Source organism: Magallana gigas, chromosome 9 (genome assembly GCF_963853765.1).
Source record: "Magallana gigas chromosome 9, xbMagGiga1.1, whole genome shotgun sequence".
Lineage (NCBI taxonomy): Eukaryota > Metazoa > Mollusca > Bivalvia > Ostreida > Ostreidae > Magallana > Magallana gigas.
Window position 1 is genome coordinate 1,747,616 of NC_088861.1, and position 72,089 is coordinate 1,819,704.

General features: G+C 32.2%; 3 protein-coding genes and 1 long non-coding RNA gene across 5 annotated transcripts; 2 read left to right on the forward strand and 2 right to left on the reverse strand.

The window, feature by feature from the left end:
* Positions 1-1,088: 1,088 nt before the first annotated feature.
* On the forward strand, positions 1,089-24,333 carry LOC105347858 (NADH dehydrogenase [ubiquinone] 1 beta subcomplex subunit 8, mitochondrial). Of its 2 annotated transcripts, XM_034461348.2 has the most exons (5): positions 1,089-1,245; positions 11,823-12,049; positions 17,483-17,550; positions 21,612-21,705; positions 24,078-24,333. In XM_034461348.2, the coding sequence occupies exons 1-5, from the start codon at positions 1,149-1,151 to the stop codon at positions 24,195-24,197; spliced, it is 606 nt and encodes a 201-aa protein (XP_034317239.1). In that variant the 5' UTR covers positions 1,089-1,148; the 3' UTR covers positions 24,198-24,333. The 2 variants fall into 2 exon arrangements, with proteins under 2 accessions (XP_034317239.1, XP_065927450.1); XM_066071378.1 differs by lacking the exon at positions 21,612-21,705.
* A 1,747-nt stretch (positions 24,334-26,080) lies between these two features.
* Positions 26,081-35,194, reverse strand: LOC105347605 (serine protease inhibitor dipetalogastin). The gene is made up of 9 exons (XM_011456758.4): positions 35,096-35,194; positions 34,939-35,003; positions 32,153-32,265; positions 31,211-31,316; positions 29,449-29,536; positions 28,819-28,932; positions 27,957-28,070; positions 26,455-26,574; positions 26,081-26,209 (listed from the first exon to the last, which is right to left on the reverse strand). Exons 1-9 carry the CDS (start codon positions 35,098-35,100, stop codon positions 26,119-26,121), a joined length of 816 nt encoding a protein of 271 aa, XP_011455060.3. The 5' UTR covers positions 35,101-35,194; the 3' UTR covers positions 26,081-26,118.
* Positions 35,195-47,513: 12,319 nt separating this feature from the next.
* On the forward strand, positions 47,514-58,155 carry LOC109621091 (neurotrophin-4). Its single transcript, XM_066072033.1, has 4 exons — positions 47,514-47,666; positions 50,954-51,153; positions 51,862-52,091; positions 57,599-58,155. Exons 1-4 carry the CDS (start codon positions 47,558-47,560, stop codon positions 57,735-57,737), a joined length of 678 nt encoding a protein of 225 aa, XP_065928105.1. The 5' UTR covers positions 47,514-47,557; the 3' UTR covers positions 57,738-58,155.
* Positions 58,156-58,455: 300 nt separating this feature from the next.
* On the reverse strand, positions 58,456-61,041 carry LOC136271651 (uncharacterized). The gene is made up of 3 exons (XR_010709585.1): positions 60,952-61,041; positions 60,384-60,473; positions 58,456-59,397 (listed from the first exon to the last, which is right to left on the reverse strand). It is a non-coding gene; the product is annotated as an uncharacterized lncRNA (long non-coding RNA).
* Positions 61,042-72,089: the final 11,048 nt, after the last annotated feature.

The window sequence follows — 72,089 nt, forward strand, 5'->3', positions numbered from 1 at the left end:
CAGCCCTGGGCGCCGCCATATTGGCAGCCATTTTGTTTTTAAAAAGTTAGTTCGGTCATTGATTGACTGGTACTTATCGATCTTTATTGCCCCTTAACTCGATTAAATAAGTTCCAATGTTACATTTGAAGGTAATTTGAATTAAAAGAAATTAAAAAGGAAACCAGATAAGTTTCAGTAGTGCTTCAAGATAGAAACACGACTTGTTCTATGTATGTCTTATCAAATTATCAAATGGAAAATAAAAACATAAACGTCAAGGAACTGATCTTTTAGATACTTAATAAAATATTTAATGTCATTACAGCGGCATTCATATGAATTTAATTGATGAACAATGAAAGAAAAAATAAAAAAAAAGTTCGGAATCACGTTACTCTCTTCGGCTATTTCCGAAGACAAAACGAACGTTTTACGTCTGAAATATGACGTCATAATGTAGACTGAGCACGCGACGTTTAGTTTAACTTTGACGAATGGTATGAGTAGCATAGGCGTCGGAAGCAAATTGAAAGTGGGGGGGCTAGACTAATCCTCAGAAATATTGAGAAAAAAGTATTTCCCAAAATCATGGAAATCCTAATCCGTGGGGGGGGGGGGGGGGGGTGTACCTATACTTCCGAAAAAAAAATTACTTACCAAATTTTTTTCCAAAATCATGAAATACCTAATCCGTGGGGGGGGGGGGGGGCTAGTATGCTTCTGAATCTAACTTTTCAATCTTTCAAGGTAAATTTAGGAACAATAATCTCTCCTGCGAGAAAAAGTGGGGGGGCTGAACCCTCTATCATGCTATGTTTCTAATGGTTAAGTATAACTTTGCAAAAAAAGTGGGGGGGCTAAGCCCCCCCTAGCCCCCCCGGTTCCGACGCCTATGAGTAGGTGGCGGATCCTACTGTATGCGTTTTTTAAAATAGATTTTATCATACAAAAATCGAACTGCACTGTGTTAAATCTGCGCTCGGTCCAACGGTCACACCGTTTACATATTATATATATAATCAAGTTTTTCTTTGTTAAAAAATAATACATTTTCAACATTTTTTTCCGCCTCACATCTAGTCTCGAACAGCTGAGCGTCTGGTTGAACAAGATTTTCGAATCGATGATTCCCCGTATTGGAACTCTTTTGTTTGTAAGAGGTCAAAATGGCCGCTCTCGGTCGAGTGTTACCTCTGTTAGTTCGACAGCCTGTTTCTGTAGTAAAACGGAGCATTTCAACATCACCTAGAAGTCTGGGAGGAGGTAAACGATAATTTAAATGTTTTAACAGTTGATATCATTTTGTCCTAATTTCCCACGTTCGAAAAAAAAAAATCGAGGAAATTCGAACTCCACTGAGAGTGAATTTAGGATTGTATATACTAATACATATAAATAACATAACATAAATAACAATCTTATTCTCTAGGTATCATTTACTAATGAAATGGGTAATAATTTTTAAATCTTCAAAATTTATTATCTATATCAATCAAAGCTTGCTTTTTAACACAAGCTTGTCCACAGAGCTTATAAAAAGATGAAAACTTCGTGACGAGCCCTGTGAGCTGATTAATCTTTTCATATTTCGTATCTTCCATATACAAAGTATAAATTCATGAACAAAAAATGGATGCAATTTCAGCCAAGATGAATATATTGGAATAAATAATTTTAAAACAAGTTGAGATCAAATTAGTAAAAAAAAAAAGGTTGTACATGTACCGGTGCAAAGGTGGCTCAAACCCCTTTTCCTCTAGGATGTAGGTCTCCGTTGCATCCTTAAAGCTGAACACCGCTTGTAAATAGGCACCGTCACACTGATGCCTGGTATATAAACCCTTTGATTTCGTTACACCCGATTACACACCTGAAACTCGTGGCCGATGTGTAGTATTCCTTTTGTGGTCTTTGGATTAATGCATTTAATTCTTATTTTATGTGCATATTCTGTTTGTAAATTATATTTTGACCAGTTTATTTGATGTTAGTATTCTCCTGGCTTGAAAAAAGTGCATAAAATTTGATAATTTCATCGCGACCGCATAACACAGCGAGGCAAGATGAACGTCCACACAAGTGAGACCTCTACAGCGAAATACTTTAAACTGCTGAAAGGTCTGTAGCTTATATAGGGGTTGTAGGGATATTGGTGGTGAGAGAGAAATATGACAGACAATGCCTTTTAAAGTAACTAATAAAGTAGCTGTTTGTTGAAATAGCATAGTGTAATATTAACACCTCGAGACTTATTAAAATTGTCTATTTAAAAGGCAGATTCATGGTACAGATAAAAAATTTATGATAATTTAGAGTTATAGAATGTTATTGAGGATGGGAGATGGTTAAGTAACTTATTTTAAACCAACAAATGGTAAATCCTTATATGGATTTACAGCGAGATAATTATCCTATATGATAGTTAACACCATCACATGCATTGCGGCAATATGGTTTGTGTGCTCTGCACATTTCGAAATGTCACATCAAACACAGGTAATACTTTCCATTGTTGTGAATGCGAATTAGAGGAAAATGGCAGCGTTTAGCGAAAAATTAAAAATACTGTACAGTTTTCATTTTCCATAAAGTTTTGGTGTCCCACTATGATTCCTTGAATGGGGTTGAAGAAATAATACATTTTGCAAATTGCTTGGTACATATCCAGGGGTTCAAAATTCCTCAAGCCCAACGTCCCGGACTAAAAAATTCCATATCAGGACTCTGCATTTAGAATCGCTGAAGTCCAGGGACTTGGCATTGTGTCTTGCTTATCTTTTTTTAAATTAAAAAAAAAGTTTGTAATTATAAAATTAAAAATAAATCAAATTCCATCATGGATTTAATAAAAATGTGTTATTTTTTTGCATTAATGAACAAATAAGCATTACAAACATTTCGAAAATACAATCCTCTTTTTATTTTCCGTTGCGGTATGACCTGCTTTTACACATTTACTCATGTTTCTCCCCTATGACAAACGGCAGTAAGTTTGTTGAATTTTGGATTTACAAGCAGTTATATACGCAAAGGAACGACAAATGTAAGACCCTGTGAGGAACATGAAGGCGGGGGTGACTTGAGGTGTGATAAAAATAATAATTCCTCAGACAAAACTTATGAAAAAAACAGAATTCACGAATTCCAAAAGCAACTGGCGTGACGATAGGCCTTGGCTTAAATACAATGATATAAAATGTATAAAATAAAACATAATTTTAAACGTATAGTTTTTATTCATTGCAACAAATTAAAATAAATTATGACATTAGTTTTAGCGATGTTTAGGTTGATATAATTTTATCTATCAATCATGACAATGTGGACTTGGGAATTTCTTCCTCGGACTCGCCTAAAATTTACTCTTTAAGTCCTAGACTTGACCGTCATAAAATAAATTTTGAACCCCTGATTTCACATGTATGGCAACCCTTCATAAATCTGAGCTGAAGTGAAGATATGAGATTTTTTTCTCCATTTATTAATATCACGAATTTAAGACACATGTGAAAAAAGTCATATCTTCTGATTAAAATATGTAACTTAGTCTTAATCCAGCCATATAACCCTTCAGTTTCAGTTTATTTATGCCTTAATTTTGTCCTTATCCATGTTTATTTATATTAAATTTTCTTTATGATATCAATCTTTATTTATTTGTGTTATTTGTACCCTGCAAGGAAAGCTGAAACTTGTGTGGAAGCTTCCTCATGTAGTGTAGATTTAAAGTTGTGAAAATCATGACCCCCAGGGGTAGGGTGGGGCCACAATTGGGGGGTCGTACTTTTACATAAAAATATATATTGTAAATCTTTTAAAAAAAAATTCTCAAAAACCATTTGGCCAGGAAAGCTGAAACTTGTGTGGATCGAAGCATCCTCAGAGGGTGTAGATTTAAATTTGTACAAATCATTGTCCCCGGGAATAAGGTGGGGCCACATTGGGGGTCAAAGTTTTACAATGGAATATATAGAGGGGGGGTCGCAAAAATTTACATAGGAATATAGATAGAAAAAAATTAAAATATCTTTTTCTAAATTTAACCATTTGCCCAGAAAAGCTGTAAATTTACTGGGAGCAACCTCAGATAATGTACATTTAAACTCTTTCAAATCAAAATCTTGAGGAGAAGGGTGGAGCCACATTGGGATTTCAATTTTACAAAGGAAAATATTTTAATTATTCACAAAAAATGAAATGTTATGATATATGGTTTTACTTAATATACTGTAGAAGCAGAAATATTCATTGAGGATTTAATTTCGCTATTTTCGTTGGTAGTATAAATCAACGATATTTAATCCATGACGAATTTTTAACCCAAGTATTAATGTTTATGAGAGATTACGATGTGACGAAATTAAATGACAACGAAATCTTATTTCGCTTAAAAACAACGAAATTTTGACCCAACGAAAATATGTGCTTCTACAGTATGCAAGCATTTTGACATATCGCTGATTCTTTCAAATTGTTCAGACTTTTGTCCCTGGACGATTCTTAAGCCTTACAAGGGTTTCAGAGTTTGATGTAGGTTTATATCCTTTATATAAACAATTGTTTAGGATCTTTTTGAGAACTGCAATGCTGGTGATTTGACTATAAAATAATCCTTTTAGAAAAGGGACTTGATTATAAACAAAAGATTATCCAGGTTAAAAAAAAAATGGACTATTAATTAATACAGGATTTACATGTATTATACTACATTGCCAAGATAGTTTGAATTATGACTCTGTTAACCTGATTTTATCATATTACCTATTTTCGCTCAGATGAGTGATGTAGCCCATGGGCCTCTTGTTGTTTATTTATTATATTATTTCCATTTGGTCTACTGCTGTAAAATTTGGTATTCTCATTGTAATGGTGGTGTTTTTGTTGGTATAAATGACAGCAACTCCAACGTAGGGTTCCCGATAATATATATATTACTTGATGAACTCTGAAATATTTAACAATACTTAAAAAATAAACAGCAAGTTAAAAAGTTCATCGGGATATGAAGTTGGTTGATCAAATCCTGTAAAGTCCAAAGGGCTTCTCAGTAGATATGATTATGTAGCAACCAACTTCATATCCCTGTGAACTTTTAACATTGCTGTTAATTACTTTTTTTATATTTGATAAAGACAAATCATTCAGAACTGTTAATTAAAATTACAGAAATTTTATGTTTACATTAATTAATACAAGCGACAAAAGATAATCGCATGCTATGATCGTTGTGACGTCATGAAAAAGTTCATGAATACAGAATTGAATGTTTTTGCTTTTCTATAGGTTCAGATAAGGAAATATATTTGCAAATGTAAATTATAATTTAGTAAATATATATCACAATAAAATAGATCACACATAATATACCATTGCATCGTTGACATTCAAAATATCCATTTCATGACTTTGCCAAGTTGTTGACAATCAAAAGTTATTCCCCTTATTGCAGTGCTAACTGAAATCTAAAGAATTCAATAATATTTAGGGCTTTTCAACTTTCGGTCAAAAAGACTTATTGTTTTTGTCTTTTTTATTATTATTATTCTCGACAAAGTTTCATCAAGGATTTTTTGAATATGGTTAAATGTATTTAAATTGTGATTGCATAGGCTTATAGCAATGGTTAATGACACGCGTAAGTAAGGTTTTGAACATCCGGTTCCGGTACGTCTGGTTTGGACAAGAAAAATACTAAGAATTAAATGAAACGCAATATGCTGCTTATTTTTCGAGTTAGAACATATAAATTTTAGAATAAGATGTATCTTGTCAAGATGTTTAAAAATGTACCAGGTAAGTATAGGCATATTTCTATCTCTTACCGATTTGACATATAAGGCCCAAAACTTGAGAAAAGGGGGGATGAAAAAATTTAAAATCTTAGGAATTTTTTAGGACTAAGAGTCATTGTTTAGATAGTAGTAATTAACATATATTCTAAGTTTCTTTGAAAAGTTTTGGGTACTTCCGGTTTTATGAGCCGATGAAAATTGTCTATGCCATGGGAGTTTCAATGCTTATTGGATTCACATATGTAATGTTTTCTCCAAGAGTTTTCAAGCAAATATTTTTTATATATATTTTATATTTACAATTGGGCATGTAATGCGCAAACTGGAAAAGGCTCTGGAAAAAAAAAATCCCAAAAATAAGGGATCTGGAGGGGTCATTTTCAAAAACAGCCCTTTGGCTGTAACTTTTTTAATAGCTCACCTGAGCTGAAAGCTCAAGTGAGCTATTCTAATCACATTTTGTCTGTCGTCCGTCTGTCCGTCCGTCTGTAAACTTTTCACATTTAAACTTCTCTAAAACCACTTGGCCAATTTCAACCAAATTTGGCACAAAGCATCCCTATGGAAAGGAGATTATAAATTGCAGAAATGAAAGACAGATCTGTATTTAAAACGGAGAAAACCACGAAACTGTAGAAAAAGGGGGGTGGATTTTAAAAAATCTTCTTCTCAAGAACTATTGAGTCAAATTCAACGTAATTAATCATAAATAATCCTTATGGAAAGGAAAAATAAATTGCAAAAATTATGGGCTAATTCTGTTTCAAATTTGAGTAATTAATGAAAATAAAAATAAAGAGATAATTGCTGTCAATCAGTATATACATGTAACTTCGGGTTCGGTATTCCATATCGAAAACGAAAGTTCTTTGTTTGAAGCAGCCATGTTTGAATGTTGACGCATGACAAACGGGTCGAACTGACAAAGATGAATTTGCTTGTTGTGCAACAGTTTACGTGCATAGGGATACTTGAAACATGCAAAATATGTTTGTGCTGATTTCGTGAAGTAAATTGAGGTTAAATCTTTCAATGGTTGACATTTTAACTTGTGACAGTGGTTTTATATTGTTTTGATTTTCGTTTCATTTTCATTAATCATGCTTTGTAACTTGAGGAGAACTATCGCCTGTATTTTGGAATTTTTACGTATCAAATCAAACATAGACTTCGGTAAATAAGACAGCTGATTGTGCGCAAAATGACCAAAATATGATGCACTGACAACATATTATATTATAGATAATATCATATTATAAATACTATACATTCTATTGGTAATTCGGTACAATCTCTACGTAATGGTTGATGAATACAACATGTTTTGTTAAGATGCTCGGCATTTTCAGTCTAAACAGAGATTGTTTTCGCTGCTAGACATATATATTATGAAAAATAAATTGGGCTCTTTCTTTGCTTTAGTGCATGTTCTTCTGTTTTATTTGTTTACAATTTTCTCTTTACTAAACATATTTGAGTGTCAAGTTTCGAATTATAAGCAAGATACAGAGCTTTGCTCACAGAACTGAGGCCATGCTTTTGTTCATTTACATTTTAAATGCTGAATAGGAAACACCTATTTAAAAATCTTAAGTTGACTGTAATAAACTTTTGTGAACAAAAAACTGACTCAAAAAACCTAGCAGAATTGTGAGCTCTGTATCTTGCTTATAATTCTACGATTGACGCTGAAATTTTGATTGAACACTAGAAATGTTTCGCTAAATGTTACATACCTGTACAGAAATATTAAACGGATGATATGCTGTAACTACTTTCTGGGGCCCCCTCACACGATGAATTATATGAAATCTACACCAACTTTGATGGTTTTTCAGACACAATTAAATAAAAACGACTAACTATTCTTAAGACAATATTACAGCGGAAAATCATCTTAATTTGTAGCCCGGGAGGGGGGGGGGGTGTGTTAGATCTTATCAGAAATCTTGACAAGCAAAAAAAAAAAAAAGGAAAGGATTTTGAGTACAGCTATGTCTAACTTTGCAAAAAAAGGGGGGGGGCACCCCCCGGTTCCGACGCCTATGCATTGATTATAATAGCTCTTTAACATATAACATGACAACATTTTTCATTCAAGGGTATTCATCGATAAAGTAAGTAAGGTTATAAAACGTCACACGAGTTCACGCCTGGTAAACAACAATGGTTTATAATGTGGAAGACCAATTAAATTTTTTAATGTTTTTGATTTGAGCGCATTGAGGTACAATTTTCTTTTTTCACATATTGGAATTTTTTAAATAAAATACAATAACATATAGCTAGTAGTTGAAGACGAAAATGTACCTAATAATATATTTATGCTCTCATATATAATTTGATCACTTTATAAAGTTAGGGGGCAGAACTAAAATAAAGAGAATTGGAAGTTAACAGTGTACCCCTACCAAAAATTTAGTATTATATCTTGTATAGGATCTTGTTTTTGAAAAAAAAATGGTATTTCATAAAGGTACAATGTCAAAGATTAAGTGTAGGAAATAAGTGTAAATTGGTATTCTTTTTTTTGTTTTTCTACCGATAGGCCATATGGCACAATATTCTTTGGACACCCATATAATAAAGCCATTGTTGCTCAGGTGAGCAATGTGGCCTCATGGGCCTCTTGTTGTTCATCCGATTTCCAAAATCTTTTCAGATAATAGTTAAGAATAAAAAGTACAATTTAAAAATTATGGTCCGAGGGGCCACTTTTTGACTCCTTATAGAGGTTATAAAAGCCTGAAAATGATAACTTTATCCCAATTCCAAAAAACTAATTTTCAAGAGTTATCTTGCTTAGCTCAATGATTGATTAGCATAAGAGCTATTGGCATACCAAAAGTCTTGAATCATTTAAAGGGACTTGGACACGATTTGAGATCAAAAATTTTATTTTTATTTTTTATGTATAAAATGGTTTACTGGTGCGTTTTATATGATTGACCAAAATATTGAATGTTATTTTCCCCTTTCCTAGCATATGGTTTTTCTATACATTAATAAAATGTATTTTACAGGTGGAGCATTTGTGAATAGTGACAACTGTTACAGAATTAAAGCTTTATTAAATCTAAGATTAATTTGGAATGTCAGTATATGAAGATTTTATTTTCATGTAAATAGAACACTTTTATAGTCAAGTTACAAGCGAGATACAGAGGTAAGAATTTGTCATTATGTAAACAAAGCTCGAGTCTTATAGTTGTTTGCAAAAAATGTAATGTAGAGAATTGCCATTTTTTAGGCAAAATGACATGTAAAATACAATTTAAACTAACTCAATATCTTCATAAATACTATTATCAACAAAAGAAAGATGCATTTGATTGAAACTTACACCAATACAACACATATGTTAAAATGACAATACTCGAGCTTTGTTTACAAAACAAAGAATTATGAACTCTGTATCTTGCTTATAACTTGATATTTGACTTTCAAATTTTGACATAGCATTAAAAACTTCTATATTTATCAGTATAAATATTGAAAATGGAAAAATAAAAATTGAAAATTTTAAGTCAAATCGTGTCCAAGTCCCTTTAAACGAGTTCTTTCTTACATATGAATTTTAAGAACTTTTTTTCAAGAAATAAAAGATGTATTTGGATATAAAATTCTTGAGCTGTCTTTCTTTGGGCATTCAATTTCTAATAATTTAATGTGTGGGTAATATGTTTATGACATTTGTTTTCATTTTATCATATTGTATCATATTCAGATTTTAAGAAAAAAAATTCATAATTAAAATAAGTGGTTTAAAGGGCTGTCAAAAAGCCCTTCGTTTTTGTTGTAAACAAAAACAAGTATAGTTATCATTGTAATTCTAAATTAGTTAGTTATTAGATAGCTATCAATGTTTTAATAAAACATATTGAACTTGATTTAGGCAATAAGTATCAAATCTGTTGCTAAATATACATTTATATATATGCAAACCTTTGTATGAAAAAAAGCTTTAATGTGCATCTGCGTGATCAATATATTCAGTTCATCAGGGGTTTTTTTATCTAATATATACATGCAACAATACGCTTAAAACTAGTACTTTTAGGTGATCTGGCGTAAAGCTGGTAAAATAACTGTATTGAGTATTGCTCGAAAACTAAGTTTTTACTCCGGATAATTTACATTTAAACAGATTTACATTTCACTACAAATGTATTATGATTTACTTAAGGTATTTAATGTATAATGAAGGGATATTGAACAATTTTGAATCATTTTAAACTAGTTAAATATGTATTGCTAGATAACAATGAAAAAGAAAAAATGAACCAAATTCACATGACTGATAATATGTAAGAAGCCAGTCAATTTGCACCTTAACATTTTTTAATGAATTATTTCCCCTTGATGAAAAAAAGAACATTTTAATTTTGTCAAAATATCTGCGGTAAATGATTCATTTTATTTTATATTTTAATTGAGAGAAAGTTTATGCAAGTATTAACCAAGAGAGTTTTAGGAATTTTAAGTTACTTTTTACAATACCTTAATAACTACTTATAAAGATCCAATATAATTTTCGACTCCTAATTTTCGTTTGTTTTTTTAAATTCCCTATCTTTCCTTTGTCCTTTTCTATCTTCCTACTGACCAGATGTATTTAATGTAAGACCCAGAAAAAATCTATAGACTGTAATTGTTTTATATTTTATGCTAATAGTATTTATATTACTGCTGATTTAAGGTATTTGGTGTATAACGACCACATTTTGTTCCTAGTAAACGAATGGTCCGATATTCTTAATCATGATATCATTTTGAAGGTGTTATCAAATAAAAATACTCCACCAAAGGAATTTTCAAAATTTTGATTATGGTCCAACTAATTACACCTTGAAGTCTATTGGCAACGTGTAAAGGATAGTTTTGGTTTTATTATAAAGCTGCTTGGTCAGATTTTTTATCAGATTTTGTGACCACTTTAAAGCAAAGGTTATGCTAAGGATGTGTATAATAAAAGTCACTGCAGTAGTTTTTCTAGTCAAGTAAGCAATATATTAATTATTTCAATGAATAAATGATGAACAAAATTTGTTTAAAAACCAAATGACACAAAAGGGCACCGCATTATTTCACCTCATAATAAAATTGCCCCTGATGTCGAGGCGGTCATGATTGTATTAATTCTTTAAAGGGACATGGTCACGATTTTGGTCAAAAATTATTTTTCCGATTTTAATGTTTACAATGCTTTAGTAAGGCATTTTTAATAGGCAACCAAAATTTTAGTGTCATTCTTTGAGTTATAAGCGAGTTACAGAGCTTACAATTCTTTGCTATGTAAACATTGCTATTGTTTACATTTAATTTTGACTGTTGAAGTGAAAATTACAGCTTAAGACCTTAAATGAATGTGTTAAACATAAGAAACTGTTTCTTTGTGCTTAAAAAGAATAAAAATATAGACAAATCAGCTTGAAAAAGAATTTTTACTGGTATATTGAACCTATGTAAACAAAAACAGGACACAAGCTTTGTTTACATGACAAAGAATTGTGAGCCCTGTATCTTGCTTTTAACTGTACTACTGACTCTAAAATTTCATTCGATAATTACAAATGCATTCCTAAAGCATTGTAAATAATATAAATAGCAAGATAGAATTTGACCAAAATCGTGACCATGCCCCTTTAAAATCGCCATAGATAAAGGTCATAATGTTCTAGCAAATCAAAAATAAACCTGCAAGTGTTTGCTCTGTTTACAAGTGATGCATAACATGCAGGACCTAATCATAAACCTAATCATTCCTTGAAGGAAACCAAACAGTTCCCTTTTCTAAATATTCCCATGATGCAGTTTGGTTTGTTATGTTCTTCATATATAGGCGAATGTCTTTAAAGATATTTGGTTTGTATGGAAAATTATTTGATGCTGTAATTGCAAAAAAATAGGACCATCCAGCTTTAAAAGACTTGTAGAAAAAGTGTTCCATGTACAGTATTTGCAAATGATGTTTTGAGGAAAATGAAATACAGAGTGAAATTTTTCCCAGAATCTGATAAACATTTAAGATACAACTTTTCATTTCAGTTTATTTTGAAAAGGACTTCTTCCCAGGGCCCTACCCGAAAACAGAAGAAGAGAGGCTAAAAGCAGCCAAGAAATATGGAATGCAGCCCGAGGATTATAAGCCATGGGAAAACCATGATAAGTGGGGCTCGGGGGATTACCCAGAAATTCAGCCAATTGGAGAGGATCTAAAATCAGAATATGAAGTTTGGGACGACAAATCAACTAAAACAAATTTTAATGAACCGGTGAGCTTTAAGCTATCATATTTATATTACTCACTTTTTATGAAATCTTCTTTTTATTGAAAGTTGAATGTCCTTGGTATTGATACACCGATCTCCTCTCCTCAAATCCCACTTTAAAATAGTATTTCATGAAACTCAGTACAATATTTGTACAATATTTGTCTGATGTGTACCATTAGAAACTTTATTATATACTTGGTACCTGTATAAAATACATGGATTTTGCACCCATGATATGAACCTTAAGGCATGTATCTTCATCAAATCCCTTGTATTATCACCCTTTATTTTTACCCTTTTGTCACATTCTTTATTACACCTCTAAAACACCTTTGCACCTTTGAAACAGAGTACCTTGGGTCTTTTTCTCTTATTCGGTGCTAATTTGTAGGTTGATCTGTGAAGTCATACTGTAAATTCCTTATATTACGCGAGTACTTAATTCCACGATTCCGCTGTTTTGTATCAAATCACGAGAAAATAAAATCGCGAGCACCAAGTTTTTGTAATGATTTCCTATAGTTCAAAACTGTCTGGAAAATAAAAGCGAGATTTTAAAATCCGCTAGGGTTGCTTCTCGCAATTTTACGCGGATATTAATTCCGTTTTATTAGGAAACCACAGTAATATGAAAGTTTTATCATACATGACGTCACAATACTTTTGAGCACCAAAATAATGACAGTTTTGAGATTGGAAATCTATGATGAAGCTTGGAAAAGGTTTTTCACATTAAATTTTTAAAAAATAGAGAGTAATTTATCATTTTTATTCAAATATTGATTGAAACAAAAATATGTGTCAAAATCTGTACTCTTGACGGATATGAGCCTTCTGGCCCTGGGATCATGAAGCAGTCTTGGACTTACTGTAGATTAGCAAATAATCACGATGGTTTTAATTTCACTATGTTTGAACCCCTCATGAATACTATTATTAGTTGTCATCAACGTTTCAATGCTTATATTCTGGTCAATTGATTTTTAAGCAGCGTTTAATTAAAACCGTAGCGATTGGTACTTTAATAGAAATTGTGAAATTTTAAATTCGTAGAGTTAAAACGACTTACAGTAAGTCAAAATTTGTTTGCTGTCTTATTGTTTAAGTGATTAGGCCAAAAAAAAAAATATGTGTGTTTCCTATTTCATCAGATTTTAAAATAGGGTAGGTAGGTCAGCTTTTTTTTTTTTTTTCATTAAATGAGCTTTTCAGTTTTCCCCTTTCCTAGCATATGGTTTTTCTATACATTAATAAAATGTATTTTACAGGTGGAGCATTTGTGAATAGTGACAACTGTTACAGAATTAAAGCTTTATTAAATCTAAGATTAATTTGGAATGTCAGTATATGAAGATTTTATTTTCATGTAAATAGAACACATAAATATGACAGCCACTATAGATTAACTGAGTATAGTGCTCATTACCACAAATATATTATATAGTAGTTATTAGTTCTATTTTCCTGGTCAACTGACATAACAGTAGACATTAAATTCGTAACTGTAGGTGTTGAATTCATAAACAGAGGAAATTCTGGTTGATCAGACGAGAGCCTTAGAATTAAATCTTTTCAATAATTTAAAAAAAAAATGAATACATCATTAATAGTTTAAGACTAATTTTTAGAATTTTGCAACTGAAATGCAGCATTTTAAAATCATATCTATCATGTGAATGATTGTTACTGAGGCCTATTCAAAGACTTACGATGTCTGCAGTCTCCACACCCAGAAATATAAAAAAAAACTTTGCCTCTGCTTTTTTCATGTACATCTTTATATTAATTTTGAACACATCATTGCCCTAAAACTATTTATTGCATTGATAATTTAGCTAAAATAACCAAGGATAACTTTCATCCATGCTGTCAATCTGCACTTAGAAATCTTTAAAACGCTTTGATAAGTGGTGTTTTCTATTGAATTGTTACAAGCGTTTTTTAAACTCTGATTTGTAAAGACTCTATTGTTTAAACCAATTACGGTTTATAATCTGGATTTGGAATAAAAAGTGTTAGGGTCGGCGCATAAAAAATAGGGTCGGTCGGGAAACCGGAAACACATATTTTATTTTTTTTGGCCTTAAAAACAGAATAATGTAATGCTCATAAGATGTGTAAGAGAGAGAGAGGAGAAATATAGAGAAAGAGATGGAGAAAGAGGAGTACTTGGAGAAAAAGAGGGTAGAGAGAGAAAGATAGGAGTAGATGGATAGAATGTTAGCTGCAGGTCTGCAGCTTCCGGTCTGAAAATTCATATTATTGAAGGATTCAACACTTTTTTACTCACTTCAAAGTTACACACCATGTTAATATTCGGATCTCTTGGGATTTTTCATAGTAAATGCACTGTGTTAGAGTAATCTCTCGTATTTTCTTTGATGAACAGAATGTACATGTAGCAAATTTCCTATGAAAATATACACATTTTTGTATTATTGTTTCTGGGTTTATCGATGCGAATGTGATGTTGTGGAAACATTTAGTAAAGAGCCTCACGTGTTTAGCGTGACTGTAATGTGCATGCGCAAGATTGTAAAATCCAAAATATCCAGATGGTTTCCGGAATTTTTTGAGGAACTTTCGTTGATAAGTAACTAGCGAAGCCTGATTGAGAAAAAATAAAAACAAATTGGTAATTTTCAAGTACCCGTGATGTTTAAAATATATAAAACAAAAGACAGAACTCTTCTGATTTATCGGTATTAAAGACCAAAAATTCGAGTCTATTATTTTGATATAGTAGTATAGATAAGAAAATGTTTAAAAATGTTTAAAAATCTTCTTCTCAAGAAAGAACTATATATGATACATGTAGGAGTTAAATTTGGCCCCCATAATTCGCCAATTTTTAAGTGTTTCGGGAACAATAAAAAGTTAACTTATTTTTAGAAGAGTTGATATAAAATATATTTTTCATATATTTATTTGCTTTGTTTGCACTCACTGGCAGTAAATGACGTCAGAAGTGACGCTATTTTTAGAATTCAATCAAAATCAGTCAAAAATTGACATTTTTCTTATATTTTTACGAATGGGAAACATAGAGCGCATGCTTGAACAAGATAAATATTTTCGCACTTATTAGTCTTGGCTAGATACATCTCTGATTAAAATATTTTGTTTGTTCAAGCATGCGCTCTATGTTTTCTAAAAGAAAAACTGCTCGAAAACAATCTGTTTTATGCAAAAAATGCATAAATGGCGGGAAAAGGTTGTCTTTACGAAGTCATATTTCTAAATTGTGGGCACTTGAATCAAAATGAATATTATGTTAACACATCACATATATATCTGTACTAAAAAATCTAAGAATTACAGTAACATGATGATGTTCATTTTAGGGGGCCATTTTAGGCCCATATAGTCCTTTAATGCAACAGTTTGGGATATTACTATGCATACATCCTTCAAAAATGTAGATTCTAATTTGTAAAAATCGTGACTCTCTGACAAATATTGGGACACCAAGAGGGGTTCAAAATTTAAAATTCTAAAAATATATAGGAAACGTTTAAAAATGTTCTTCTCGAGAACTACAATGTCATAGTTTGTGGATTACTATGCATACATCCCTGGCTTATGTGGATTCTTAATAGAATTGTTAAAATCGTAACCCCCAGACTAATACTGGGGCCCCAAGAGGGGTCAAAGTTTATTATAGATATTATAGATAGAACTACAATGCTACACTATGTGAGATCACTATGCATACAACTTTGGATAATGTAGATTCAATAGTTCTAAAATAGTGACCCCTGGAGTAATAATGGGGACCCAAGATGGGTTAAAAGTTTAATGTAGAAGTTTATATGGAAAATGTTTAAAAATCTTTTTCTCTAGAACTACAATGCTTCAATTAGTTAGATAACTACATAAGCATCCTCAAAGAATGTAGTTTCAAAATTTTAAAAGCCGTGACCCTCGATCTGATATTGGGGCCTCTAGAGGTGCTCAAAGTTTAACATAGAAATATAGAGGGAAAATCTTTTTCTTGACAACTACAATGCTTCAACTTGTGATTTTACTATACAAGCGTCCTAAAATAAATGAAGATTCCAAATTAATAAAGCTTTGGCACTGGACTTAGATACTGGGGCCCCAAGAGGGGTTCAAAGTTTAATATAGAAAGATATATTGAAAATGTTTTTTAAAAACATAGCGACAGTTTGTGAGATTACTATGCAAGGATCCTCAAATAGCGTTATTTCTAATGTAGTGGAACCAAGAGTTATCTTTCTTGATGTTGTTCTGTACAGTCTGAGAGTTATTCCTCTTTATGTGTAACTCTTCTCTGTCACTTTTTCACGATGTGTACGTGCGGTCCCGCTTCAGTGCTACATACTTTCATTCTTATGTTACTATTTATGTTGTTAAAGCCAACCATAAACCTTGGACCAATACTGGGGCCCCAGAAAGGGGTTCAAAGTTTAAAATAGAGATAGCATATGCTACGAAATAGAATGTTACAAGGAACTGCTGTTCAGGTGAGCAATGTGGGCCATGGGCCTCTTGTTTAAAGACCTTATTACTTTTTGTCATGCAAGTAGGTTGGAAAAAATAAAACAAATACAAAAGAAAATTTTCACACAAAACTTAAAATGTATAATACTAATGCGACTATCGACCCCTACCCTATACCCAGAAGGATTTAAATCACCAATGATGACATATCCTAAGAAAATTTCCTGTTTTTATGCTTGTTAAGGTGGTATGGGACTCCTCTCGATATTAATGTGTATAAAAATATGTTATAATTAAAATACTGTCCCTAGTTTTTAAAGTTTATATTTTGCAATATTAGACCAAAAAATGTTTTGAAATTTTTTGGAAAGGTAGAAATCATACAAGCCCCAACGGGATTCAAACTCATGACTAACAGGTTCATAGTTAACCTGTTACCCACTGCACTAAGTTGTTTGGTAAAAATTTTAGGGAAAGAAAAAGTTTATAAAATTATGCTTGATTTTATTGCTTATTTCGATCTACAGTACAAGCTGTCCCGTGCCACTTTGAATCTCATTTTTAGATGCTGATTATTTTAAATGAGTAAAATGATGGTTTGTTTATTTCATTCACCTGTTTCCCCAAACAAAATTCTTGAAATTGGGTCAGTCAGTCTTGGAAAAACACTACCGATAGTTAAGAAAAAATGACCTAAGCACTGAAAATACTTTTAAAGCTGAACACCACTCAGAAATAGGTACTGTCACACAGGTATATGGGAAGCAACGATGAAAGAGAAATATGGCAGACATTGCCTTTTACGAGTTGTGTTCAGCTTAAAGGGCAAGATGTAGTAAATGAAAGAAGCCTACAGATTCACAAATTTTGAAATACAAATTCTTTTAATGATGCTTCATAACAGTAGATTGGTTTTGTAAAACAAACTTTTCTGACTTTACTTCTAACACTTTTCTCATTATTTTGTAGCTGCCAATGAGAGAGTATCACTATACTGATCGTTTTGACTATGGTCAGGATCTCTACCCCTCCTCAGAGTAAGTCAAAAGAAAGAACAAGGTTCACTTGGCAGGTACAGTGATGTGCCATAGTCCCTGAAACGTTCTACTTTCCCATTTTTCCATACGCTCATGGTGCACTCACCATTAGCTCACAATGCATTTACCTTGCGTTCACATGCGCTCTGCTCTGGGCTTACAGTGCCTTCACAGAGCGTTCATCTAGCTTGCATTCATCATTCATTCAGCATTCACTTATCGTTCAGTCAGATAATATTATATTAAGGGTGATAACAGTACATACTATATTTAGTTTATTTAGTTATTTTTTCCAGACTACCAACAAAACACGATTTAAGGATACCTCCCGAGGCACTCTGAATAAATTGTTTATCTTGAATTCACATAGCATTCACATATCATTCACTTTGCGCCTGTGTTTTGCTCCGTTTATGCTCTGTGTTCGCTCACCGTTCATTACTGCTCACCAAATTCCATTCATTGTGCACTCTCCATTTGCTCAGAGTGCACTCACCATTCAATTAAAAAAGTAGAATGTTTCCGGGACTGTAATTGATGCTACTTTTTTCAGTAGTTTTTAGATCACCTGAGTTACTGAGGTGACCTAATGCAATTGGTCTTTGTCTGTCGTTGTGCATCGTTCGTCATGCATCGTGCGTTAACAATACTACATTTTTAACTTTTTCTGAAAAACTACAAGGTCAATTGTTACCATTTTTGGTGTGAAGCATCTCTATGGTAAGAAAAATCTAAATAGTGAAATTCATGGCTCTAACACCTCCAGAGCACCATGGGCAGGGCCAAATATGCAAAAAACAGCCAAGTTTTCAAAAATCTTCTTCTCTACTCCCACACATGTGAGGAAAAAAACTGAATGCATGTTTATGATGTCCATGAAGCCCTCTACCAAAATTGTAAAATTCATGGCCCCCTGAAGAATGAAGCTGTGTATTAAAGTTAAGATATTGTGAAAGTTAATTGAGTTATCTTCCATTGGTTCTTCATAATAAAGTTTATCTTCCCTTGCTTCTTCATAATGGAGTTATTAATCATTAAATGTAATTAAGAAGTTGTATGATCAAAAAACTATGCAAATATTTTTATTTACTGAAACAAAAACAGTTTTTGAAGTCTTATATGAATAAATACACTCTGTAATAGTAAAATATTAATTGGCCAACCAAAATCACTGATCAACAGTGCATGTAAAATGATATTGGTATAAATACGAGATGGTGTAAGATTATATTGTTAATTATATGAAAATTCAGAAGTTGGAACTGATGTGAAGTGAAGTTTTAATTGTTAATTTAATTTTTTTTTCTCTTTTGTGTTTTTTGTTTAAATGCCCACTGGGGGAGTTTCTGTCTGCCGCTTGGGATGGGGAATGGAAGGTTCTTTTAATAAAACATGTCTACTAGCCACCTTGTTTTAGTTTATCTATAAAAACATATACACATAAAACATATCTTGAAAGTAAACAAATATGGGAAAATTATTTTCATCTATTTTCTTATACTTTTCAATATCAGGTCATGCACTCTAATATGATTTTTATAAGTTTTTCGCTAAAATTACAGGTTTCATAGTCCTTTTTAGCTCACCTGAGCTGAAAGCTCAAGTGAGCTTATCTGATCAAATTTTGTCCGTTGTCTGTCGTCGTTGGTGTTGGCGGCATTGTCGTTGTTGTAAACTTTTCACATTTTCATCTTTTTCTCCATAACCACAAGGCAGATTTCAACCAAACTTGGCACAAAACATCACTTGGTGAAGGGGATTCAAGTTTGTTCAAACGAAGGGCCACACCCTCTTTAACAGGAAGATAATTAAGAATTATTGAAAATTTGTTGGTATTTTTCAAAAATCTTCTCTAAAAAACTATTAGGCCAGAAAAGTTGTATGGTTTTTTTAGATATAATGACAAAAAGAATGAATACAAATTAATTGAGAAAATGAGGCAGTCTACCACTTGAGTCACTCACTTGACCTATTGCAACTGGTCTTTGTCCTTCATCATGTGTGTACAATTTTACATTTTTAACTTCTTGAAAACTACAAGGCCAGTTATTACTATTTTGAGTTGGAAGCATCTATAGGACAAATTTATAACCTTACTGTAACCTGACCTCATGGACAGGGCCAGATATGCAAAAATAGACCAGTTTTCAAAAATCTTCATTTTTATTCTCTAATCATGTTTGAGAAAAACTAAATGCATGATTACAATGTCCATGAATCCCTCTACTACTATAAAATAATTAAGAAATTCATATCTCCTGGGTCAGAAGTTAAGGCCCTAGGACAGGACCATTATGAACATATAGTGAAAATATATCCATCCTTAGAAATTCATCTTGACTCTACCCACGTATAGATTATAAGCAAGATACAGAGTTTGGAATTCTTTGTTTTGTAAACAAAGCTTGAGCCTTCTTATTTTTTAAATATGTGTTTTATTGGTATAAGTTTCAATCAAATGTTGCTTCTTCTATTGATAATATATTTTATAAACACATTGAATAGGTTTGCCTTGTTTCCCACAAGTAATTATGTCAAAGAAATGGTAATTCCATACTTTACATTATTTGTAAACAAATGTAAGACTCGAGCTTTGTTTACATAACAATGAGTTCTTACCTCTGTAACTCCCTTATACCCTGAATTTTAACATTCTGGTCAATCATTCAAAATGTGCAAGTAAACCATTTTACATATAAAAAATAAAAATTGAAATTTTGTTCTAAAATTATGTCCAAGTCCCTTTAATTTCCTGTGCTTTGTATGCTTTTAGAAATAAGCTGTACTGGCACTGTACCAGTTATCGGCTAAAATTTAATGTTTTCTTTTCGTATTTTCTTATTTCTTGATATTTTTGGATAAAATTTGCCATACTTTAAATAATGAACTCCTTATTTATCAATCTGTTAGTTTATATCATTTTTTAGAACCACAAACATCTTGTTTTGTGATTTTTATCAGGCCGCGAATTTGCCGAGTTTTTACGACCTACTGTACCAGTTATCGGCCTCGTGATAATAACATAGTAAAATCCCTGTACATGTTGATTTTATACTCTGCTAAATGAAATTTGCATTATGTCCCTTGTGGGGTCAGACTAAAATAGTCGGGGTTGTGACACATAAACAAACCTCATAAAATTATTCGTTTATTATCATACGGTAATTCACCAAATCGTACACCTATTCAATACATAATTGTGCAATCAGGCGTTCAACTGCGCTTCGAATCTCTCGGAAATTAATGAATTCCTTTTGTTTCTACATGTTATATGTATTGATATTATATGTCAAATCAAAGAAGGGATAAAATAACCTATCACAAAGAGGTAATATTCTATTTTTAACTTATTACATCATTTTTCCCACTGCTGAAAGTGCAAAGATGTCATATCAGCGGTAAACAATGATCGTTTAATCTCATGTTAAAAACATATTCAAGAAAGTTTTCAAGCAAACCTACTTTTCTTTATTCGAAAAAGACGACTGAATTAAAAAATCTTGGATTGCCCGTGCTATAAACCCGAACTCTCAGTTTTGCCGATAACTGTCCTAGCCGATAACTGGTACAGTACCAGTATGCATGTTGTTTTCATATATTTTAAATGATCAACAATAAAAGGCTTGAAGGTCTCTTTTTACCAAACATAACTTTTGGCACCTGGAGCTAGGATATAATTTAAATTAAATCATACTCAAACACTTGAAAAGTAAGATACCTTAATTGATGTTTTGTATTTAGTACCACAAAGCTGATTTGATCAGATTTATGGCTATTGATGCTCAGGTGAGCAATGTGGCTACTTTGCCTCTTGTTTTTATATAAGAAATTGTTTTGTTATTTAATTCTTATTTCATACATCAAAATGTAAGTCACTTGAGAAGATTCTAAGAAGTCATAGTATACTCAATGGATAAAACTATTGTTTCAATTTTTATTGCTGTATATAGGTGTGTGTGTGTGTGTGTGTGTGTGTGTGTGTGTGTGTGTGTGTGTGGTTGTGAAAAGACCAATTTGAAAAGATGATTAACTTAATTTTGACTTTTATTTGTTTTGTGTAGCAAGGAAATGCGGGTTGTTTTCTTTGGAATGATTGGAACCTTTGTTTTGCTTCACTACTTTTGCAACAATTTTTTTGCGCGACATGATGAAGCGGTAAGTCTGTTTTTGGGCTACATATATATTTGTTCTGTTTCCCAGTCCCAACAATGTAATTTTTAGCTCACCGAGAAAAAATTGGGGGGGGGGGTGGTGTGGGGGTTATGCTATACTTTTGGCATCAGGGGTGTAGTCGTTGTCCGGTCAAAGTTTTGGGAGCAGGTCCCATATCAAAATCTATTACTGGTCCTAACTTCACCAAACCTGCTCGTCTAGTGCATCTGGGCATACTTAAGGACTTAGCAGATTTGGATGTTGAATACGGGCCTTAAGGTGGTATTGGATATCTGTCAATATTGATGTGGATTAAAGTACATCAAAATTAGAATACCATTACCAGTTTAGAATTTAAAAATTTTACAATATTTAACCAAAAAATAGCTTTTGAAAATATTTGGAGATGTAAAATAAGTAAACATCCCAGCCGGATTCGAACTCATGACTTGCAGATTCATAGTAAACCCTCTTACCCATTGCGCTACACTGTTACATGTAATTAACATTATTGGGAAAGAAACTACTTTATTATATAATTACACTTCATTTTATTGTTTATTTTCATAAGCAATATGTCCCAACATGGAGGTGTCCCATACCACCTTAAAGGATGATGTATCACTCAAAAACAGCTTCCTATAAATTGGCCAAAATGAGTTTTAGAATTTCTGTTGAATTTAACATGTACACTCACGTGCCGAAAGTATGTCAATTTTTTTCTTTTTTCCCAGGCCTTTACATTTCATGGTCAGATTTTGAAGAAACATTGATTAAAGAAGATTAAATTTGCACCTTTTGACATACATTAAAATAGTTTTTTGTCAACTCATTTGTAAAATTTCATCTTTCAAACACAACACGAAAATTTTTTGCAAGAATTCTGCTGCATGTATTTTAAAATCTTTTGCAAAATGTGAGCAAAAATCTTACTTTTGGCTGTTAATATAAAACCTCAGAAACTGAATGTTGGAAAAATATTTAAATATGGTGCCAAAAATGTCAGAGAAATTTTGAATTTACAAATCCAGTTTTTTCCGGTCAAGGGGTTACTTATTTATGATTCTTTGTAAATGTTGATTTACAATGAAATATACAGTGAAAAAAATTGACATGCTTTTGGCACCTGAGTGTACTTAATCTTTGATGTTTGTATCCTGAGGCTCATAAAATACCTTTATTACCCAAGATAAGACAACCACTATAGAGATATACATATCGAAGCTGAAGTTAATTAGGTTTTTGAGCAGATTAAAGTTTTTTAGAGCACTGATGCTCTTTGATGGCCAATTCTACATGTAAGTTATCATTGGTGCTGTCTATACCAAACTTGGATGGATGATATATTTTGAGATACTTATGCACACAACAGGCCTGGATGCTAAATCTTAGCTTCTGAAAGAGGTTAAACGTTAATTTTTTGGAGAAAGTCACGTATCTAGGTATAAAATATAATTCAAACTTGCGTGGATGATTATACATGTATATGAATTCAATAGGTAGCTTCAGATAGAGAGTGAAATCTTGATTATCCAGCTGCTTCGACAGTTTAGGATTTAAGAACGTCTTAAATTGTGTTAGTTTTTGAGCTGGTTACCTATTGAGGTCAATATATAATTCATACTAATTTAGACATGCATGGTTAATTGTGTAATATAGAGGTAGCTTCAGATACAAACCTTGATCTTGATAATCCAAGTGCAAGAATAGGTGAAAGTTTTTTGAGAAGTTCAAAGCATGTTTTGAATATGGGAAGAAAATGCTTGTCCTAACCAACTGTGACTTTCATGGTTTATCTAACTATGGATAATAAGCATAAGGCCAGCTTCAGATACAGAGCCTGATCTCAGTTGTGTAGAATGCTTAGATAAAAAATGATTTTTTTAGTCCAACCTAACTCAAGCTTGTTATTGTTACTCAAAATAACCTTGTGCCTTGTCTTGGTGAGCTCTGTAATCTTCGAATAACTATGTTTTATTTATATAATTTTCTCCCATCCCCTTAATTTGCTCAACATCATCTACTTCGGCTGTTGGTTTAAATATGTCACCGCAAGTATTATCACTCTAGTCTGGTAGATTCATTTCAAATAAAAGTTCTGTTCACAGTATCCCTGCCGGAGCAAGAGATACTGTAAACCAATTTTTATCCGCGTGTGAGAAATTTTCGCGAGGTACGTGAGGGACTCTTCGTCGCGAATATTTCTTGCCGCGAATGGTTTGTTACAACAACACAGGTCTGGATTAGGCTTGGTAGCAAACTTCATTCGTCGCAAACCAGTTTATCGGAAGTGTATCGCGAAGTAGAATTGTCGCGAATAAAGGTTGGTTTACAGTAACGAAGCCTCTCACACGGCTATTACCTTACCTTTGTAGCTACCTAAACAGTTTCCATTCACCTACGAAGGCCATGGTACCTATTGGCATAAATCAAACATCAAGCGAAATATACACTACACGTTTGAGCCTGCTGAGCCAGCCGAGGGGAGCGAATGAAGAGATTCTGGGGACTACCCCCGTGTACCACAGTACTACAGTGGGACTCTCTTAAGAGTTACAGTCAAAAAATTTAACTCGGATGTTGTGTAACTCTGTTGTGTTGAATTAAATAAATTCTATGTTATACAATGTAGTAATGAAAAATTGTTTGAGTTTGTGGGTTTTATAGGGATTTATGGTTATACGTTATTTAAACATTGTTTAAATAATAAAACTTTAACATTATTTAAACAATGAAATGCTTCCTAGGTGATTCATGCGGAATATGAAGGTACAATTGTAATTTGAGTGACATCATTATGATTATTTTGTGTAGTCCTTTGTTTTTCTGAGGTTGCTTTAGGTTTCGAACGATCTCCTAGAATGGTGTAGATTTCAGCCCGATCTGTCAGCGTCTACACAGCTGTGAATTACAATTAAAACCCTGTAAGAAGTACAGGGAGTCATACTTAGTCGATCTAAATATACCATTGCATTATATTTACATTTTCCCTATATTTCTTTAATACGGAAACTTATACTAAGTACATAGCTCTATAGAAGTCTACACGTCCCGTTTATCGATTGGTCGAAACCTACAGCGACCTTAGGAAAATCACGGACTGCACGAAATCATGGGTTATGTAATTTTTCTGCAATGTTGCCCCTTTCATATCCCGCATGAATCGCCAAAGAAAGCATTTTTATTGTTTAAATTAGTTCTGCGTTTAGCTTCGTACCCTTAGCCGTAGAAATTCAACGAGGTTTGTAACATATCGTGTATTGCTTAAGAAATAAAGTACGAATTTTCGTGAATGTTGCATTTCTAAACAACGTTTCTCGACCTCAGAGGTTTTTCTGCAACATTCACGATAACAAGAACTTTATTTCTATTCTACTAGGCCTAACAGCTCCGACTATCAGCTGATCTGTTTATCTTCATGCGAGATGAATCTGATTGGTTGAGACAGCTGTTCCGCGTAACCCCAAAGGTTTTGTCAGTAATAACATCGGCATGTTCGTTTACAAGTACATCGATCGGAATCGAATGCAGACGATATATTTTTCGATGAATAAAATACACACTTGAATTATTTATGATTTTTTTTTATTAATTTAGGTTAATGAATTCGATAATTAACGTAATAATTTTTTTTATTTGAACGAATAGGCAGTGACAATGTGTTGGGGGAGGGTCTTGGAACAGCCACGATTAGCTCTTTCAAATAAACATTTAACGGAATAAACATTGCTCTAAAGGACACTTAACCTTTTTATCAATGTTTGGGTTTTTTTATAAAGAGCAAGTTTTTTAGTTATAAACACATGATCGACTCGTGTTTGGTTTAAGATCTGCTAATTTATTGATGACGTTCGTGATATATTGAAGACTGATAATGTCCGCGACATCTCTTTGATCTCGGCAGAGATCTGATAATGTCCGCGACATCTCTTTGATCTCGGCAGAGATCTCGGCAATAACTAGTAGAATATTAAATAATTTTCTAATGAAACTGCGCATCCCGTATATGTACATAAAACTAACCGCATGCAGGGTAGGGATGGTATAGTATGAACAGACACTATCCTATGCTACCGCATCCCCTATATAGAACACGGGAACTGCGTGACAAATGTAAACCGTGGCATATATTTTACATTGGGATTCTTTTACATATGAACTATAGTAAACGCAATTGATCTTCATGTACTTTTATAAATCTCAGATTGATACCAACGAGACTTTCTTTTCCTTTCCCTCTATCACTTTTATTCTCCAATTTCCTTTATTTTGTAAAATAATATGTACTGAAGAAGAAACAAAATGACAATCATTGTTATTTGTCATGCATGCACATAGGTATAATATGACGAAGCATAAAAATCTAATTATAATATAAAGGTTGTAAATCATTATGTTGTCTTTCAATACGTTTGTTTATCGCTGACGGTTCAATCTAGGCTGTGTTCCTCCTTTTTGCGCTCTTTTCAGTTGAGTACAGGAACCTCGAATAGCAAGCTTTACTCCGCTGAAAAATGATTGTCCTAAAGATGGATTTAAAGATATTTTTTTCATCGAACTGTGGGCTTTTATTTAAAAAATAAAAAGTAAAAAATATTTTCAAATAATCAGTTTTGAAAAATACCCACCCCTCCAAAATAAAAAGGACAAGAAAACTTGCAAAGAAAAAATCAATGTGATACACCAGAGTTATCGTTCTTTGCTTACTGATCTTTTAGAATTACTATGTAATACATGAGCCGTTATACATACGCGCAATGTCTGTAGCAATCGTTTCTGTAGGTGACCGAGTCACTCCCACACACCGGCCGGGGGACGCTGTTACACATCATCAAACACTCGCATGACCCCCTCTGCCTCATCGTGACCCCACTGAGAAGTAAACACAATTATAAAAAAAACAATTATTTTATTTTTATTTCCATCCATATTTTTTAATTTGGTCTTTTTAAGGGTCTTCCGCACACCCGGGAAAAGTTCTGCATAAAAGCCCATTCCTCTAATTAAAATTACCTAAAGATATATATTTTTAGCATATTTTTTACTTGAAAATGACAACAACAGGGGAAAATCAACTTTTTAAATTTTTACCGCTCTTCATGAAAATGAAAGTCCATGCTGTATTCGAACACTGGAACTGCGGGCTGGTAGACCGAAGCTAAAACCCACTGCACCACAGAGATAGACACCATATTATGCCGTTCGATATAAACTGTTTCACAATGCATTAAAATCGCCAAGTTGTGATGTACTTTCATAAATAAATAATCTATTTGCATGAGAATTTGTCAAAGATTTTTTTTTTCATCGCAACGAAATGTGACAGTTGAGCTCACATTTCATTACAAAGACATAAAAACAATCAAATACGTGGCCCTATACAGCCGCTCTGCTGGTACATTCTGTGATTTTATCAGGATGCATCTGGTGTTTGCAAGACATTTAGAGAGAGATGATATACATGTAGTTGATTTCCACGAATAATTTTTTTTCTATCTACATAAATGATACTGTTTATATTTCAGTCTAGATATATATGATGCACTGAATCAACACTGCTGTAAATTGACTGGATTCCAAATGTGGTATATTTTTAGCGAAAATTAAATTTTTAGCAAGTTTGCTTAATTTTGATTTAAATAGAGGACATCAGTACGAATCTATTCATTTATATTTTTGCAGGACATTTAGCGATATACTTTATTTATGGGACGATGCTTTTGCTAACACGCTTAAGTGAAATATTGTTCACTCAAATGTGATGCTACGTTCACAGTATTCAAATACGTTAACTTAAAGCTTGTAGAAAATCCTTAAAGGAACTTCAAATAAAAAAAACACTAAAATTCTTATTGCATTACAAGTTCGCTATATTGTAGGATATTTTTCTTACGCGCAATATTTTAACGGAATTTAATTTTTCAGTTTGAGTAGATTTGATTAGCGCAAATCTTTTTCAATCTATTCATATATATGTAATTGATAATGTACATGGTAATTAGAGATATACTTGATTAACCAGAAGCTAAAACACAGTACAGAGCCAAATGTAATTTAATGACCACAGCATATACATGCCATGTAAATTAACCTTATGGAAGATCCTCTAAATTCTTAAAATCCACGGAAAAAAACACTAACAAAAAAATAATGCAGCAAATTTTGAATTCCTCTTATTTCGTTGTATACTGAGAAAACTAAGTGTTTTTAAGGATGGAAATGTTTTCTATAAGATTGTTCTTGTTTTGACTTACGCGCAATTCAGGACACACGGGTTGATGTAATTCTGTCCGTCCACACCGCATACCGTGTCCTCGGTTAGCGGGCACCTGCAGGGACACGCGTGATCGGTCTTCATCACCTTATCCCTGAAATATCATTATATTCAGGACTATTTCGTTACCAATGCCTTTTGAACTTCATAAAACGAAACGTCGACTATTTTGCTCTTATAAATTTTGTCAATGATAACAATGATAGCTATTTTCACATGACATTGGACCTTGGGTTGGTAGTTGTGTCGAACCACAGGGGCCAAGCCCGTTTTAACATTAATTTCAATGTAACCATTTATTGTTACATTGAAATTAATGTTAAAACGGGCTTGGCCCCTGTGTGTCGAACGCCAATAATTATGACGTAGACAATTTCATGTGGTGTAATCAGTCATGGCTTAATAATTATTGCGCTGTTCCTACGTAATCCGTGCATATAATATTGGTTGGCAAAAGCGGAATTTTCACTGCGTTTTAATGAAAGAAAAGAAGTAGACGGTTATACCGCACAGATAGTCCAACGTCTTGTTTAAATGGCTTTATCTGTTTGAAATTAGCATTCATATTTTGACAAGAGCTTGGACTTTGGGTAGTTGTGTCAAACAGCAATGTGACGTAGGCATGTCAATTTCATGGCTACCCAGTTAGCTATTGCTCTTTGAAATCAACAAGATTTGTCTGGCTTTTGAGCTATATTTAAGCTATGCAATCGGTGTATATTTCGCTTGAAACCAGCGTCATTTTTATCTTGTTTTGACGCAAGAAATAGATTGTTACGTCCTACTGAAAGTCCAAGGCATTGTTAAAATTGTTCTATTCTTAAGACATATCTCCTTCCTACCTACACTGCAGAGTGCACTTGCTTGTGTAGGTTTGTCCGTCTGCTCCACAAACTGGGTCATAATGGCGGAAACATTTGCAGTGGCACGATCCGTCATAAGCCTTCATTACACGACTAAACATAGCAGAGATAAATGGTAATTGGTTAACAGTTGTAAGTTATACAATACAACTACACAATCTTTAAAGTAGTTTAAGTTTTATTTGTTACATAAGAAAACAGTTGACACAATAAATTAGAGAAACGGCGTATGTGTATAATCTCAGCGAGATTCTTAGAGACTGAAAAATTTTGACCGATGTCAAAATTGTTCATCAAAATTTTGACCGACGTCAAAATTTTTCATCAAAATTTTTCAGTCTCGACAAATCTCGCTGAGATAAGGTTTGTGTACAGACCAAGCAATCATTTTCACTATAGCTTTTACTGATGATTTTGAAGAATTACAAAACCGAGTCGACTTGATCATTATTTGCAATCGCACACCTTTAATAAGAATTACAAAACTAAACCTATTTGATCATGAATTTCAAGCGCGTACCCTTTATAAGGATTACAAACCTCAACGAACTTTATCACGTATTGCAAGCACGTACCTGTTAAAAGTATTATACAGCTGAAACTACTTACAGACAATATCTCACACAATCATTGGGGTAGGTTTTTCCATCAGCGCCACACACCGGCGAAAAATCCGATAGACATCCACAAGGTTGTTCTAGAAAAAAATAATTATGTATTCTTTGACTAAATATTGCTATTTAGATTTTTTTTTTTTAGCTGAGAATCCGTCACTAATGCAAGGACACCTTTTGGCACCGCATGTCACTTGGCTCTGAGGGTATTTATTTTTTTTAAGTATTAATATGCAAAGTTCAGATACAATTCAAACAGAGAGGAACGTGAATTTAATATCATTTTTGTTCGGTCCAAAAAGAGATTGATTTTTTTTTCTGTTTAAAATGTGCTTGTGTAAGAATTTAAATGAAACTTTAAATAAGATTTTTTGAAATATGTATATTTATGTTTTCTTAAACATGCATGCCAGGAAATGTGAAGATTAAATTGTTTTTGAAGATGATCAATCATCCGAAATCGATATATTAAATTGAACAATATGAATATGTTTGAGAATCGCTGATCAGCGGATACGCATCACAGATTACGTAATGTACCCTTATATGGCCACAAATCATCGGCATCACATGTTTAGATGCTGTGTTTTAAAGGAGACTAATGATGTGTTTTATTTTTGCCCCTTTAGAAATTCGGGAGAATTAAAGACTGGGCGAGTTCCCAATGTCCTAAATTTTCTCTCTTTTAAGGAGGTTGGCACCTGAAATAATGTCAATCATCCGAACACCTCCTTGATATAAAGATGGGGACCTAAAATGTTTATTTATTTTATTTGTGACTCATGCCACATGCCTTTTTTTTTAAATATAGGGCCCAAAACAGAAATGATAATTTTCCTGAAATTTTTGCTAAAATTAGACATGAAAATTCATAATTTGAAGAAATCAAACAAATATTTATAGTTTGAACTATTATTTAGCTATGATTTTAATACAGTATGAGGTTGAACACATGTAGTGACTATAAGAATTAAAATCTAAGTCAAAGTTTAAAAATTCTTGCTTTACTGGTGGCTTCAAAGGCCAGTACATAATGAACACAGTACAACAACAGTTGTTGAAAATTTTGGAGTTATCAAATCATAACGCAAATTAAAAAAAATATAGTAAAGTCATCTTTCCAAAACTTTGCATACAAATAGACATACATTTCATGTCTCATTTAAAAGTAAAACAAGTAGGGGTCACATATAAAAAAATTGAGATTAAGCATGATATAAGCTAATTTTAGGCCAAAATTGAAGTTAATATTTCCTTAACTTCTAGGATATATATGCTTAATATGCCAAAATATACCGATAGAAATCTCAAATATTGTTTGAATATGATTTTAAGAACATCATGAATATATCGTAATATACAAACTATCTAGAAGTTTGGGCTGCGCTGAAAATTAGGAAGCTTAAGTAGCAGTACTCTAAAACTTGTGAGTTATGAAAATTGTTCATTTCCTTCTTGAAAACCTTTCGCCCTTACTAAACCTGTAAAAATGTATATATTTTTTTAAAACAATTTTATTCAGTAAAGTTTTTTTTTGGCATTGTTCAGTATAAACATGCCACTAGAATTAATGTGTGATGCAGAATTATTAGATTAGAGGTGACCCAAAATGGCTACCCAAAACCTGAGGAGCGAACCTCTTTAAATAAATACAACGCAGTCTGGGCTTATTTAGAATGGGACAAAACCGTTTGCAAATGTATGAGGGCGAAAATAACCAGAGGGCTAAGATAACCTTGTATACAGTTTCTGTATACCTCCTAAGGTTACATTCTGTCGGCAAATCGCCTTGTGGGGGCATCTGGGGTAGCCACAGTCAGTTGGAATGGAGGAACAACTGAATCCAGTCGGACATTGCGTTAACTACAAAAAGAGAGATAAAATGATGCAAACACAGAATTATCATGATTAATTATTTACAAATCATTATAAAATCAAGTTTAACAGAAGAATGGTTTTGTGTTCAATGTCCGTTTTGTGGTGTGCATGCGACCCAATGGCCATTGATCGGTTGTAAAGTGGGATGGCATAATAGATCTATCTCAATTTTGTTTCATTCTTTTAAAAATAAAAATTGTATAGTAAAATGGTAGATACAGAAATAGTACATGTTCAAAATCTACAAAGACTTGCTTTTTTTTTAATTATACACGCGGTGATTAAAATACCACACACCATTTTATTACGAGTTTTTCCTATGTAGGTACATGCGGGGGGTACTCGGGTGAATGTCAAAAATGAAACATTGGGTACTATGTTTTTATTGTTTTTCGTTTCGTAAATCTACATGTATGAAGGTTTAAAAAGTCTATTAAAGATGCAATTGTTTTCAAAATTAGGTAAGTTGCCTCAAATATCATATCCATTGATTTCTCTTTTAAGGCCTTCTAAAGAAATATCTCCGATAGAAATGCAGCAATTTTGTGTAAATGGTGGTTGAATCACCGTGCGTGTTCTCTCCATTGATCTATAGCTAGTGGTTTTTTGCTTCGTTAAGAGTAAAAGAGATTTTTGTTTTCAATATACATGTACGCATTAATTGTATACGTAAATACTTAAGTTAATGAAAATTGAATTTTAAATTACAGTTAATTTATCTGTATTAAAGCGGTTTTTCTACCCAATTGCATTATAATTTTAAACAAACTCAGCAAAATTTTACTTTTACAGAAATAATAAAAGTATAAAAGAGTGATTACCACGCAAGGATCGGGAGCACACTGACACCTGGGGCATCCTACAGGTAAGTATCCGTGAGGACAATGATTACCTGTACAGGTGTACAAACAGAGTGGTCCTACTGTCTGGAAATCTGAGTGATGTAAAACAGGTTGTTATTCGACAGATCATCATGCATACAATGCCACCCCCTGCAGTAATTAATTTGCATTTTATACGCAAGCGGTCTATATGCATGTTTTTTATAAGTTGAAAACGCAAATAAATGATTTTTGTTATTCAGTTCTATTGAAGAGTACTGTTTTTAAACAATGAAGAAATAAGAGAAAGAGTGGTCCTACTGTCTGGAAATCTGAGCGATGTAAAACAGATTGTTATTCGACAAATCAACATGCATGCAATGCCACCCCTGCAGTAATTAATTTGCATTTTATACGCAAACAGTCTACATGCATGTTATGTATAGTTGAAAACGCAAATAGATGATTATTGTTATTCAGTTTTATTGAGGAGTACTGTTTTTAAACAATGAAGAAATAAGAGAAAGTGGTTTTGTACATTTTAAAAAATGAAAGCAGAATTCTATGTCTCTGAGAACGTCTTGTACATATCAATGTCAAAATCTGGATGAAAATTCGTTTAATATTTAAACCCTTGTAATGACATTTCGAAAAAGTTTTTGAAGATTAATTTCTTTTCAATCTAGAAAATATTTTTTACACGAAGAATCAATGGAAACATAAAGTAATTCCAAAGTATATTAAATTGCAAAAGAAAAGATATCACTAAGCATACATTATAAAACAAATAGATTGCTTTTTCTCTTTTTAGCTAACCTGAACCGAAAGTTCAAGTGAGCTTTTTTTATCACCTGTTGTTCGTCGTCCGTCCGTCTGTCCATATGTAAACTTTTCAATTTTTTTACTTCTTCGCTAAAACCAGTAGGCCAAATTTAACCAAACTTGGTACAAAGCATCCTTATGGAAATGGGATTTTAAATCGCCAGAATAAAGGGCTAACCCCTTTTAAAAGGAAAAAATTACGAAACAGTGAGTACAGGGTTTGTGTCTTTAAAAAAATTCATTTCAAGAACCATTGCACCATTAATGCCAAAATTTATGTTACGAAATTTCCCAATCTTCTCACATCCCAAAATACATTCCCTGTTGCAACAAAAGTCCAATAAACCATATCAAGAAGTGAATTTCTGTTTAATACATCGTATGATGATAATTCACTATGTATTAAGATGGTTTTTCAGGTGAGCGATGTGGTCTATGGGCCTCTTTTTATTCAGCGAGTACTGTATGCCTTCTAAGTTTCTTATGATATTTATTTTTGTAGTCTTCATTTCTACTTACACAATTTCAACTTTGAAAAAAAATTATTGAACGAAAAAATCAAATAACTACTCGTTTATAAACGGGAATATAATGAAACCTATTTTTGATTTATCGATTCAATAAAATATCCCTGCAATGAATGAAGTCATACAAACAAGTGATAAGATAAAAAATCATCAAAAAATAAAAAATAAAAATGTCACAGTAAAATCATGTCATGACTTTTTCTTTAGCGGTAAACAGATAAAACTTTATCCGTTATCGCAGAACGCAACTTAAAAGTACTAATCCGTATTTGATTCTTATAATTTTACGACCAGCTTCAGTAATCCAGCAGTGAATTAACCAATCAAACGATCTGATTCAATCATAAAACGTGGAACGGAGAACAATGCCCTGGGAGTATTTAATATATATTTTTTGGTATCAATGATAAACAGCCATTGACTTCTATGTCTAGTGTGCGTGCCGGAAGTCCACCATTTTGTTTTATGGTAATCAGTTGAAGAGATAATCTGTATTTTATGACAACTTTGATTTTCTGTGACGAGGATTTAGAGTAAATGCTTTCGGAAACTATTAAATCACCACATGTCTATTGTACGGAGACTGTTCTCTATTCCCAATTAACCTCAATTAAGGAGTGTTATTTAATGTTAAAAAAAAGTTCATGGTTTTTTTCTTTTAGCTCGATTGTTTTTTTTATAAATGTCCAACGTATTACAAAAGCAGGCTGAATTGTCAAAATAACTATCATATACGCTTGAAATTTTAATTATTATTACTTTGGCCATATACTATTCATTAAATAAAGAAACAAACGGGAAAATTTTTAGATTTTAAATTCAAATATTTTCCTATAAGTATTACATTTATACAGAACTCTCCGCTTACAGACATTGAATAGATGGTCACGCCCATCCAGTCAATTACATTTCCAATTTGATTTTTTATATGGAAATTTGTGTTTTTCGTTTTTTTGGTGATCAATGTCTTTACAAACATATTGCTAAATCTAAGATTCGCAAGACATGTATATACTAGTAATTCAAAAATAATTCTTCCATCTAATCCTTTTTTCTGTATATTAAATGATACATATTTGTAAAGCAGCATGTTTATCATTAGATAATATATCTTTAACCAGTGTCTTTCACAAGACAAGGATATGTTAAAATTAATGAAACGAATGAATGATATTAAAAATGCCACTTATGAAATATGTTACTAGTATAAAAAAAAGCTTGCATCATGTCTAAACAAGATCTTTTTTTTATTTTAAGATATGTATTTTTTGTGTACATATTTAAACTGTATATATTCATTATTTAAAATGAACAATTAAAATTTATGATCATATAATCTTATTTTACACAATTCACAAAAGACAGTTTCCTTTTATTTACGCTGATTTCTAAAATAATGCTCTAAATATGATTCAAAGAACTATAACTAGTACCTACCTTGGGAATTGGTTGTTCCTAATGATGTCATAAACAATACACAAAGATTGACGTATTTTAAGAACCTAAAATGATAAAACAGAAATCCATGTATATTTAATTAAGATTATAGACAATTTGGTTTTTTTTATACTTATTTGATTTGTAAAATACTAACAGCATGTTTACCAACAAATTGTTTAAGACCTCCTTTCCTCAACTTAAATCCATATCTTCATTATCAACGCTTACTACAGGCTGTACATGCATTGCAACAACCGTCATTTGAAATTCAGATAGAAAAAAAGGATTGTATCGAGCAGTGTGAATAAAAGATAACATCAACCTTTGAGCATTTCTTTCTACGTAGTATACATCTCTCTCTCTCTCTCTCTCTCTCTCTCTCTCTATCTCTCACACACACACACACACACACACACACACACACACACACACACACACACACATAACCTGCTAACCTGCTCACAGATTTACTAAAACACATTTATAAGAACTTTAGGATTATTCATGTACTACAATCTTGTTTTGGCACCCCTATTCAACATTTATCAAGAATACGTTAGTTCGGAATTGAGGTAGTAAATTGCAGCAGGAATAAAAATGTTCCGCAAATTAGTTTTTTTAAAACCTAGAATATATTGTACCAGGGAATAAACTCATCCACACAGTTTTAACTGCACGGTACCCTATTTAAGTGAAATCAGACATTCAGCAGATTCTTCATACTTTTTTCTTCTTGATCAAGCAATCTCTTCTTTTTACTTAGGCTTGATTTTTATGGTACTAATGAATTGTATAAAATTACACACTTTAAAGAAGTAAATATGATTTCCTCTAAGGTTTATTTATCGTTAAATAAATTATTAGTTAAAAATAAATCCACAAAAATACAACAGAATCATTGTAACCAAACAAAGAATAATATATGTCAAATTGAGGGAAGCACTGTAGCCTACGTGCTTTTTGATATTTTGAACATTAGAATAAAAGATAGAAAGTCAGTAGATGACGTCATGCTCTTTTATTTTAAGATATGACTTTGATCTTTGTCATGTGAAAAACATAAAGGTTCTTTTAAATATGTTCAAATACATTGAGTCTACTGTTACATGTACAGAGTCGATAGTCGCACTTTACCAATAAAAGACGATTATAGTGCTTGTAAATTGACAAAATACATTCAGCATCTAAATATAAGATATATCTATAATTTCTGTTCGGAGAGGGATAAATGCACATTTTGCAGTATCAATTCATTCGAAAAATCAATTAATATCAGTATCTCACAAACATGTATTATTCCCTTTTCGTGATATTCTCTAGGAGACGCGCGTTAAAACATAGCTCACTTGTGCTACCTTTTATTTTATTTCTGAAGCACCAATATTGCTTATACTACATCATAGTTACGTCAGTATCCTTATTAAAATGGCAACTACATTGTACTAAAATTATTACAAAGTAATTGGCCTTTGTCCTCTAACTTCGTGATTCGACTGTAATATTTTCAGCACCTTGTCCATACATCTAAGTGTGGAACTATCATATTAATATATTTATTAAAACATCACCCTCAGTTCCTCCCTCTCAATCACGTACGTCATTCTTTTGTCTGTGATAGTTTTGTTCTTGGCTATCAGATGACTCTTTAGAACTTTTTTTGTTTGGCGCATACTTGGATATAAAATGCCCATACCAAATTTTGAATATTATTAGTCTATATCGCGGGTAAAAGGTATTACGGAATCTGCAGATTGTGAGCCACCTTGACCATTTCTTCATTTGTTCGTGTTATCGTGTTACAATGTTTAAATTATTCATATATTATTGATTGATAATTTATTTCATGTCAAGTACAGTACTTACATCCGAAAAAAAGCTATCCTTTTCGAAGATCATCTTTATTTTTAATGTATCATGTATCACAACACACAAATCACCAAGCTATAGAATGCCGTAAAATCGTTAGTATTCGAGGTGGCTTTATAATTTTTGTGGTATTCGCGGGTAGCTCCTCTAAAAAATTTACATCCTCGAAAATAACAACTTTGAAATAAATAGGTTTCTTACTGAATCCGAAGACTGGCAAAATCAGCAAAAAAACTCACAATCCACAAAAATTTGGTCCAACAAATTCAAATGATTCTACGGTATTACGGTCACAATCTTGAGCTTAAACATTCAAATATCACTGTTGGATGTAGTCGCTTGGCAATGATATTTCGTGGTCATTTCTCTCGATCTCGATTTTAAATTGGTACAGCTGTAACTTGCAATTTTTTTTTCTTGCTAGGACTTTTAACATTATCAGAAAGTATATTTTATTTTGAAAAAAAAAAACAATGTTAAGTGTTGTCTAACATTGTAAAGGAATAAGGAATCATTCTTTGAGTATTATGAGGTGATTATTTTTGTCGGGGCGTGATCAGATCCAATAAAGCCCGAAGGGCTTTATGATATATTTGATCACGCCCCGACCGAAATTATCACCCTATAATATTAAAAAAATGATTCCTTGTTACTTATATTTATATAATGTTAAGCCATTGTACGATTACATGTTTAAATATAAATAAGCAAACCCCGTTGGCGCCCCAATTATACGTCATTTGAAGTTATTGGTATTATAGTACAAAATCGATACGTAGTGTTATCACAGGCAAAGACACTGGAAAATGAAAATATTTTGAAATAACATAAAAGGTCAATTAGCATATTAGGTAGATAATAAATATACGAGTTGTTTATCAAGGAATACTGTTTTCTCAAACTATAGAAACTTGTACTTTTCAGAGGCAATTTGATCATAAATCCTACCTCAAACCAAGTGTAACTTATGTTTGTACATTTTAATATCTGTGTAAAATCGATGGATAGTGGTATCAACAGAAATTTCCTTTTCTCAGTAATCTACCAAATGCGCCGTTGTGGGAGGAGGGTTAATCCGTTATTACATTGTAGCAGTTCAAACATGGGCCTAGTTTTAGTGGCGAGGAAATCAAACTCCAATCTTTAAGCCCTCCCAAATAACTTGCCTGCACTAATACCATCTATTATATGAATACATTATGTCACCTATCTAGTATTACCTAAGGACCATGGTTGCCAGAGCAGATTGGTTTGTTTGAAACATCAGATGAAGTGATCATATTGTAGCTGTGGGTTTTTTAAACTAATTTGCGGGTTATTGTTATTTTTGTCACTTGTTTGTCACTAACTAAGAAATAAAAGATGGGCGATTAGTAAGTTTAACGCTTTCATAAAACAAATTATGATAATTTTAAAAAAAATTATATTTTGATTTGGTGACAATCACATACGCCCCAGACGTACTTAAGAACAGTTATTTAAATCATATTTCGTGACTACTGTTTATCAGATGTTATTAAAATCTTAATATATATTCTTCTTATTGCATGTAATATACTTCTCGATATGGTTTATTTTGAAATGTGATTGACAACATCGGATATGTAGAACAAGACAAGACAAGGTGTATATTCTTACACAGAAAAGAGAGGAGGACTCAATTACGTTCAAGATAGAAGGTTACCGAGGTGTCCAGGTTTCATACAAAAGGTGCTTCTCACAGAAACATTATTAGATTCTTACTTTTCAACTTTTTTTCTTCTACGTACATGCTGCTTCGAATGGGATTTTCATTGATGTTGTATAAATTCAAAAGATTTTAGATTTCATGGATGTACTTATATAGAGAGAATGAAACAATTAAGTCGATACGTTGGATCTGTTTTAATCCTTGCACAGAGTGGATACTTAATGCAAGCAGTATGCCACAGAGTATCAGGTAATGGAAAAGCTGTCTTCATTTCCTTTTAAACCTTGTTGTTAAACCTATGAGATAAGTTCTTGTTTACTTTATTAGCTATTGTTAGAGTTCTTTTTTTTTAAGAAACGGTATCAAAAATAAAATGATTGCATTACCAGCTACAATGGACATCGCATTGAATTTGTATAGGTGATTCAATACTTTGCATTATTTTCAAAAACTTGCGTTAAGATGAAAATTCTTATTTTTTAAAACAGCTGTAATCGAAAATATCAATATTAGTTAAAGAAAAAATTCACATAATCCGATTCGCAAGAAACGTCTAATTCTGCCTGCCAGCTAATTTTTTATAATATTTAGCTACACTGCATTCATAATTTTCTTTTATGTTTGGAAGAGTTGACTTATTTGGAATATTTTCAAAATTAAGGAAAAAATTCAATCATAGTGTTAATTTTTGAGGGCTTGTTCTTAATGTTAAAAAAATATTCAACAGCCATTAACTCAGAAGTAGGTCATTGACCTACATTATTTAAAGTGAAAAATAACACTATAGTCAAAGGTCTATAACAAACAAAATATAACTTGCCTGCACTAATATCATCTATCATATGAATACATTATGTCAACTATCTAGTATTAACCTTAGTACCATGGTTGCCAGAGCAGATTGGTTTGTTTGAAACTTCAGATGAAGTGATCATATGGTAGCTGTGGGTTTTAAAATTTATTTGCGGGTTATTGCTATTTTTGTCACCTGTTTGTCACTAACTACTCTTAAAAACCATTAAATGTTGAAGACCATTTTCGCAACTAAAATTGGCAACTCCTGAAAAGAAATATTCAGTAATATATATATTGAAATACCGGTATCAAACTACAATTGATATCATGATTGATATAATACACACAATTTTATTTTTCTTCATCTTAATTTCTATTTCTAAACTTATTTGGAAACAGACATATATAAATCATCAATTTTGTGAAGTATATATTACTCACAGCAAAACAAATAAATTCAATAGAATGATTTAAAGTAACCAAACTAACAATATATAATACAAAGTTTTTGCATAAAATGAATTTCGCACTATTTTAGAAATCAACAAAGAAATAAAAGATGGACGATTAGTAAGTTTAACTCTTGCATAAAACAAATTACGATAATTTCAAAAAAAATTATATTTTGATTTGGTGACAATCACATACGCCCCAGACGTACTTAAGAACAGTTATTTAAATCATATTTCGTGACTACTGTTTATCAGATGTTATTAAAATCTTAATATATATTCTTCTTATTGCATGTAATATACTTCTCGATATGGTTTATTTTGAAATGTGATTGACAACATCGGATATGTAGAACAAGACAAGACAAGGTGTATATTCTTACACAGAAAAGAGAGGAGGACTCAATTACGTTCAAGATAGAAGGTTACCGAGGTGTCCAGGTTTCATACTAAAGGTGCTTCTCACAGAAACATTATTAGATTCTTACTTTTCAACTTTTTTTCTTCTACGTACATGCTACTTCGCATGGGATTTTCATTGATGTTGTATAAATTCAAAAGTTTTTAGATTTCATGGATGTACTTATATAGAGAGAATGAAACAATTAAGTCGATACGTTGGATCTGTTTTAATCCTTGCACAGAGTGGATACTTAATGCAAGCAGTATGCCACAGAGTATCAGGTAATGGAAAAGCTGTCTTCATTTCCTTTTAAACATTGTTGTTAAACCTATGAGATAAGTTCTTGTTTACTTTACTAGCTATTGTTAGAGTTCTTTTTTTTTAAGAAACGGTATCAAAAATAAAATGATTGCATTACCAGCTACAATGGACATCGCATTGAATTTGTATAGGTGATTCAATACTTTGCATTATTTTCAAAAACTTGCGTTAAGATGAAAATTCTTATTTTTTATTTATTTTTTCTTATTATAACAGCTGTAATCGAAAACATCAATATTAGTTAAAGAAAAAATTCACATAATCCGATTCGCAAGAAACGTCTAATTCTAGTCTATTTTTTATAATATTTAACTACACTGCATTCATAATTTTCTTTTATTTTTGGAAGAGTTGACTTATTTGGAATATTTTCAAAATTAAGGAAAAAATTCAATCACATTGTTAATTTTTGAGGGCTTGTTCTTATTGTTCAAAAAATATTCAACGGCCATTAACTCAAAAGTAGGTCATGAACCTACATTGTTTAAAGTGAAAAATAACACTATAGTCATCAGTGGATTTTTTTTCAAGACAGTTTGATAAATAATACGCACTTTCGTCACCTTTATAGCAGGCATGATATAGTAAGTTTTTGTGTCGTTTTTTAGGATTTTTCTTTCTTTACTGAATTTTAAAGAGTGAAAGAAAATGAAATAAAATATCAAAAAATTATATAAATGAAGGAAAAAGATGAAGAGTTAATTAAAACAAAAACTCTTTTAGGTTCTCCTACTCTCAGCTTCAACGTTTTTTTTTCATCATAAAAATGTTATTGTTTTTTAACCTTTATCAATGCAATAAATTAAAAGGAATTAATTGATGGTATCCAAGTATTTTATAAAGTTATAGCAAATTTGCCCACGATGGATAAAATGAAATAAATATAGAAGTTGATATCAAATTTTAAAAAAAGGTTGTACCGGTGCATCGGTGGCTTGAAACCATTTACCTATATGTAGTATATCTCCGTGGACCAATAAGCCAAGCATTGCGCTGAATGACTGCTTTTAATATTAACACTAGAAGACTGATTAAATTTGTCTATATAAAAGGCAGATTTATTGTACGAATAAGACAAAATCCCGTCGTCATATATTAATTCTCAAGATTTTAAATAATTTTAAAACTACTTTTGTTCCACTATTTCCTTTATTTCCAAACAATCGTATCAAAACCAACTGTAATAATTACACTGTATAAAATTCTTCTTAAACCCAATTATATGAATTTCCATGCAGTCGAATGATACATGTAGAATTACAGAATTAAAATTTAAAAAAAAAAAGGTTCATACATTTACGCTGTAAATGAACTAAACAATTTGATTTCCAAAGTAAAAAGAAAACAAAAGACAAAACAAAGAACAATAAAAGGTGAATATTCAATAGAAGTATATAAACAGTTTCTGAGTCAATTTTTAACTGTTACCCTCCTGAACAAGCACTATTTATTTTTATTATACTAAATGTTTTAATCTTAATGAAAAGTTAACCGCATTTATTTTTATTATTTATTTGCATTATTTCAAACACAGAACTGACTTTTTTAGGAATGACGTGAGTTCTATGACGAACCGTACGCGCATTATTTACGCGCATGTAAAAATTGAATGGATTACAAACAGCGTCTAAACTAATCAGATTTCAGTATTTAACATGAAAGTATAATGATATATTTATCTCTCTAAAAAATAAAATCAATGTTCTGATATTCAAGACATGTACACCTGTGAAAATTACGTTGACCATCACAGTCTGTCATCGTTTTGTTGCCATGTCGACAAACTATTGTGTATGGTGGCATACTACTGACATGTACCACTATTCAGATGGTTATGTGAACTTCAAGATTTGAGCTTGTCAGAAAAATGTTACAACTTGTCAGATTATTATGTTGACTTGTCAGAAAATAATAATTATAAATAGGAAACTGTATTTTAGATGGTTAACATTTGGTTTCATATTTGTTCCACAACTTGTCAGCGTTTAAAGTCCACTTGTCTGAAAAATAGATCATGCAGCAGCCCTCAAACTAGGATATCAAATAATATTTACATTTTTCAGTGTCTTTGCCTATGATTACTCTACATATCGCCTTTGTACTATTTAGTCCAATAAATTCAAATGGCATATAATTTGGGCGCAAGCGGGTATGCTTATGTACATTCAAATATTTAATTGTATATTTGCTAAAATTATATAAATATAAGAAACAAGCAATCATTCTTTGAATAAACGGAGGTGATAATTTCAGTTGGGAAGTAAACGATCTATTATAAAGCCTTTCGGGCTTTCCAAGATTTGATACCGCCCCGACCTCAATTGTCACATCATAATACTCAAAAAATGATTCATTATTACTACATTAATATGTATTGCAATAAAAAATGAGAAAATGTACTTCTTTTGCTGCTTTTTTTTTTTTTTTTGGTTTATATAAAAATCTCAATGTCAAGTGCCATCTAGAGCTAAATGCAGAGTGCGGTTACATATCAATAAAACATTTTTTTCGCAATATGTTCAAAAAAATGAAAGCATACTGATATCAAAATGACTTTGAAGCATTCATTTTTATTGCTTCTTTTTTTTTTTAATTTTTATCTCAAAATAATTAAATCTCATTCTAAAATCAATATAGATTCTGTAAAGCCGATAAAGCAGATAGCAATAAAACTGGTAAATTTCAATAAGGTGATTTAAATTATACATTTATCAGAAGATACAATTGAACACATTTGCATATAAGAGGTCACAATACGTCCTATGTTGACTTTACAACAAAAAGAAGGACAGTTGATAAGTTAAAACGAAACAAATGTAGGTTCGAATAGGCTTCCGTAAAATCTTGGTTTTTGCTTAAGTCTTTGTCTGATATTCTGTAACTCAATCAATAAAATATGCATTCCCTTTCAAGGTGTTGTGGTATGTATTCAAATTTAGCAATCTTCTAGTTGTCATATCATACCAAATATATTTCGCAATATCCGCAATTTTTTCTGATAAATTATTTATATTTTATTTTATGCAAAATAGAGTTCAGTGCAAAACTAAAGAGTTAGACTTGTATATAGTTTAACCATTCATCGAATAATCAAAGAGTGATTATGAAACATTAGATATATAGACTTCTTAACTGTGAACTTTTATCATGTATAGCACAAAGTTCGATATAACTTATTATTATGCCCCTCGTCGAAGAAGGGAGGGCATATTGCTTTGTTGCTATCCTCTGTTTCTCTGTCTGTATGTCAGTCGGCCCACCAACAGTCTCCGTTCATTTTCTTCGCAGGGGTTGCACATATTGAAATGAAATTTATTATACAGGTTTATTATTGTAATATCTTGGTCAATATCGTTTTTGGGTACCATCATTTTCGAAACACCCTATCACATTGTGTATGGTTCTTTTCTATATTTAAATCCCGTAAAGGTCACTCGATTTGTTAGCTATGTTTTATATCCGACAATACCTGCCTGCTTGAAATTGGCTTTTCAAAATTAATTTTAATATTAAGAAATACTATAATCTATTAAATTAAATTCAGCAATGAGTCCTCAAGGAATTTAACTTAGACTACTAGTCATACATTTCGTTGTGCTGAAAGATAGATCAAACCTATCATTAGCTAATTTGCTTCCCTTCATCTAGAATTTACAATGAATATGTTCAAATTTTAAAAATTTCCAGGACTATAAAATTAAACTTACACACACACAAAATAATGCCAAGGTCATTTTGGCTCACAAAATTGTGAAAAACAGTTAGTTTTGGACATCAATAGCAATTAAGTGGATCAGTGACTGTGCTACAATCCTTTTCACCTTCACTTTTAGAAATTTTTACAATCCCAGTAGATAAAAAGATTTTTATGACTGTGGTTATGCACTTTCCTAATAATTATATCCACCAGTAGAAGTTGGGTAATTGATTGCTAATTCGTTTTTGATTTTTATTTCACGGAAATCACGTTTGATTTATAGAGCGTGTAATTCTACTTTGTTTCGTGATACAGATTCATCAAAAAATAAGAATTGTCGTTTGTATAGTAAAAAAAAATACATTTCACACGATAAGTAGTTTTTCCATTCATGAAATAAAACCTTTTAGGTCACCTGAGCCAAAGGCTCAAGTGAGCTTTTCTGATCACAATTTGTCCGTTGTCTGTCGTTGTCGTCGTTGGCGTCGTTGTCGTCGTCGTTGTAAACATTTCACATTTTTATCTTCTGCTCAAGAACCGCCGCGCAGATTTCAACCAAATTTGGCACAAAGCACCACTTGGTAAAGGGTATTCCAGTTTCTTCAAATGAAGGGACACGCCCTCTTTAAAGGGGAAATAATTGAGAATTATTGTAAATTTGTTGGTATTTTTCAAAAATCTTCTTTTCAAAAACTATTCGGCCTGAAAAGCTTAAACTTGTGTGGAGGCATCCTCAGGTAGTGTAAATTCAAGTTTGTTCAAATCATGGTCCCTGGGGGTAGGGAGGGGCCACAAGAGGGGGATGAAGTTTTACATAGGAATATATAGAGAAAATCTTTAAAAATCTTCTTCTCAAAAACTATCAGGCCAGAAAAGCTCAAATTAAAATGGGAGCATCCTCAGGTAGTGTAGATTCAAGTTTGTTCAAATCATAGTCCCTGGAGGTAGGGTGGGGCCACAAGAGGGGGATGAAGTTTTACATAGGAATATATAGAGAAAATCTTTAAAAATCTTCTTCTCAAAAACTATTAGGCCAAGAAAAGATCAAATTTGAGTGGAAGCATCCTCAGATAGTGTAGATTCAATTTTGTTCAAATCATGGTCCCCGGGGGTAGCGTGGGGCCAAAATGGGGGATCAAGTTTAACATAGGAATATATAAAGAAAATCTTTAAAAATCTTCTTCTCAAAAACTATTAGGCCAAGAAATTGGCGTGTAACCATCCTCAGATAAAGTAGATTCAAGTTTGTTCTAATCATGGTCCCTGGGGGTAGGGCGGGGCCACAATGGGGAAAAAAATTTATATATAGAGAAATTCTTTAAAAATATTCTTCTCAAAACTATTAGGCCAGGAAAGCCTAAATTTGAGTGGAAGCATCCCCAGATCGTATAAGTTCAAGTTTGTTTAAATAATAGTCCAGGGGTAGGGTGAGGCCACAATGGGGGATGAATTTTTACATAGGAATATATAGAGTAAATCTTTAAAATTCTTCTTCTCAGAAACTAATCAGCCAGAAAAGCTGAAACTTGTGTGGAAGTATACATATATATATATATATATATATATATATATATATATATATATATATATATATATATATATATATATATATATAAAATCTAAAAAAAAATCTTCTTTTTAAAGACCACTTGGCCAGAAAAGCTTAAACTTGTGTAGAGGCATCCTCGGGTAGTGTTAATTCAAGTTTGCAAAATCACAGTCCCTAGTGGTAGGGCGGGGCCGTGATTGCGGTTTGAATTTTACAAAGGAATTTATAGAGAAAATCTTTAAAAATATTCTGGGAAAGTTTTTGGACCAAAACTCAGTACTTAGTGTGAAAACACAGGCTATGCAGATTTAAGTTTGATGAAACCATGATTCCCTAGAGAAAAGTGGGGCCACGAAATGGGGGGGGGGTGGTACATAGGAATAGAGAAAAATGTTCTTACAGGTACAACAACAAAAGGGGCTTGGTGTTTACCCCCCAAAAAAGAGGTGGAAAAAAATTGGTAGATTTCAATTGGTTTTTAGCAAGATCTACTGTACTTAGTTGTCAAGATATTTTGATACTGTAATGCTAATTTGATCAGAATTAAGGCAATTGTTGCTCAGGTGAGTGATGTGGCCCCTGGGCCTCTTGTTTGAAAACAATTGCATCTTGTTAAAATAGAACTTTTGGTTCACAGACATACCCAACCAAGAGCAAAAATTATGATATAAAATATGCTATGCCTAAATGTCAAAATAAAAACATATGATTTAAAATCGGTTTTGCTATTTTAAAAGAAAACAAATTCTACATCCAATTATCCATCAAGTTTGGTAATTAATGAACTGGGGTTTTTTGTGTGTTTTTTTTAGTTATTGGTCAAAAATGAAGTTCGTTTTTTTTTCATTTTTCATCATCAAAAGTTTCTGATTTTATTGCCATTTCTTGCCATTTCTTTTCAATGACGTACTGTGCAGTCTTTATTAACTCTAAATGCAATATTCAAATCCGTGTCACAATCTATATAACATTTGTTGCATAGTCTTTTTCATTACATTATTAACACATCGACATAGAAACAAGGTACTTATTCAATTAAGATATAAAGAAAGTTGATCCTACCTAACCATAAAACCAATAAACGGTTCTCTGATTGTAAGATCATAGTGTTACAAATGCATAGGTTAAAGCCATTATTTGGTTGATACTGTCATGTTTCATTTGTATTGAATAAAATTTTAGAAAGTCCTCGTTATAATGAAATTCATTCATTTGAAATTAGTAATATGAATATTTTCTCTTATAAATTGCAAGGTAATCCCAAAACCTCCTCCGCCTAATATAGTGTAGAAAGTAAGAGTACTTATTTTACACATTTGTGAATGGGTGTTTGATTACTGCACTACAAGTTTCCTGATTTATCGTTGTTTTACATGAAAAATTATACACAATTAATGGGATAGGTTCTAAGCCCAAATTACGTAGTACAATTCTGTCTAACACATGTTCCATTGCTACCTTAATCCTTGTATTGATAAAAGTTGGGCGATCTGTTTCATATTTCTTAATCCCAATTAATTCATTAACAACAATATCATTGTAAAACCTCTGTGCTAGAAATAACACGCTGGTTCCCAGGGACGAATAATATTTTCCCGTAAAAGTTTTAGAATGGAAATAAAAAAAGAGATCCCTCGTGAATACATTATGTCCATAATTTAGATTATAGATAGATTACTTGTGTGACGTGTTGATCCAGAGGATGTCTGTTCGTTATAAAACTGCAGACGGCGGAGAGAAATATAAAGACGGCGGAAAATGGTGCTAATGTTTGTATAAAATGTGTGATTTTTCATACTATTTTGTTATAGATATAACCGTTAGCGTTGACATTATTACAATTATGAAGGTGACAGTTGATATGTATTCTTTTGTGATAAGAGTTATGTGGACTTCTTTATGTTCTGTTTTCGTGTATGGACATACCGATACTTCATATTATGCAGATTTAGGTAAGAAAATGCCTTTATTATCACTACTCCTTAGTTCTTTTATTGTTCTAACATAATAGATGTCATACATTTATATGTTATCAAATGTATTTTTATTTAAATATTTTTCGTTCTTGGGTGCTTTATTGATATGTTTTACAAACATTTACTACAAAAGGGAATATATCAAAATTATAATATACATCAATTTTTAAAATTATGTTTACTTAAAAATTGTTTTTTAAAATATCTTAATATCAATGAGTAAGTAAGATGTGGTTTTTATGTTTTCAAAGCTTGTCATTTTGCTTTTTCTCATTTAAGATAACGAACATTTTTATGGTATTTTTTAAGAGTAACATATGATACAAAATTGTGTTCATCACTGTAGAAAACTTTGCAAATAAATTTGAAATTTTTGATATTGCTTTTAATCATAAATATTACAATATTTAATACTTTTATACTTAACACATGATATATGATTTTATAATCCTGTAAATTCAGAAGAAAAAAGAATGAGCAGTGTTGCCCATGAATCAGATAACAATTTTATAATCTTTAATACTTGTCAGTTGCGTCCGTACAATTTTAAATCAGTGGAAAATATTTCAGATTTTCCCCCTATTTTGACATTTTTCATTTGGTTTCGGGATAAACACAAGTAAAGGTCAAAACCCTTTTATAAATATAAAATATTTCTAAACATAAAACTTTAAACAAAGCATCATATTTTTTACAAATTAACGAGATGTTTATCTTCTAAAGTTTACCAGACGCTGAGGTGAAATGACAGTAGATTATTTGCGAAAAATACCGCCCTTCATTTAACTCGTTCTTTGCTAAAAGGAACACTCTTTGATAAGGCAGATTGATATTTGAACTGATATTTAAAGCATCATTTTTTCTCCAAAAAAAATTCTAGATTTTTGATACAGCAGTATCAGGCATACATAAACAGATAATATATTTAATTAATACAAAAAGGTTACATTCCTGACAGAAACTCTTATACAGTTTTGCTTTTTAAAGGAAATATGATGATCAACAATTTAACCATTAGATCTGCTTTAAACTTTTAAATACGATATTTTAAACTGTAAACCATAAACTTATTTTAAACCATAAACTGTTATTCAGGAAAGAAACGAATTCAATATTTTAGCTTTAAAATTCGTATATTGAGCTCTTCTTTTACAGAAGGTAAATATAGCCTAAAAATGGCCATGACCATCCAGCTCTCTTAACTTGAAATCTTTAGCCCCAGTCTTTTAGTCTGTTAAATTAATTAAGAAAGACATAAAATATTGAATTTAAAAATTTACGTTCTGATTCTCCTTATTTTAAATAAAGAATTGAAGTGAAAGTTGTGTTTTGTATCTATCGGTGGCTTAAAATGATTTTGACCGAATTGGACGTTTTATTATGACCCAAGAGTCGTTATTCAGTAGTAATTATTCATCTATAATAAAATGTTAAAAGTATGAAATAGGCAATTCTTGCACCTCTGATATCAAAAGTTCATTAAAATTGATATAAATAGGAGTAAATTTTATATATTTCCTATGAAGGGAAAGTGTCAAGGCGTTCGTTAGAACTTTAATAAACATAAGTAAATTTTATACGTCCGCTATATTCGAAATGTGCAGCAGTAAATTTGAGCGCTTTACTCTAGCAGATAGCAAATTTAATGTTCGTTTTACCATCTCGTGACATGTTTTACTATGCGATAATTGCCTAAGGAAAGAGATGGGTAGATTTTGTGGTCTATATTTACCAGAATCAATGAACAGCGAGTATTAATACTATTTTCAGTCAATGAAGAGCTCAAGTGCTCGGAAGGAAGCAATACTTGTCACTGTAGGGTAATTGCCCTGATTTCAAATAATCAGACTAATTTCTATGTACTGCAGTCGGGTGTCTTTTGGCGCACATCTCCGCACTCTTTTGCAGAGGCAATAAATTAAATTGAATTTCTATTAACACAACGTGGACTATTTTTACTACTTGACTGAAAGGTTTTCTTAAAATTTAAAACAAAGCAAACATTTTAACCCTCTTATATCTGGAAGTTAATGAAAATTGTCCCTTGACTATAACAAACAGTCAACGATTTATGCCACTGGCATATAAGAAAGATTTGATCAATGTTTGATCAATGTTGTAAATTATTAATTCGTGAGTTCAGAACACTGAGCAGTTTATCGATTACATAGATTGTTACATGATTTATGATATCAGTAATATTAAAAAGAATGTTATTACCTAGATATGTTCGCCTTTTATTCAGATGAATATGCAATAAACTTGTCTGAGGTTATTCATGCCTTTACTTTCCTGTTCTAAGATAGTTTTTAGCCTTTTTTGTAAGTGTATTTAATATCTATAAGATCCAATACATTGCTGTTAAATTTCCGGTACATTCCTAAACTCAGACGCATCCAATTTGTTAGACAAACCTTAAACCTATAAAAGCAATAATGTAAATGAACATCGATTCATGATCAGGTGCTTGGAGCTGATGGCGGGCACTCCACCACTATCCCGGGGTGACATGAACCCCTACACACGAATTAAAGTAATGAAACAAGAGAATTTTGAATAGATGAAGATTTAATTTTCCTGATGACTTAAAATTCACCAATTTTACAGAAAGAAATGAGTGACTGTAATTGGTTACTTGCCTTTATTTGATATATTCCAGATTAATCCCTTTAGATACAAGTTCGACTTCTGCCTTCATTCACCCTCCTTCTTGACAAAAAAAGTTACCTAATTAAAATACATAATGAGAGACAATAGCGGTTAGTTTCCAAATGTCACAGTTGATAACTTTTTAGGCTGTGGGCAGATTCTAGCACATTTTTGGACCATTAAAAGATGACAGATGATCAATCATTATAGTATTATTTATTCTCAAATTCAAAAGAGTGCAAGACGGTATAAACAAGGTTGCAACAACTGTGGGTGACATTTCATCACTTCAAAAGATCAAAGATGATCTTTTCAATAGCTGAAACTACAAATGTGTCTATTAACATTTCACTAGTGATTTTAATTCTGTTAATGGCAAAAGCAACACAGATAATCCCTCGATCTACCAATACATTAGGGACATTATTGTATTATTTGGGTGTCTCCTTACTTGTGACTCAGGGTAACCTATACCTTCAACCTGCTTGATATGGTCACACATATCAGTTAAGTGAAATGTCGGCAAAGTTGTTTCCTTTATTTTTTGAAACTATACTACAAGCTGTTTATTATATCTCAAATAATCTATAATTCTCATTTCTCAATAATTTTAGGTAAAGAATTTTACGAGCCTCATCGGAGCAATAGTCAAAATTACATAAAAAGTATATCAGTCTCAAACGCCCGAGAGCTGGATAAAGAGCACCTGAGGGGTTTATATAGCAAACTCAACAATCTACCAGAACTAATGAACCGAAGATTTCAAGTTGGATCCAAGCCTCCCCCAGTACCTGTTGATACCTATAGTTTTCAGGTATGCAAACTAAAGTAAACTTATTGCATTTTAAGTTTTCTTGAAGAATGGGTGTTAGAGTATTATTTAGGTGTGTTGTTATATTTTTTTCTTTATTATTCATTCTCAGGGTAACATTTAATCTCCATATCAATTGATAATTTATAAACAACATCATTACGTCTAGTAATAGTTATTCTTAGTAGCAATATCCTATTTAATGTTGGTTAAATCTATTGTCAGGAATTTTCTTCATAATTTGCAAAATTATTCTCACTACTGAAATGAATATGATTGTTTTTTATTTATTGACGGAATGTAAGGTTAAGTGGTCTTGCAATCATAATCTTTCTATTCTGACATATCAAATGAATGAAAAGTATAGAGCAGCACATTTATTCCAGCAATCTAATAATTATATACATATAAAATTTCCGGATTTTTAAAAACTTTTGATCTCTTGAACTCCTGATCTCTCGAAGTTTAAATATAATCTCCTAAGGTTCGAATTATTAAGATTTACTTGTATTTAGGAAAAATTAGAAAATATTGAGAGAAAGGTCTCTTCTGAGCTTAAGGTTTAATTTTTTGCTATATAACTACAGGAATTATTGAATTTTTTTAATTTCGTATTTGTTATCTAGCTATGATCTATACACATCTTTCGAAAAATAAAATTTTATGACTTTATTTCAAGAAACCTGACAAGTGTAAATTCTTCATTATTAGAAACGAAACTCGGTTGACCTGCTGCGTGCGCAGCCAGTGTGCCCCTATAAAACAGAATGGCGTCTTATACATCGTGCTAAGAACATCAACGATTCGGAGGTGATAGTGTTTCAGCCAGAAATTGAAACCGATGGCTTCCAATGGTTTTACACCGCTACTTGTGATAGAACGGCGTCCTTCCTAGCCGACCCAGAATGTCCCTCGTGTTGTAGAGGAATAGACACCACTCGGTAAGTTTCCTGGATTATTCTTCTTATTTACGGTAATAAAAAACCCACTAGGTAAGTTATCCGGATTGTCCCTCCGATTGTAGGAAAAATAGACATCAATAGGGTAGTTTCTCGGTTTGTCCCTCATGTTGAAGGGTAATTGAAGTTTATGGTAATTAACCACTGAATTAGCCGTCCAGTTGTAATGAATTAGACACTAGCATTAGACAGAGGTAATTCTTCCGCTTTGTTCATCTTGTAAGTAACCTCTATTGGAATTTTGTGTCTGGCGTTGATGTCTTTACGAAATAAGACCTTGTCAATTCAGATCTATGTCACATTATTAAGGTCTTCCGTTTCCAACGGAAGACCTTATTGTTTTTCTTCGGTTTCTTCTTCCCTATTATTATTAAGGTCTTCCGTTTCCAACGGAAGACCTTATTGTTATTGCTTTGTTTCTTCTTCCCTATTATTATTATTTTTTTTCTTACAAATTTTGTGCACGCCATTTCTCAGCAATGGCTCATTTAATTTTTATGAAACTTTCAGATCTAATAGGTATTGATCTGAACCTTGTTGCAAATTTTTTTCATTGATGACGTCACTTCCGTTTTTGAAATATCGTCGATTTTATGATTTTTATAGGGGTATTTTGTCGGTGGAACTCCTCTTTAACTATTGCAGATATAAAGTTAAAATTTTCAGAGATGGTAGACAAAAGACTGAAGTTATGCATGAAGGTCTTAAATCAATTTTATCTCGAATAGCGCCGACGCTCGCCTGGACCCGAAAATTGAGATTAAAAAAACGTCGTGAATTTTCGTGCTTTTCTTTCTTTATCTCTTTTCTGGAAAATATTTTATTAAGACATGTAATGTAAAAAAGATTTATATTTACAAGACCTTTCAGCTGATATTAGGAAAAAGGGGCTGGCCCCTCAAATTAGGGACCTACAAGACTCTAAAGTATTTTACCCATAGCGCTTCACTGAGGGATATTTTGAAAAAAATTATAGAAGCAAATATGTTTATCTTACAGTTATGAAGCCCAGCAGTATAACGATTTTCTCATGTGTTACGTAATTAAGGGTTTTTAGGGGTCAAAAGTCCTAAACTTTGATCACCTATATTTCAAAAAGGAAAAATATTTTGAAATGCAGTATAAAAGAAAAGATGCTCAAAATGATGTACTTAACAACATGAAACCTTAAAATTTTGGCTCAGTGGCCCCACTAAGGAGATAAGGGACCGGCCCCTAAAACATTCTTTCTCAGATATCTCAAGAACGGTAACAAATTTCTAAACACTTGTTGAACAAAATGTCATTATAATCAAACGACCTTTCATTCGATACCAAGAAAAAGGGGCTGGCCCCTAATATTAGGGACCTAGAGGGCTCTAAAGTCTTTTTGCTATAGCTCTTTACCGAAGGATATTTTGTAATAAATTATAGAAGCAAATATGTTTATCTTACAGTTATGAAGCCCAGCAGTATAACGATTTTCTCATATGTTACGTAATTAAGGGTTTTTAGGGGTCAAAAGTCCAAAACTTTGATCACCTATATTTCAAAAAGGAAAAATATTTTGAAATGCAGTATAAAAGAAAAGATGCTCAAATTGATGTACTTAACAACATGAAACCTTAAAATGTTGGCTCAGTGGCCCCAATAAGGAGATAAGGGACCGGCCCCTAAAACATTCTTTCTCAGATACATGTATCTCAAGAACGGTAACGAATTTCTGAACACTTGTCGAACAAAATATCTTTATAATCAAATGACCTTTCATTTGATATCAAGAAAAAGGGACTGGCCACTAATATTAGGGACCTAGGGGGCTCTTAATTCTTTTTCCTATAGTTCTTTACCGAGGGATATTTCGGAATAGATTATGGAAGCAGATATGTTTATCTAACAGTTATGTAGCTTAACATTATAATGATTTTCTCATGTGTTCCAAAACTTTGCTCACCTATATCTCAAAAAGGAAAAATATTTTGAAATGCAGTATAAAAGAAAAGATGCTCAAAATGATGTACTTAACAACATGCAACCTTAAAAGTTTGGTTCAGTGGCCCCAAAATGGAGATAAGGTCCGGCCCTTAAAATATTTTTTTATAAGATATCTCAAGAATTTCCGAAAACTTGTTGAACAAAGCTCTTACACCTGAAACAAAATAGTATCTGGCCCTTAAAATGTAGGCCCTCTTTTCCTGTTTTAAATCATGTTTAGCTGTTAAATAGCAAAATCAAGATCGAACATAAATCTAAAGTTCTAAAATCAGACGGAAGACCTCCTCGTTGCTCGCAACGAGATCATGTCTAGTTATTTTTGTTTTTTTTTCTTACAAATTTTGTGCACGCGAGTTCTCGGAAATGGCTCGGCCGATTTTCATGAAACTTTCAGATCAAATAGATATTGATCTGAACCTTATTGGAAATTTTTTATTTTGATGACGTCATTTCCGTTTCAGAGATATTGACGTTTTAGCGATTTTTAGAGGATCAGCTTGTCCGTCGAACTCCTCCTAAACGATAAAAGATATCAAATTCAAATTTTTAGGAATTGTAGACGAATGATTGTTATTTTGTCTAAAGTGAGCCATTTATGTTTGGCGCAAAAGGCGCCGAAGCTCGCCTGGACCCGAAAATTGAGATATAAAAAATGTAGTGATTTTTCTTGGTTTTCTTTAATTATCTCTTTTCTCGAAAATATTTTGCTAAGACATGTAGAGCAATTAAAATTTATTTTTACAAGAGCTTTTATTTGAGATCAAGAAAAAGGGGCTGGCCCTTCAAATTAGGGGCCGATAAGGCTCTAAAGTCTTTTGATGATAACTTTTTACTTTAAAATATTTTGTGATACCTTATAAAAACAATTATGTTTATTCTAACGTTATTCACCTATACATGGTAATCATTTACTCCTATATTACGTAATTTGGGATTTTAAGGGGCCAGAAGTCCAAAACTTTCATGCTCAATATCTCTAAATGGAGAAACATTTTGATAAGCAATATTGAACAAAAGATGCTCAAAATATTGAGCTTATCAATTTGCAACAATAATTTCTTTGTTATGCGGTCCCTTAAAGGAGTTACAGGGTCGGCCCCTAAAACGACCCTCTCTAGATATCTCCAGAACGGTACAGAATTTTCAAAGACTTGTTGAACAAAATGTGTTTGAATTGACAAGAGCTTTCATTTGAGATCAAGAAAAAGGAGCTGGCCCTTCAAATTAGGGGCTGAGGGGGCTCTAAAGTCTTTTGATGATAACTTTTTACTGTAAAATATTTTGTGATACCCTATAAAAACAATTATGTTTTTTCTAACGTTATTCACCTATACATTGTAATCATTTACTCCTATATTACGTAATTATGGATTTTAAGGGGCCAGAAGTCCAAAACTTTGATGCTCAATATCTCTAAATGGAGAAACATTTTGATAAGCAATTTTGAACAAAATATGCTCAAAATATTGAGCTTATCAATCTGCAACAATAATTTCTTTGTTATGCGGACCCTGAAAGGAGTTACAGAGTCGGCCCCTAAAACGACCCTCTCCAGATATCTCCAGAACGGTACAGAATTTTTAAAGACTTGTTGAACAAAATGTGTTTAAATTGACAAGAGCTTTCATTTGAGATCAAGAAAAAGGGGCTGGCCCTTCAAATTAGGAGCCGATAAGGCTCTAAAGTCTTTTAATGATAACTTTTTACTGTAAAATATTTTGTGATACCTTATAAGAAAAGTTATGGTTATTCTCACGTTATTTACCTATACATGGCAATCATTTACTCCTATATTACGTAATTTGGGATTTTAAGGGGCCAGAAGTCCAAAACTTTGATGCTCAATATCTCTAAATGGAGAAACATTTTGATAAGCAATTTTGAACGAAATATGCTCAAAATATTGAGCTTATCAATCTGCAACAATCATTTCTTTGTTATGCGGTCCCTGAAAGGAGTTACAGGGTCGGCCCCTAAAACGACCCTCTCCAGATATCTCCAGAACGGTACAGAATTTTTAGAGACTTGTTGAACAAAATGTGTTTGAATTGACAAGAGCTTTCATTTGAGATCAAGAAAAAGGAGCTGGTCCTTCAAATTAGGGGCTGAGGGGGCTCTAAAGTCTTTTGATGATAACTTTTTACTGTAAAATATTTTGAGATACCTTATAAAAACAATTATGTTTTTTCTAACGTTATTCACCTATACATGGCAATCATTTACTCCTATATTACGTAATTATGGATTTTAAGGGGCCAGAAGTCCAAAACTTTGATGCTCAATATCTCTAAATGGAGAAGCATTTTGATCAGCAATTTTGAACAAAATATGCTCAAAATATTGAGCTTATCAATCTGCAACAATAATTTCTTTGTTATGCGGACCCTGAAAGGAGTTACAGGGTCGGCCCCTAAAACGACCCTCTCCAGATATCTCCAGAACGGTACAGAATTTTTAAAGACTTGTTGAACAAAATGTGTTTAAATTGACAAGAGCTTTCATTTGAGATCAAGAAAAAGGGGCTGGTCCTTCAAATTAGGGGCCGATAAGGCTCTAAAGTCTTTTAATAACTTTTTACTGTAAAATATTTTGTGATACCTTATAAAAAAAATTATGGTTATTCTCACGTTATTTACCTATACATGGCAATCATTTACTCCTATATTACGTAATTTGGGATTTTAAGGGGCCAGAAGTCCAAAACTTTGATGCTCAATATCTCTAAATGGAGAAACATTTTGATAAGCAAATTTGAACGAAACATGCTCAAAATATTGAGCTTATCAATCTGCAACAATCATTTCTTTGTTATGCGTTCCCTGAAAGGAGTTACAGGGTCGGCCCCTAAAACGACCCTCTCCAGATATCTCCAGAACGGTACAGATTTTTTAAAGACTTGTTGAACAAAATGTGTTTGAATTGACAAGAGCTTTCATTTGAGATCAAGAAAAAGGGGCTGGCTCTTCAAATTAGGGGCTGAGGGGGCTCTAAAGTCATTTGATGATAACTTTTTACTGTAAAATATTTTGTGATCCCTTATAAAAACAATTATGTTTTTTCTAACGTTATTCACCTATACATGGCAATCATTTACTCCTATATTACGTAATTATGGATTTTAAGGGGCCAGAAGTCCAAAACTTTGATGCTCAATATCTCTAAATGAAGGAAAATTTTCCAGATGCGTTTTGTTGACGAAGATCAAGAGCAAGGTCATTCCGTATTCTAAAAATCGGACGGAAGACCTCCTCGTTGCTCGCAACGAGATCGTGTCTAGTTGTGTATTATGCTTATAAGGCTTAGGTCGTGGTTTACATGTCATTTTAACTATTTACTCATAAGACCATGAGGTCTAGTCATGCTTGTCTAAACAATTCGCCATCAAAGACGTACATGTATTAGAACGGTAACTTGCCATTATGCATATAACAATATTTGGGTTTTATTAATCTTAAAAATGGAGTTGCATAGCTTTCCATTTAAAGCATTTTGCCTGTATGGGTTTTATTTTCTAGATATGTCTCTAGCTGTGTTCCGAAGAAATCTTACATCATGGCGTACGCTCGACAAGCCCAAGAGTTAAACTACGACTGGACCTGGATTCAAATTGACACCGGATGCAGCTGTGCGATATCATCTCGTCCGGGCGTCTAATGACCTTTATGCGTTAAAGTAGTTTATTGACAAAGGGAAAAAAATAATTACCTTACATGAAGGAAATTAATATGTATGTGTGGAATGTATACATGCTATAAGCAACGATATCTTTTGCTTTCTGTATTTCATTTTATAATATTTATTATATATTTAGAATTAAGTTATTCAAGAACATCAGACAAGGGAACAGACGAAAGTTTATGTGTATCTATAATTCCTGAAGAGTTTTGTACTTAACATGTTCATTTTATGATGAAATGGTGAAAACGGTTTAAAAGATTTAGAAAAGATTCAAACATAATTTTTTTGTTTATTTAGTCTTTGTTTTTGAAACAAGATCTATTCAATACAAACAACTGTGAGATTAAAAAATTGATTGTAGTTTACTTTAATAAAATATTCTTTTAATAGTGACTTATTTTCATCGAATATTTGTTAAAAAGCAACTATTTATATTAAAAAAAATTGAAATCTTGTTAATATTTAATTTTAAAACATTCATTTGATTCATAACATTTATTATCAAGTTACACAGAATTGGAGTAACCAAACGGTTAAGCGTCAAAGTAATAATCAAAAAGCGTCATAGATATTTGTGTTATTTTTCAAAAACAAAAGTTCAAATGAAACGGAGACAATGGAAAAACAACAAAATTAGAACATTATAATTCAAATTTAATAAATACCAATATTTGACGATGCATTCAGGACAATTTGTCGACTTTTTAATTAACTTATTGATGTCATATTGTTATGAAAAGTAATAGTGTATTTTAAAACGTTTAATCGATAATCAATCTCCAAAAGGCAAATAATTAACTTACTCACATGAAAATGAAGCTTATGAATAAACAAAGTATTTCTTTTAAGAATATTAACAACAACAGCAAAATTCCAGCAAATGTGCAAGTGACTACATGTTGAATTAGTTCTCATCTTTCCGTAAAGCAGAAAAAAGCGGTACACCTTACAAGAGCCAATTGTTTTTTCACTCTAAAAATGTAATACAAAGAACATTGAAACAGTAGTAATATAATATCTTTGTCTACATTTCAATCCTTCGCTAAAATCAAGGTGATGCTATCTTTTCTTTTGGTCCAAAGATTTTAAATAGTCCATCAAACTAGTACTAGGTTTTTTAAAACTTACATCCAGAAGATAAAAATTCAGGGCCATTTTACCTTTACGAGCTCAGTTTTGATTTGAATTTTACTTTTAACACTAGCTATTCCTTTAGCAAAGTTTATGAATGCAGACCGTAGATGAATCGCTATTGGTTTCATTACGATTTTTCTACACGTCGTTATAAAGTACAACTATTTGATTGCTGCACTAAACTCAAATATTATAGTATATAAAAAGAGTTACTAAATATTTATTAGCATGTTTTTGCTTTTTTAGATGGATTTTGCAATAATCATTTGACATCTAGCAAGTGCTAAGATAGCAATGCATTCCTTCCATAACTTTAACGTTGTATAAAAGAGTTCAGATTATTTCGACTAGGTAAAGCAAATGAGTTTACTGGATTTTAAGGCAAATGCTTTCTACAAAAGCTTCACGTTGTGCAGTTACAGTTTCGAACGTTTGTGACGTCACAACTGCCAGCCTGTATCTGTAGGACCACCACAATGTAAGTGATCAGCGTTCCGGCTATCTGTGAAGGAAAGTTGATGATATATTTACATTCAGTGTATATTTCCCCTTAAGTTTTCATTGGGAATCTGCGACGTTTAATTTCCTATAAATACCCTTTACTAATTCATGCGCCATGAGCACAAAAATAAACGTCACTACGTGTTTTGAGTACTGTGGTTTCATCAATATTAGTTGAATACCTATTTTCGTGGATTTCGTATTTAAGTTGATCCACGAAATTAAATGTTCATTAAAATGCATTAACATTTTGTATTGATAGGGTCATTGGCCACGAATTTACATATCCTTAAAACTGTGATTTTCACTTTATACACGAAAAATTGATACCCTTGAATTTTAATGAAACCCCGGTATATTTATTTTTTCATGATTGAATGAAACGTTCAATCTTACATAACGAATTTAATATGTAAATAATATGAACATTAATCGTTCAGTTAAATCTACTCCTTAATAAAAAGGATTTTTTCTACAAAGTTTCTGGCACTATATTTTTAGTCGTGGAAGAGAACTAAATAGCATGTTAATATGGCTGTTCCGTGTATGTTTCATATCCATGACTAAGAGCGTATCTGATGTCTTTACAGTGACAATACACATATATATCATAAAGATAAACAGCATTATGAATATAAATATAAGCTTTGTATGCTTAATTTTGGATGTCGTCGGTTCTGTAACACACCATGCGGTGCAGACAAATTATCATACTGCGCTAACTGCACCGCTTGGCGTGTTACAGGACCGACGACATCCAAAAATAAGCATTCAATGCTCAAGATGATGATGATGATGATGGCGATGATGATGATGATGATGATGATGATGGTGATGGCATGATAATATTCAAGTGTGCATAACGTGTGGTTTCTGCTTACGTTTTAACACATGGCTGAAACATTACGTGAAAGATGAAATTCATAGTATAGCGTTCTGTAGATCTAAATTAATATTAGTAAAACGTGCTTAATTAATATACTTTACCATAAGAAATGTTGAACCATCCATTATAAACATGCCGTATATGTTAATTCCTATTGTCTGGCTTGTCACCTGGGTTATGAACATCTGCAACTATTTTACAATAATCAATTATAATTTAACAGATGAAATTAAAAATAAAGCATTTATACAAATACGTATAATTATATATGCCAAAGTCCTTATAGTTGAAAACAAAAACACTTTCAAACAAGTGTTCTTAAGCTATATGTCTATAAAACTGTCTTCCTTTCAGCTGTAGAAACCAAAAATACATTTGTAAAAGTAAAACTGATGCAAATTGTTCTCATGCTTTGGGGTTCAAAACAATATTTCCAATGAATTCAATTTCACGTCTGCAAAACAAAAAATGAGAATAAATAGTTATTTAAAACTTTATTTTAGCTATGACATTTTAAAAGGAATTAATGACCAGGCGGGGCATGCTGATGGTTAGATTGATTATGAGTTTTATAAATGACAAAAAATGATATGATAAATGCAATTTTATCGAGGTTTTACGAAAAATATAAAATGATTACACAAACCAAATAAGTTGTAAAAAAAATACCTGATACTTGGCATCAGTTGACAGTGATTTTACGCTCAACTCTAGCAAACTTTGCAGAACACTGTGAGCCTGAAAGGTTCAATGAAATCTCAATATAGTTCTAAGCACTGACTGTTATTTATCGTGCCAACCTTTTCATTTATTTTCTGGTTTTTGAGGTCGGATCTAAAAGACTAGATCACATATACTGTATCATAAAAGATCATAGAACGTTGTTTGTAAACAATTCAGAACGGGTTGTTGTAAAAAATGCCACTGAACGTTTTTATAAGGATTATAGAGCTTTTCTTTCTGTGTTCTATTTTTTTTATTTGTATACTAGATTTTCCATTCAAAATTCGAAATCAAAACTAAATATTTGAATTCTGTTATTCTATTTGTACTTATAATATCACAATTTATATTCATAATTTATATTCATAATAAATATTCATAATTTATCAGATACACGGGGAAATTTAGAATAAATATTTTTTTTACCATAAAATGCAAATATACCTTAGAAAATTTTGAATCTAATTTTACAAAGCACTGGAGAAAGAAAAGAAGACGAACACAGAACCAAATCCATACAAAACAGATGGTTATTCAGATCCATGTGAATGAACAAAAATGAATGTAAAAAACAAGTTTATTTAAATAGAACGTTATATGTTACATTAAAAGTTTAAAATCAAAGATTTCTAAACTTAATTATAACAACTTGTTATAGTTCAGTTTAGAAATCTTTTATTTTAAACTTTTAATATAACATATACATTTCCTAAAACAATGCAATACAAGAGAAATGAAATATCATAGATATCATATCGATCCAGAATAACAACGCTTGACATGTTTTGTAAGTTGATATAATTTTGATAATAGAGCGCCTGAGAAAACAAAATACAGGTGTTAGAAATTAAAACAATGGGATTTAAAACAGTAAGTGTAAATTAAACGAGAGAGAGAGAGAGAGAGAGAGAGAGAGTCATGTGGGTCTGATAAGTGTTGCATATATCTAGGTTCGTAGTCACTATAGGTATTTTTTATTGTGACTTTAAGGATTACAGTTAGCCCTTATTTAAAAGAAGAAATTTTTGTAATGAAAAAGATCTTAAAAAGTTATGCAAAAAAAAACCTTGCAGATATTTGCTTGTATGATATCACATATGGTGTCACTTATGGTTACTTGTTAGAGTTTCAAATTGTAATCGTTCCTAACAATTGTGAGACTGAAAAAAACTTTCGAATGACAAGCTAGCTATTTCATTTGTTTAAAACACGCATACAAACAAAATCTTGTCTAAGAGCGAACAAAATTTCATATTGAAGAAACATCTCAGCTAACAAAATACAAATATATGGTAATAGTGTGCTCCTTACTTTTGAATTGATGATAGCGCCAATGGCTGTTATTAAGCAGACTGAAATTGTGTGGGAAAAGAGTCGTAAAGCCAGAATAATCACATCAAAAAGCCCCAGCGTACTATACACAACCCCATACACAGTCAGGCAGATACTGGGCAGCATGATAATGTAGAGTAGCAGAACATTTGGTTGTATGATACTGTTTGCAGTCCGTAGCAATTCGGTCACCTGAAAGTGCCGCCATCTTAGATTTTGAACTTCCGACTCGGTAACTTCGGTTTGTTGCTTGATTGTGTCCGCTGTTTTTGTTACATCGTGGAATTCCTGGATAATCAGGTAGGATAGAACGAGAACAACAACTACTTGTAAGGACATAAAAAAAGACAAAAAAGCGCCTGTAAACGAGTCAGTGACGGATACCAAATCGTACACATATCCATCTGTGTAGCGAAAAGGCAGTAGGCGACTGACCGCAATCCCCGATTCATCGAAAAATCGAAAGCTATGTACAATATTCGAACTTGCAAAAACACATAAACTTAAAATAAACAAATAAAATGACATTCTTGTGATTGTTATTTTCAACTCCCGAACGTTTGTCGCAAAACCATTTTCTGCTTGAAACGCAGAAAACTTTGCAAGAACTCGTGGTAAATTCCGCGTGGTGTTGATGATCAAAACAGGATACATCACCGTGATACTTATGTTGGCCACCGCTAAGACTATTCGGCCCATTAATTTGTCCGAAAAATCACTATTGGTCATAAATCCAGCTATGAATCTGATAACAATTGCAACTGCCATTGCCATCACCAGAACATCGAAAAGAATTCTTGCCAATACCGATTTAGTCCATCGAAAGTTTTCAAAATAAAAGCCACTGACTTTAAGCATTAAAATTGGATAATGCAATGCTTCTTCAACGGTGGAATTATCATAGTTTCTTCCATTTTCTTGTGGCATTGGTGAAACATTTCGAACACGATTCATCATGACTCCAGTGTGTGAGTTATCAATTGCTATATTATCACCAGGATTTCTGTTCATCAAAATGATGAGAGAAATCTTTTTGATCCAATTTTAGACTGAGGCTGTTTAACAGCCTCCATATATTGTGATTTGTCTTGCCCGTGACGTCAAATAATGAGAATTCCTTAAGCACCATCTAGCGGTTGGACAAAATAATGAATAATTATGAGATCCAATGAATAAACATGGTGTGCTTCTTTGTCTCTGTCGTATATCGTTTGCATATTATCATTTAACTTCCCGCGGAGAAGTATCTCTCTTTACAGCTACTCCCCCCCCCCCCCCCCATCGCAAGTGATTTGGGAAGTCGTTGTATTTTACAACCTGATAAGAGTGTCGCGCGTGAAAATAAATTGATAGATTTGACAAAAAATATTTTATACTATGCAAACAATAGCCATATTACATGTATATGTCATTAAAACTGGTACCATATAACTGAACTTGAGTTCTCTGCAAATTCAAAATAAATAGCCTTAACGAGAGAGAGAGAGAGAGAGAGAGAGAGAGAGAGAGAGAGAGAGAGAGAGAGAGAGAGAGAGAGAGAGAGAGAGAGAGAGAGATCTGTTTGAGAAAAAAGATATATACGAATTAAACTTCACAAACACAGTATATCAATCTTTAAATCAAACATCACAAACAGTGTATAATACTTCATTGTTAAGTATGCGTCCTTTCTCTTGAAATCAAACATCACAAACAGTGTAGAATACATGTACTTCATTGTTAGAAATATTTTTTTCGTTTTGCTAGAAATCAAAACATCACAGACAGTGTAGAATACTTCATTGATAGGCATGCTTCCTTTCTCTTTACTTGAAATCAAACATCACAAACAGTGTAAGTTACTTTATTGTTAGGCGTACTTCTGTTCTCCTTACTTGAAATGAAAACTATTAGAACGAAGCTTTTTTCCCTCATCTTGAAAAGAACACGTGGTGCATCTCGCGCGTTGATTTGATTAACAGGGGTAACACGTAGACTTGGACTGTAACTGCATGCTGGATTCAATCACAATGTACTATATTCTTTTGTGGATACTAATTTTATGAACATGTAATATCAGTACATGTAATGTATATTTCAAATAAATGTACGTAAAATTAGGCCTAAAACGCTCTCTCTCTCTCTCTCTCTCTCTCTCTCTCTCTCTCTCTCTCTCTCTCTCTCTCTCATAACGATCATAATAAGAGACTAGACACGATCTCGTTGCGAGCAACGGGGAGGTCTTCTGTCCGATTTTTAGAATATGGAAAGACCTTACTCTTAATCTTCGTCAACGAAACGTATCTGGAAATGGAGGCGGGATCTAAGATTAATGGATGAAAGACTATCTACCCCGTTGGAGTTCCTTATTTGAGGGATCAGCTCCTTTTCATTCATTTTAGTTAAAAAGTATTTTTGTGTACCGCTAATAAGTGTTTAGAAATTGGTTACCGTTTGAGATATCTGGGAAAAATCGTTTTAACATCATGTCCTAAAACTCGTTATAGGGTCCAGATAACAAACAGTATATGGCTGTACATTGTTAAGGACATTATTTTGAGCATTTTCGTTAAGTACTGCTTTCCAGAATGTTCCTCTATTTTGAGATATTGAGGATGAAAGTGTTGGACTTCTGGCCCCTTAAAATCCCTAATTACACAACATACGAGTAAATGATTGCCATGTATAGGTAGAATGAACATAATTGCCTCTATAACGTATCACAAAATATTTCACAGTAAAAAGTTATCTTTAAAAAACTTAAGAACCCCATCAGCACCATATTTGAAGGGCCAGCCCCCTTTTTTGATGTCATAAGAATGTTCTTGTCAATTCAAACACATTTTATTCAACAAGTGTTTACAAATTCTACACCGTACTCGAGATATCTTCATTGGGTCGTTTTAGGGGCCGGCCCTTTAACTCCTTTTAGGGACCGCATAACAAAGAAATTATGGCTGCATATTGTAAAGCTCAATATTTTGAGCATCTTCTGTTCAATATTGCTTTTCAGAATTTTCATTCATTTTGAGATATTGAGGATCAAAGATTTGGACTTCTGGTCCCTTAAAATCCCTATTTACGTAATATAAGAGTAAACGATTGTCATGTGTAGGTAAATAAACTTATAATAAACATAACTGCTACTATAATTTATCACAAAATATTTCACCGTTAAGAGATAAAATTAAAAGACTTTAGAGCCATCTCAGCCCCTTATTTGAAGAGTCAGCCCCTTTTTCTTGATGTCAAATAAAAGCTCTTGACTTTATCAAGTTTTTTTTTCTTCATGTTTTAGCAAAATACCATCGAAATAAAAGAGCTACTAGTATTGAAAGAAAACGACAGAAAATCACGACGCTTTTTTAACCGAAATTTTCGAGCTTGGGCGAGCTTCGGCGCTTTTGGTCACAGGAAAATATATATATTACATATCAGATCTACAACCTTTTGTCTACAATCCCTGAAATTTTGAACTCAATATCTTAAATCGTGGAGGAGTTTATCCCTGGAGAAGCCGACCCTCTGAAAATCGTTAAATTGTGAATAACTCAAAACCGGAAGTGACGTCATCATTAAAAAATGTCCAATAAGGTTCAGATCATTATCAATCAGACCTGAAAGTTTCATGTAAATCGGTCAAGTAGTTTGCGAGCAACAAGGAGGTCTTCCGTCCGATTTTTAGAAGGTGATATGACGTCATCGACTTTCGGCAACAAATAAAAACTTGAACTGGGAATACGTTTTGAGTACTAATGCTTTTTAAAAGTTCTTTTGCGTTGCTTTTTTAAATACTTGCATTTCTTCCAACTGAGATACGAAAGATTAAACAATTTTACGTATGCCCCCTAAAATCCCTAGTTAGGTAACGTATCAGAAAATCATTATATTGTTAGGATATATAAACGTAGTATACCTAATTTTGCTTTTATAGCTTATTGCTTAACATTACTCAGTAAATGACCATATAGATAAAAGACTTAAGGCCCATCTTGATCCCTAATTTGAGGGGTCAGTCCCTTATTCGTAATATCAAATAAAAAATGGTCGTTTTATTTTAAACACATTTTGTTCAACGTGTGTTTAGAAATTCATTACCGTTCCTGAGATATATTTGAAAGAAACTTTTGGGGCCGATCCCTTATCTCCTTATAAGGGCTGTTAAACGACACTTTGAAGGTTGAATACTGTTAAGTACATCATTTTGAGCATCTTTTCTTCTATACTGCATTTCCAAAGATTTTTCCTGATATATGGGTGATTAATTTACGTTGAAGCTAGTATGATTGTATTACGACTTTGACATCTGTCCTTTTTATATGATCTATCATAACATAAAATATACAGCATGACTATTAAAAATATAGAATAAAGCATTGTACATTTGTTGATTATTAGTTTTTAAGTTTACGTTGTTTATAATCAATGCTAAACATGCAAGATGAATAAACCCAAATTTTCGGAGGATAAAACCAAACGCTTGTTATGAATATATTTCAACTTTGACTACCTACACCATGCTTAATTCATGCTCTCTCTCTCTCTCTCTCTCTCTCTCTCTCTCTCTCTCTCTCTCTCTCTCATAAAAAAAATACAATATTTTGTTAGCCAAATGAATTTTCACAGATTGCAAATACTTAAGATTTGCAATTGGAATAATCATGTTGTGAATATCCCGCTTTTTTGTTGAAATGGGTAGTGTAATCCATTAAATTCTCAGCAGCAAAATGTCAGAAATGAACATATGTATTTGTACATGAATGTATTTACATTTCAACTCGTACGACTGTAATACGTTGTATTATGGTCATTGATGCCATTTTTTTCTTTTTTCTTTTTTGAACTATGATTTAAATCTACGAAAGCCCATTGAGCTCATTTTCGTAGGTAAAAAAATATTTTTTTCGCGAATAAACGCGTAACTTTTGCGAATAAACGCGTAACTTTCGCGAATAAACGCGAAACTTTCGCGAATAAACGCGAAACGTTCGCAAATAAACGCGAAACTTTCGCAAATAAACGCTTAACTTTCGCTAATAAACGCGAAACCTTCGCGATATAACGCGTTAGTTTCGCGAATAAACGCAAAACTTTCGCGAATAAACGCGTAACCTTCGCGATATGCGTTAGTTTCGCGCATAAACGCGTAACTTTCGCGAATTAATGCGAAACCATTATACAAATATTGTCATTTCATACAGAACCCGTATGAAGAAAAACGATTGAAAACATACACATTTTAAGTTTTATATCATAAAATACTTATTATTCATTATTATGATATACGTGTTATGTTGATTTTTAAAGATAAAATTATCTTTTTTGCATATAGATACTAATATATCTGACAAAACTTTTTTTTTTATATGTTATATGTCCAAAGTAGATAATAAGTTTGAGCATCATATTACGATTTTCAGTTGTTCGCCGACGCTGTGTTCGAATAGGCATTCATTGATGATCTTTTTCTTATAAAATTGATATAAATTCAACCGTCGGAAACCTTTAAAATCTTAGTATCAATTTTCAAATGAAATATGTGATAAATTTGGAGGACGAATTTACGTCATCTAAATTTGAACAAAAGCTTGAAAATTTCAATTCACAGCTTGACTTATCTTTCTGATATTAAACTAGACGTTAAGTTATGTCGCAGCGATATAACATATATTATAACGTTTTAAACAATGATCTCCTTTAAATTCTAAAATGATACTTAATAAAACGTTTAATTCGAATTAAAATTGTTACAATTAAAAGATGTTGCTGCCTCATTTTCAATAATACAGCGCCCATTAGAATGTGAGAAGCGCGATGCATTATGTCCTTTGAAAATCAGTCCTAAGATTTTAAAGATTTCCTACGTTTGAATTTATGTTAATCTTTATCAGGTTAAATCTAATTCATTTACATCTTTATATAATATTATTTTGTTTTATTTGAATCAATATATTTGTTTTCATGATCAGTAATTATTCTTCATGGGGTTCTTCTATGAAATAACAATATTTATATTTAAGTTTCGCGTTTAATCGCGAAAGTTTCGCGTTTATTCGCGAAAGTAACGCGTTTATTTGCAAAAGTAACGCGTTTATTTGCGAAAGAAACGCGTTTATTCGCGAAAGTTTCGCGTTTATTCATGTAAACACGAGAAGCATGTGTCCTAGACTACAGCGAATCGGTTGTTCACTTGCGCGGCGTCTCCCGGCCCATGTTATGTAAATGTACACTCAACGTGGTGGATTTGAAATGTTTTCAGTTTGATAACTGAATTTTATTTTCCACAAAATCACTATTTTATGACATAGAAAAGATAACAATGAACGCATTTTTTCATTGACAGTCATACTATCTATTTTTTTTTAACTACGAGGCCAAAACAGCATTACTTTGTAGGTAATGGTATAATCTTTTATCATTTACTCTTTGAATATCGTTAAAATCGGAATTCCTTGTGTTTGCAGCTACATAAATAAACCCATGAGTGCATTACAGCAAGGCGCAAATTTTGTGTATTGGATAACGGTTGACCGCGCTAAGTCAAGCCGCAACCTCTTTCCTAGACCGCGGACAAGGGATCGGATACAAACAATTGTTTAGATACATGCAGCTCGGAATCCAGCTAGATTTTAAATGCGACTCAAATGCATTGCAAAGAAGCAGTTCTTTTACCAATAACGTGTTTCCCTTGAAAAGAATTAAAGTGTTTAAACACGTTTCGAATGTAAGATGGTAGTAGGTAATGGTATAATCTTTTTTATTTACTATTAAAGTCGTTAAAATCGGAATTTTTGAGTTTGCAGCTACATAAATAAACTCATTTCATTGCATTACAGCAAGACGAAATCTTGTGTATTAGGTAACGGCAGACCGCTCGCTAGTCAAGCCGCGACCTATTTTCTCGGCCGCGGGCAAGGGATCGGATACGTAATTGTTCACATACACAGCTCGGAATCCAGCTAGATTTTAAATGCGACTCAAATGCATTGCATAGAAGAGGTTCTTTTATCCATAACGTGTTTTACTAGAAAATTACTAAAATGTTCAAACAATTTCCGTAATGTAAACTGGTATCCTTTTTGTCCGTTATACGCACAAATACCTCGTTTATTTGCCAAATAAAACACAAAAACATGGTAACAAGTCTAGCTTTTTACACTCATATTACGCAATACCCGAACAAAATATTATTGTTACGACATTAATAAGATCATAATGAACAACTTTTGCAGCGACAGCCATATTGAAATCTTAACCGCTTTCTTTTGAGTTATGGAGCGATAACTTTCAATAACTCTAGGTCCCTAATTTGAGGGACCAGCCCCTTTTTCTTGATGTCAAATGAAAGACCCTTTAAACATACATATTTTTTGTTCTACATGTCTTTACGAAATATTTCAAGGAAAAAAGATAAACTAAGAAAACCATGCAAAATCACAACGCTTTTTATATCTCATTTTTTGAGCCCTACCGAGCTTTGGCGCTTTTTGCGCTGAAAAATTATAATTACCCTATTGCATATCTACATTCTTTTGACTATCATTCCTGAAATTTTGAACTTAATATCTTTTTTACTTTATGAGAACCTTCGTGGACAAGCCGACCCTCTAAAAATCGTTAAATTGCTAATATTTCAAAACCGGAAGTGGCGTCGATATTAAAATAAATAATTATATACATATAAAATTTCCGGATTTTTAAAAACGTTTGATCTCTTGAACTCTTGATCTCTCGAAGTTTAATCATAATCTCCTAAGGTTCGAATTATTAAGATTTACTTGTATTTAGGAAATATTAGAAAATATTGAGAGAAAGGTCTCGTCTGTGCTTAAGATTTAATTTTTTGCTATATTACTACAGGTAGTATTGAATTTTTTTTCATTTCGTATTTGTTATCTAGCTATGATCTATACACATCTTTCGAAAAATAAAATTGTATGACTTTATTTCAAGAAACCTGACAAGTGTAAATTCTTCATTATAAGAAACGAAACTCGGTTGACCTGCTGCGTGCGCAGCCAGTATGCCCCTATAAGACTGAATGGCGTCTTATATATCGTGCTAAGAACATCAACGATTCGGAGGTGATAGTGTTTCAGCCAGAAATTGAAACCGATGGCTTCCAGTGGTTTTACACCGCTACTTGTGATAGAATGGCGTCCTTCCTAGCCGACCCAGAATGTCCCTCGTGCTGTAGAGGAATAGACACCACTCGGTAAGTTTCCTGGATTATTCCCCTTATTTACGGTAATAAAAAAACACCGCTAGGTAAGTTATCCGGATTGTTCCTCCAATTATAGGAAAAATAGACATCAATAGGTTAGTTTCTCGGTGTGTCCCTCATGTTGAAGGTTAATGGAAATTTATGGTCTAAATGACCTTCATAGCGTTAAAGTAGTTTATTCACAAAGGGGAAAAAATATTATCTTACATGAAGGAATCATATATGTATGTGTGGAATGTATACATGCTATAAGCAACGATATCTTTTGCTTTCTGTATTTCATTTTATAATATTTATTATATATTTAGAATTAAGTTATTCAAGAACATCAGACAAGGGGACAGATGAAAGTTTATGTGTATCTATAATTCCTTAAGATTTTTGTACTTAACATGTTCATTTTATGATGAAATTGTGAAAAACGGTTTAAAAGATTTAGAAAAGATTCAAACATACTTTTTTTTGTTTATTTAGTCTTTGTTTTTAAACAAGATTTATTCAATACAAACAACTGTGAGATTAAGAAATTGATTGTAGTTTACTTTAATAAAATATTCTTTTAATAGTGACTTATTTTCATCGAATATTGTTAAAAAAAAAACAAAAAAAAAACAAAAAAAGCACCTTTTTTTATTAAAAAAATTGAAATCTTGTTAATATTTAAATTCAAACATTCATTTGATTCATGACATTTATTATCAAGTTACAAAGAATTGAAGTAACCAAACGGTTATGCGTCAAAGTAATAATCAAACAGCGTCATAGATATTTGTGTTATTTTTCAAAAACAAAATTTCAATGAAACGAAGACAATGGAAAAACAACAAAATTAGAACATTATAATTCAAATTTAATAAATACCAATATTTGACAATGCATTCAGAACAATTTGACGACTTTTTAATAAACTTATTGATGTCATATTGTTATGAAAAGTAATAGTGTATTTTAAAACGTTTAATCGATAATCAATCTCCAAAAGGCAAATAATTAACTTACACACATGAAAATGAAGCTTATGAATAAACAAAGTATTTCTCTTAAAAATATTAACAACAACAGCAAAATTCCAGCAAATGTGCAAGTGACTACATGTTGAATTAGTTTTCATTTTTCTGTAAAGCAGAAAAAAGCGGTACACCTTACAAGAGCCAATTGTTTTTTCACTCTAAAAATGTAATACAAAGAACATTGAAACAGTAGTAATATAATATCTTTGTCTACATTTCAATCCTTCGCTAAAATCAAGGTGATGCTATATTTTCTTTTGGTCCAATGATTTTAAATAGTCCATCATACTAGTACTAGATTTTTTAAAACTCACATCCAGAAGATAAAAATTCAGGGCCATTTTACCATTACGAGCTCAGTTTTGATTTGAATTTTACTTTTAACACTAGCTATTCCTTTAGCAAAGTTTATGAATGCAGACCGTAGATGAATCGCTAGTGGTTACATTACGATTTTTCTATACGTCGTAATAAAGTACAACTATTTAATTGCTTCGCGAAACACAATTGTTATAGTGTATAAAAAGAGTAACTAAATA

Bases quoted from the DNA above. Each gene is read 5' to 3' on its own strand.
- LOC109621091 (XM_066072033.1), top strand. From the start codon at position 47,558: ATGAAGGTGACAGTTGATATGTATTCTTTTGTGATAAGAGTTATGTGG. The intron at 51,154-51,861 runs GTATGCAAACTA...CTTCATTATTAG, and splicing joins TTGATACCTATAGTTTTCAG to AAACGAAACTCGGTTGACCT. The intron at 52,092-57,598 runs GTAAGTTTCCTG...TTTATTTTCTAG, and splicing joins AGAGGAATAGACACCACTCG to ATATGTCTCTAGCTGTGTTC.
- LOC105347858 (XM_034461348.2), top strand. From the start codon at position 1,149: ATGGCCGCTCTCGGTCGAGTGTTACCTCTGTTAGTTCGACAGCCTGTT. The intron at 12,050-17,482 runs GTGAGCTTTAAG...ATTATTTTGTAG, and splicing joins AAACAAATTTTAATGAACCG to CTGCCAATGAGAGAGTATCA. The intron at 21,706-24,077 runs GTAAGTCTGTTT...TTACCTTTGTAG, and splicing joins TTGCGCGACATGATGAAGCG to CTACCTAAACAGTTTCCATT.
- LOC105347605 (XM_011456758.4), bottom strand. The intron at 32,266-34,938 runs GTAGGTACTAGT...TACATCACTCAG, and splicing joins AGGAACAACCAATTCCCAAG to ATTTCCAGACAGTAGGACCA. The intron at 26,210-26,454 runs GTATGTATAACG...ATCATTTTTCAG, and splicing joins GATTGCTACAGACATTGCGC to CGGAGTAAAGCTTGCTATTC.